The following is a 70862-nucleotide window of genomic DNA, read 5'->3' as shown; positions in this document are numbered from 1 at the left end:
AAACTATGACTCAATTTAGAGCTGTTAGCATCTAACAGTAAAAATTTTAGAAGCAGAGCTTTTTGAAATAAAGATTTTATAAAAAATTATTTGTTATTTGGTAACTATATTTCTAAAATGTTGTAAAATAAACTGAAAAAGTACTTTTGGTATGACTAAATGACCATAATAAATATTGCATAGTATTATACAACAGAGCATAATAAAATATAATATGTATTAATATATAAATATATGATATAGTATAATATTACCGTAATGTAATATAATATTATTCTAATATAGTTAATATAATATTATATACTATAGCATAATAATATAACATAATTTGATATTATATAACATAACATATCGATGTATTATGATATAATATGATATAATATAATATTATACTATATTTACAGTATAAAAAAATTATTTTGATATAAAATATTATAATTATTATCGTAATATATTAATATTTTGTTAATATAATATTTTTAGGAACTAATTTTGAAAAAAAATAAAAGCACATAATCGTACTTGCAAAATGAGATTTTATGTTTTTTTTAATCTTTTTTTGTTCCTGTTTTTTATACACAATGAGATATTATAGGTGGTTTGCATAAATTACTGAATTCCAAAAATATATATAATAATATCTTGATCACATGGCAAGGGAGAAAGCCAAGGCTGATTATGGTTCCTTGTTTATTAGAACTTCTGCAGATTTTTTTTCTTCATGTATTATAATATAAAAGGATACTTTCTGCAATTATATGATTTTATCATGGGCATTTTAGTTTATATTTTTTTATAAATCTAAAACAATTTTTCGATGTACGCTAAAAGTACTTTTTTGGAGCTTATCCTAAGTAGACGTTTTCATTTTTCTGGCAAAGCTAAAACGTACAGCTTTTTGATTTTTTTTACCAAACACTTCTATTCTATCCAAAAGTATTTTTGGAGGGTCAGAAAAAAGTTTTGCCAAATGGGGCCTAATGTTTTGGCATGATAATTGTAAAGAAAATAGAGCTTGGGTCGTATCTTTAAATTTTCTATCTACAAACGCATAGGGTTTGCCAAGCACCCTCTCACGCATATGTGAAATACAAGGGATTATATGTAATGCCCATGCCACTGTGCATGCCCAGCTCACCAATCCTTTAATTCCCACAGCATGACAGCAAGGCAACTGCATAATTTCATTTTGAATTCTATGTATGTCATGCAAAAGTTCAGCTTCTGTGTAATGTTCAAGGCCATGGTTAACCTGAGGATTCAATAGGAGCATGCTAATCGGACGGTCCACATTGCTAGGGATCTACTAATAACAATCAAGAGCGATGCATACTCCTGCCTTCTATTACATTTTTGCTTGTACAGGTGGAATCTGGAAGCCTTTTGATCAGCTCCAACACATACTCCTTATGGGATGATGTATTATTACTTGGAGCTTTATCTATACTCTTCGACCATCTGCTTCAACCTAATTTTGCTATGAATTATCTTGTCTGATAGCCCTTTTGATTTCATAGTGAAGTTTACAAGTCTTTCATTGATTAATTGGGTGAACCATCATGGCCAGATAAAATTTTTAATTGCACAAGACTATAATTAATTCAAAGGATTATATGTAATATCCATGCCTTCGTACATGCCCAGCTCACCAATCCTTTAATTCCCCACAGCATGACAATAATGCAACTGGATTATTTCATTTTGAATTAATCCTATGTATATATGTCATGCAAAAGTCCGGCTTTGGTGCAATATTCAGGGCTATGGCTAACCTGAGGATTCAATAGGAGCACACTAATCAGACGGTCCATGTTGCTAGGGATCTACTAATAACAATCAATGGCGATACAAATCGCTGCCTTCTACTACTCGTTTGCTTATGCTAGTAAAATTTCGATTGCTTAAGACTATGACACAAGTCTCAGCTCATGTAGAAGGGAAAACTTAGAAAAGAAATTCAGCTCATGTCATACAATTAATTTAATTATATAAAAGCTTGCCCCTTAAGCACATTTGCTTATTAAACAATTGGTGCATCATTGTTTGTTTGTTTTTCTCAATCATTAGTCATGGGAAACCTTCCATCATCTATTCTTTATACTCACCAAATTTCTTGACATTTTGGACATTTATGTGGGGCCTAGCATTGTTTAAGAGATTTCATGTCATTGTTCTACATGATTAATGTAATATTTTGTTTCTTGCTTTCTTGTTGAGCCCCATTGGACGAATCTTCTTATCTTTGGTTTCCTCTTGTCTCGGTTAAACTTAGAGTATTGGTTAACAAACATCTACACCCTTTTCTATTCCCTTTATTTCCCCTACCATTCCCACCCACCCTTAATTTCTGGTTCTTGTCTCCCTTAAGACCCTCATCAAATGCCCCATCTCCTTTTAATGAAATGGCAGGAGCATTGGAGGACTATCCATAAATTCAAGTGTTCAAGCTAAAATATAGATGGGCATCTTCACGCCACTTTTTTCTATCTTTTTAAAAATCTTTTAATGATCTCAAGATCAGGTCTTTCAACAAATAGTACATAATCTTTAAAAAAGGAGAAAAAAGAATAGAAAAAAAAGGTGGCAGGCTGAGCGCTTGGAACAATGTTATTGCATAACCGACGCCCCTTTTTCCATTTTCTTACCTTTGGTTTTGATTCTATTGCTGCAAAGTTGCAAGCTTCCATATTCAACACCCCTAAGCAAATGATTAGTGATAGCATAAGGGCGTGCTAAGGTTTTGTACAAGGTTTTCAAAGGAATGAGTATGTTTCACTGAACAAGAATTGTTTGGGGTCCTACCCACCTCAACGAGCTCTCCTTGCCCAATAGATCATAGCTAAACCACCTTTAGCTCAAATTCATCAAGTAAGGAACAATGTATAGTCTGAAATTAGTTCAGTGGATGCGGTAGGAGACATGTTATTGATGTCCATTTATCACGACAGTAGTCCCATTTGATGCCTAACATCAATGTCTCCATAACATGCAGTTGCTCCTCTCCCATTTGGCGCAAGAAAAATACAATCATGAGGCACGAGTACATGATATATTCTAATTCATATGGTTGAGAAGCTATAGATATATTGGAAGAAAGGCTTTCTATGGAAAGTGGACCACAACACAACTCTTTAATAGAAAATGGACAACATCTTAGGAAAAAATGGAGGACATACCTTCCATCTATTCTCCCAACTCCCACTCCCACTCCCACTCCCATTGCATGACAAGCCCTAATAGATCCAAACCAAAGGCTTTTTTTTTTTTTTCCCTTCATACATCCCAAATTGTAGGCAAAGCAAGGCTAGTAAGCTCTCTAGAACGGTTTGGTGGTTTAAAAGCAGGCCTATGGATCAAGGTTTTGGCAAATTTAATTTTTCAAAAATGGGTCCCATAGGAACCCTAACCCTAGCCAGGGCATTGTAGGAGAGGGAATTTGGAAGGACCCCATCCCGGGATCTCAACCATGGTTAGGAAAACAAAGGGAAAGGCAAAGGCTAATGGGGAAAAGGTAACCGAATGATTACTGGAATGGAGGGGGGCCCACCTGATTTTTCCTTTCTATGGAGCCTCTCGGTTTTTTTGACTCCGAAAAGGGACCTACCTCGGCCACTAATGTCTTTATGGATTGAATGATAAAGAACACCGCACGTGGAGTCTGAGGCAGGTGACTGCCCCGCCACAGTGAAAGGATTGCGAAAAAAAAAACAAGAGAAAAGAAAAGAAAAGAAAAAAGAAAGACCTGAAAGAAAAAGAGGGAAGGAGGGAAAAAAAAAAATAAAGCTCAGTAAAGCAAACATTTCCCCCAAAAACCATCGCTTTCCATGCCACCATTGTAATCTCCACTCATTATATTTCTTACTTAAAGTTTTCCTTCTCCCTTATCCTTCCTAGTCCCCTCTCCTTCTCACTAGAAAGTTTAGAGAGAATGGAGCAATTAACTCTCCTTCCCTAGCTCCATCTAATCCTCCTCCTATCTCGACAGGCTTAAATTTGAGTTGTATGTCCTACGAACTCCCTAAACAGTTGGATCTCTCTCTCTCTCTCTCTCTCTCTCTCTCTCTCTCTCTCTCTCTCATTTCATCTACTATCAATCCATCCCTCTTTCTCTATTCCCCTCTACACACAAATCACACACTTGGGTGTTCCATAGAGTACCTCCAAGCTCCATACAATAGTTTGATCTCTCTCTCTCTCTTCGCCTACCCCCTCCAAGGTCCATCTCTCTTTCTGTATCTACGCAAACGTAAAATTTTGAATTGGATATCACTGTGAGCCTCTCTTTTCGTCTCTACACAGATCAAAATTCGAATTTTAGGTATCATCCTACAAACTCCACGAACTAGTTTGATCCGCCTACTCATTCCCTTTCTTGTAGTCTACAACGTAAGTACTTGAATTGGGTCCCCAACAAGCTCCTCAAAAACCTTCAATCTCATCTCCTGTAGCTATCTCGAAGACTAATTTGCTCCCCTCCCCCATCCCCACACATATCAAATCACCACTACCATGGTTTGAACCAACATGGAGGGCAACGCCGCCGGAGGATCCCGAAGGCCCAACTTCCCCCTCCAGCTCCTTGAGAAGAAAGAAGAGGACTCCTGCTCCAGCTCCGGCTACCCGTCCCTCGCCATCTCCTCTGGCCCCTCCACCGCTGCCGGTGGCAGCGGCAGTGATGGCCACGAGCTCGCCGTCGACCCCCTGCCAAAGCCTCCCCCCAAGCGGAGCTCCACCAAGGACCGCCACACCAAGGTCGAGGGCCGGGGTCGCCGCATCCGCATGCCGGCCCTCTGCGCGGCACGGGTTTTTCAGCTCACCCGCGAGCTCGGCCACAAGTCCGACGGCGAGACCATCGAGTGGCTCCTGCAGCAGGCTGAGCCCGCGGTGATCGCTGCCACCGGCACCGGCACCATACCCGCCAACTTCACCTCCCTCAACATCTCCCTCCGCAGCTCCGGCTCCAGTATCTCCGTCCCCTCCCGCCTCCACTCTGCCAACTACTTCAGCTCTGCTACTGGCCTCACCGCTCCACCCCTCCGGTTCGGTGGCTCCGGCTTCCCCTCGGAGGCCCCGTCCTCATCCTCCTCGTCCTTGCTCCTCAATTTCAATTCAGGCAGCTGCGTCGGGGCCGACACGCCATCGGACGCTGACATCGGCAGTCACCTGCGGAAGCGCCGGTGGGAGCAGGAGCTTCAACATCATCAGCATCACTTGCAGCAGCAGCAACAGCAGCAACAACAGCAGCAGCAGCAGCAGCACCAGATGGCGAGCTACAGCCAGGCGAGCCACGGCCAAATACCGGGACCCTTGTGGATGGTAACAAACCCTAGCAGCCAAAGTGTAGCGAGTGGCGAGTCGATATGGACGTTCCCGCAGATGGGCAGCACTACAATGTTCCGAGGCTCCATGTCTAGTGGCCTACATTTCATGAATTTCCCAACCCCCATGGCTCTGCTGCCAAGTCAGCAGCTAGGCCTCGGCTCGGGCGGCGGCGGCGGCGGAGGCTCCGGCGAGGGGCCCATGGGAATCCTTGCCGCCCTTAATGCGTATCGGCCGCCGGGTGCTTCTGAGTCGATGCCCGCCGGGTCCCAGCAAGCGCATGGCAGAGGCGATCGGCATGACACGATGAGCACGAGTGAGTCGTAGGTTCGGTTGGTCTCGCGCCCATGCATGCGATCATGTTGCTCTTGATCTTTCTCTTTTATTCTTCTTTAATCCTATCATTTTTCTATCATCTTCGGTTCTCATATTTCTCAAGTATAAAACATGCTCGCAATATACATGCAAACCATTCTTTTTGTGTGTTAGTGAGAGGTATGGATTGTAGACTTTTAGCTAGGGTTTCATGTGAGGGAGGAGAAGAGTGAGTGTTGATGGTTTTCAGAGAGTTTCAAGTTAGGGTTTCTTTTCGTTTTCTTTTTCTTTTTCTTTTCTTTTTTTCTGGGGAGGGGGATATGGTGTCGAATCTTTGGTTCAACAAAATTCAGTGCTGTGACACAATTATCATATTCTCGTCATATCATTTTTCCTTGTTTCTCCATTCCCATTTCCATCCTTGAGGATGTTATGGCCATGAATTTTGATCTCTAACCAGCCACAATATACTAATTGCAAGACACTTTTGCGTGTCTATGAGAGAGAGACCATTCAGGTCAACAGTAGATATAGAGATGGAGAACAGCTGCGAGCGATGACAGTACACAAAAGAGAAGGATCCTGAAGTTCCTAGCCAATGAAGACCACAAGATCCATCGGTTTCAACAGTGAGCGAACTTAAAATTTTAACGCCACAGGGTCATCTGATCAATGATTTCCTGGTCCTGGAATCGGTTTTTATAGTTCCAGGTGTCTTTTTTTTATAGGTAAAACATATCAGAAACTCTTTTGTTTATATTTCTCACCTGTTAATACTCATACCTACTAGATTGAGTCTTTTAATTGTCATAAAAATAGCATTTGGGGTGGTGGGAGAGTAGTTCTTAGCTCAAAGGTTGCCTTGTTTATTCGGATGTGTGTGCTGGTGTTGTGGGCTCACTCCTTCCAGGGTGTGAAAGCTGAATGTAACGAGAGGGCATGGAAAAAAGGCCAAATGGGTATAATACCATGGTGGTGCTGTCGGTTGTTTTGTTCCATGTTAGAGCTGTCACTTGTCGAGATGATGGGATACTCGAGTAACCCCAACCACATGTATGGTTTGATCCTTTTGGTCCTTCTTTTAAGCTCTTCGCTAAACAAACAAGTAAGGGGACTTGACACTCCCTCTCCCAACAATGAGAAGAAAAAAAAAAAAACCTCTTCAGGAGTTACAACCACCGGGGGGAGAGAGAGTTCAGTGAAGTTTCAACTGGAAGTATCTTTAGGCACCCCCGTACCATTACTTCTAGGAGCTAGCACATTGCTTAATTTTGTTGTTAGTTTTGTAGGGATAACACTAGTTTTTTTTTTCAGATGAAATATACTGTAGATATTAGAATTATAATATACTTGGGTTGTTGGATAAACAGGTACTGTAGACTACTTGTGACTAATTTTGTGCTGGTTTTTCTTTAGATATTTATAATAACTATTTATTTCATTAGAGGAATACATTTGCATCCCAAGATGAATAATTTCTGAAGGTCCTGGCATTTGTCGCTCTATGCCTGTTCTTTTTATTTTTTTTGATGCGACTCTTTATGCATGTTCATGAAATCCCTAACATGCAATCATTTTACTGTGAACCGTATATTACTTTTTTATGGGATGCTTGTATTGCTTATCATACCTTTTCTGCAAAAGTTTTATTTCTGGTTTACATGATCGTCAGATTTTCTTTTTAAAAGAAAGTTTCCATTTCAAACTTTTGTTTCTTGTTTTCATTTCTAATTTTATTTCTAGTTTTCGTCTCATAATTAATCTCTCCCATCATTTCAATCTTTGGAGCTTTCTTCGGTTGTGGCTGTAATTCTTTACAGCCTCTCCCGGGCGATGACAGTATTATTTATGTTTGATGGGATCATGATGGAAACTACTATATTGGGGTTATGAAACCCATGTAAATCACTGCTCACCAAAGGAGACAATATAAATTATAAAAATGTTGTTCCAGAATTAAATTTTGAAGAATATTGTCCTCCAAGAGAGACTAATCTTGAAAGCACCTGCAACCAATACAAGTCTTTAATGCTCACTTGGCAGTGCCTTAATTATTATATTTGAGATGCTTATCCAGTACTCATCTTCGCTGGTTTAACTTGACTTAGGCAAAATTTGTTTGCTCCCCCGGCATAGCGGTAGAGGAATCCTTCTTAGATAGAGACCATGTCAACATCGATCTTGACGTGCCCATATTGTAGTATAGAACAAATTATTGTGATCAATGATTCATTATTTTTTGTTTTCTTAAAAGAAAAGTTTGAAGCTTCATATCATTGTCCAAGAAGTTGCTTTGAATTGGGATTCTGAAGTTTTTAATCTCTATACTTAGTAGTGAGTCATGGACACTATTTTTCCTAAACAAAATAACTCCTTTTTGATAAGCGTCTCTCTCTGTGTTGCTTTCTCTTGTGCCCACAAGCACAAAATAACTCAGCCCAAATGCTAATGCATCATGCACCAAAGCAAGAAATATATATGAACAAAACAATCTTGTTCGCAAAACGCAAGGAACCGTCGCATGTTGTGGATTTTATATTTCACGATAAATAAATTTTACTTACAAGTCAATTAAAGAGAATACATGATTAGTTTGCTTGTATGATTTCTTCAATGTATAAAAAGCTATAAAAACAGACTCATGTCCTAGCATTCGTCAAACAGTTGTGTCAAAACTATACCATTTAATGTCCTTAACGTAACCCAAAAAACAATAAAAACCTTTCCTATAAATCTAATAATTAGCTCAAATTTTACTTGATTCTCATTCTACACATTTAAGCTCAAATTTGAAAATTAAATGACAATTAGCTAGAGCTCAAAACTTGTGGAACTGGAAGTCTACTTCAAAATGAGTAATCACAGGCCTCCAGCGGGCATCTATTTCTCTAGCCCAAGCCCCTAGAAACAACAGTTGACGTGTTTGACTAGAAAATTGAGATGCTCTAGAAATCCTAAATCTGATCGATTTCAATATTTGAGTCACCACTGAAGAAGCTGACTGAATTCTCTTGCGTTGACCATGACTCCCATGCTTCCTCGTGCACTTTTTGATTTTTCGGATCATCCATTTACATGAAGCCAATGCCCATTCCGTCAACTTTGATATTCTAAAAATGGGTGCAACTTGAAATATTTATTGAGAATGACTTTCTTGATGAAGCTCTTGATTAAATGGCCTTCTAATTAACATAAAGAAAAGAAAACCTACTGGAGATTCTCGACTATGGCTTTCTATGTAGCTAAGAGGCTAAGAAGGATTCTCTCCTTCCTTTCTTTCATTACTTTTCTTTTCTTTTCTTTTTTTTTAGGAAAACCATCATGTTGGTATAGGGCTTCTGACAGCCTCCACCCGAATCGAGTCCATCCTTGTTTTGATCATCTCCTTCATTTTAGTTTGTTTCGAGTTGGTGTTTAGTTTCTTCTTCTTCTTTCAGGAAAAGGGAGGGGAATCCTTGTCTCATAATACACTTATTCTCCTAGCAACCATGTTTCTCGGAACAATAAATTGAGGTATATATAACTCATCTTGCCTAGCGAAAAAAAATAAAAAAGAAAATGCCTGAGAAGAGTGAAGATGGTGGGACTATGCATGCTGGTGCTCAGATGAAGAGCAAGAAAGAAAACCAAGTTTTAGAATGTTTTATATTTATGTGATTAAGGTTATTCAGTGAAGAGACAGACTCACTTAAAGGAAGCATTTAGCAATAAGCAGTTCACAAACACGTAACCATAACTATAGCCGTCAAGCCTTTCCCCAACTACGTACCTGGGGCTGGTTTCATAAACTCCCGTTCATCAATCAAAAACTATCATAAATCCTCACTCACCAATCAATGGCTACGCACTATTTAATTTCGTTTAGTTGCTTGATAAGCTTTGTGCAACAAGTTGTCAGCGATTTAACACCCATCTTTTCCATCCAAGCATGGAACTAGCATTAGGATCGTGACAACCACAATATATTTGGAACAATTTCACTGGAGATTTGATGATGGGAGTGTACCATGTTATATTTGAATAGGATAGTTTGTTAAATTGGTAATTAAAATCCTTTATCTGACCGTTTGATTATCGAAGCAGTTGCAAAATAACTAATATTTTTGATAGTTTAATAACTTGCTTACCTTGGTCCAAAAAAAAAAAAAAATACTGCTTTTCCTTTTGGCCTCTAACTGCAATTGATAAGCTATATACATAAGCCTATATTTCTCCAGTTTCTCTCCAAAAACTCGATTGCCAGAAACCTACAGCTTATGACATGAGCCACCTAATGAAAAGAGAGGAAGAAATTTTGAGAAAAAAAAGGGAGAAAAAGAAAAGACTGGTGAGCAGAGTCGCCACCAAAAGTAAACGTGCTGACCTTATGTGTTCTCATGAGATTGTACATATATTCACCAATCCAGTTCTTAATATATGTCTTGAGATCTAATCAGCTAGCTTTTCCCCTCCCAACATTCCTCGCATGAAAAAGCTACGTCCAGTCCATTGACATACCCCATCCGTCTGCGTGGAGCTGCAAATTTAGACACATAGAGATGGACATAATAATTTCCATGGGAGCAATCAAGCTACCTAGCCTGAACTCTCCTTCACCGCTTCAGGCGTGCTGTTCTAAGTGCCCACGCATGACACCACAAATGGGTGGATAAGATGTCAAGGAGAGGCACCGCCTGTTTTAATAATCAAACGAGTATGCAACCCAGGCCAACAGCTCATGTAGACGAGCTAATCTCTCAGTTCAGTAGGAAAGTTTTTGGAGGCATGGAGTCGTAGGGACATGCGAGTCCAGTATTTGACAAACTGAGCCTCTAAACAAAACCAACATAACAGGCAGCACAAAGAGAGAGACTAGTGCCTAAGTTATTTTTTTTGGGGAAATCTTTCAAATTGATAGCTTTAGCACTAAAAGGAATATAAATATTTTCATATCTGTAATAGAATAGCTCACATGTGTTTAGTCCTATATCAATTTTGCATTGAGAATATTTTGGATATTTATATAGGGCCAAAGAATTTGAATAAAACTCCAGCTAATATTTTTTGGATGAGATCTGAATTATCACAAATAGGCCATTCTAGGGCTAATCATGGGCTGTTTGTAATATTTGTGACGGGATATAATAAGATTGGATCTCTAGTTTGGCATGGATGCTGGAGTTTAAATTGAGAGAGTATGTGAAAGCTTGTACCAGCACACTAACAATTTTTGGATAAGGTTCTTGGTTGTTATAATTTAACTACCATTTATCACATTTGATGTTTGTGATTGAATTTATGGATGGCTTTGATTCGATCACGTGGGATATATCTAACCTAATAAAGTTATTGGATGGGCGATTGTAAGCACATTTTTATCCACCATCAATTTTTATATTTATGCATGAGTATTGTAGCTTTCCATTATATGGGCATGTTGAAATTATATAGGCTATTGTACTGAATTTTTTTCCTTTTTTTTTTTTTTGAGAAGTATGATGGGACTTTGGACCAAATTGAGTGGGGTCAATGTTCAAACCCAAAACATTGGTATCAACAACCATTGACTTTATTAACTAAGCTTATTGGCACTCTATATTAGATAGACTAGTGTAACTAAACCTTTACATGCTAGCTCGTGGTATAGATGATCCACATGTTTATTTCTATTGATGTATATGGTCCCATTATATCAAATCCATACCATTGAAATATACATTTGATGGATAATTACTATGACATGATTTATCATCATCTTTTCTATTTTTATGAACAATGTGTCACATAATTTTTCATATGGTTGCAATACTAATGCAATCACCGTTAATTAACATGATGAGATTTCATTATGATCCAAATCTACACACATAGAACTAGTAAGTATGCACGTGGTGGCATGTTTCGGATGAGAAGATAAACAAAAATTTATATATTTTGAAATATAATTACTTATACAAGTGATTAGAAAAAACAAATTGTAAAATACAAAAGCTGTTTTTTTTTATAACTTGTCCATGGTAAAAAGAAATCTAAAATAAAAACCATGTCGTCCATAAAATCATGTAAAATGAAAGTATAAGATATATTTAAGTTGATCTAATCCATGAGGACATAGAGTCCTGGTCAAGGAAGGGTATTCATCGTGCTTCAATAGAAACTGAGAACCAATAAGATCCAAAGATTTTAATCTCTTATGAAAAGTTCATAGTTATGCTTCTATATATAACATAGAAAGAAAAATTAGAAAAATAAAAGTTAATTTTTAAAAAATTGATAGCTAGCATTAGATAAATTTTAAAAAATAAATATGCTTAAGAAGAGCGACTATTAAAGCAAAATAGCAAAAGAAATGTGGGTTCAGCTGGAAAACACCGATAATTTTTAAAATATATTGGTGATAGATATCAAAGTAAATATACTTTTTATAATGTTTACATGACTAAAGACTTTTTGTTATTATAAAAGTTGTGGGATTCTAGTGGGTTACCGTCTTTATTTATAAATATTTTATTTTCTGATTTATGGGTATATTTTTAGTAGTATGGTATAATCTTTTTCAATCCTCCTTCCAAAAAAAAAAAAAGCTCTCTGCTATTAAAAAGGAAGTTTATTAGAAAAGTAAATTAAAAAGTTTTGCCTTCATCGCCGACCCTGGCGCTGTTATCGGATAAGTCAAGGATGTGACCTCGACGGTCTTCACGCTCTCAGTCCCAACTCCCAAGGTAATATTAGGCTTGTGGAAGATAAAGCGGAGGAGATCCATGGCTAGGGTTCGAAGCAACTACGTACCATCAAAGCAGGCCACCTTGATCTGGATCTCCTCCGCCTTCCTCTTCTATCTCACGTTCCGAGTTGCCATGGAAAACTCCTCCTTGCCCAATTCCGGTAATTTTTTCCCAATAAATCCCCAGACTTCCGCTCCAAGATTCTCGTCATTTTTTTTTTACTTCTTTGGATTTTGGTTGATTCGATTAATTTGAGCTGATTTGGTGATCTGGGGAGGTGGATCAGAATCCCCTGCGTCGATCGCGGATCGGCGTTCGCGTTTGTACGATAAGATGGCGCGGGATTTGGATGAGAACGGCGCGACCTTCCTTAAAGGCGGAGAGACTTCGCAGAGTCTAGCTCTTTCTGATATTTTTGTTCTGAAGGATGGCGCAGTCACTCCGGTACTTAAGGTAGATTACCCTGTTGTTTAAAGATTACGTTTTTTATATCTATGTTTTCTATTGACTCTGATGTTTCTTTCTATATTTCTTTGACATTAGGCTGCTAATCCTCCAGTTCGAGCAAATGTGCTTTACCTGAGTAGGGAATTTTCGACGCCTATCTCGTACGTAATTCTTTTGATCATTTAAGCTAATGCTAATTTTGTTTAGTGGAAAACTATTTAGCACTGGAGGAAAGGTTAGATCTAGTGAAGTCGGTTGCACTGTAGGGGCTTTACCACAAGAGACAGAGGAGACTGGAATCCACCGTTAGATTTAAAAAGGCACACTCAAATTTCATATCAGTTCTCCATTGTATTTCTTTCCATGAACATGCCTTTGTAGAGATACGGAATGGTAGTTGATATCCCTTTGCAGTAATATATCACAACTTTTTTAAAAAAAGACAAGTAACAATTACATTTATACACTCCAATAGGTACATGTTATAAACCATCATTAATGAAGACTAGAAACTCTAAAATTACATTCATCAATCAGAACAAGTATTTATAGTTTAACCACCAAGTATTAACTATCTAATAAATACTAACTAGACTTTGACTTCTTCACTTAGGGTAAGATATGGGCTAGGTATATGGACTCATCAAAATTGACTCATATAAAATGATTGGTTACTTGCTTCATAGACTTTTGTTACATGAAACTTGTCCTCGAGTTCTTTGGTCGTTAGTGCTTTTTAGGATTTGTTGTGTTCTAAAAGGACTAATACAATCTTCCAACTTTTCACAACCTTCATTGGATAACTGGCATTTTGCTAGAATCTAAAACACACACACACACACACAAAAAAAAAAAAAGAGGCTCTGCTTGTGCAGTGCTCTCCATTCGCTGCATGGATGAACGTATTAATATTGCTGTTTATAGACTTAGGATCATAAGTCGTTTATTAGCCTGTTAAATCTTATTTAATAAATAATTTTTATTAGTACTAATAAATTAATGAAAAAAGTTAATGATATTATTAATAACCTTATTTGCTTAACGTATGTTGATATTAATGAAAAACATTTTTCCTTGGTCATTGGATTACACTACTATTTAATTCATTTCTGTTGCATTTTTATGATCATGATCTTATTTGAAAGTGAAAGTACAACAACCAATGACTCTACTATATTGTATGTAATATCTCTTAGATGCAATACCTTTTCTGGTTTCTTACTATATGCAAATTGGATTGTGATCTTATTATTTTACAATAGTATATTATTTTTCTATGTCGATCGATAAACATATACACTTTTTTTTGTAAAGTGATAGCATATCATACTATTAATATCAAAGATTTATTTTAGAAAATAATTAGGCTCTTATATCTATTATATTCTATTCAGTTTCTATTGTCTATTTTATATTGCATTTTAAGAATAATTGAAAAAAGAAGAAAAAACTGCATCTCGCACAATGGTTATATGCTAGTTGATGATGAAATCGAATGATGGTTGTCTTTGGTGCTTTAATAGAGAAATATGGATTTTTGAGAATATAACCAAATGGTTCATGTACGTGATTTTAGAGTTTCTAGGCTTCATTAATTATGATTCATGCATGTGTCTCTTGAACTATATATGGTTCGCGCTATGGGGACTAGAATGGAATTGGGATTCCAATTTTGACCTCATTCCAATTATGGCTTGTGCAACAATGGAATCACATTCCTTTTGGAATCTCCACTCCCTTAAATAAAGGAATTATGATTCAAGTATTAAATAAGGAGAACAATCATTTCCATAAGAATGGGAATGAATGATATTACCGATATAATCTAATCAGTATTATTTATAATATAAATAAGAATAAATGATATATTTGGTATGAACGAAGTAGCATCATTTATGGTGTAAAGTAAAAAATAATGATTTACTTTTTTATTTAGAAGTCAACTCTATGTATATAATAGCAAATGGGCATGTGAAATGCACATTGGAGAAAAATTTAGAAATCAAATCATCAAACTATATGTAACATAAAAGAACATAAGCTATATATCTATTTGCAAGAATAAATACAAACAAAAAGAATTAGAAAACAAAATATATAAAAAATAAATTTAAAATATAATACTAGATCAACTGGTGATACAGAAAATATAAAAATAGAAATATATATAATAAACTAAATTAATTAAAAGGGCAAAATGTGATGTATGTAATAAATGCTAAAAGAAACCAAAAAAATAAAACAAACTAATATGGAACTATAACTATAAAATTAAAAATATATTATAATGAGAGACCTAAAAAGCTATAGTGGTTGCTATTTTAAAATTTGGTTTTATCCTTTACTCAAGGGTATATTCAGAAAACTAATATAAAACTGATTACATTCTAATGCATAAGCAAAATTGAATGGTAAAGTTGAATTGCCTCTCTCTTCCTGTGCATGTCTTTGTTTTGAGACAAATTAGTGCAATAATATTGGTGGTTTGGATTCCCTATGTTCCATTCTTTTTCTATTTTGATTTTCGCTCTTATTCTCTTTCTTTCATGCAGATGGAAATATCATGTCATAGTTTGTAAAACCAGTTACTCATGTGTCATTTAGAAGGTTGTATTGCGCTAATATAAACTGGTATGCAGACTCATCTAGTTTCCATATAGAGCCATGTATTACAGTATTAGGGGAATAAAAGAAAATGAAGAATTATTATGAAAATTCAGTTAATGTTTATTTTGAATTTAGGGTGGATTCAACTCAGTATTATCCTTCTGTACTACTTTCTTCCCCTCTGCCTTTGCCTCTTCCTCTTTTTATGGTGGAGCACCTCTTATGCTGGCATCTATTAACATTCAAATTAATGGAAAGTTTTGAGGAACTTTTCTGTAATGCATCAACTAAATATATTCACATTTCATGATGGACCACTTTGCATATTTCATAGTGGTCTCAATTAACGTTTTGATGATTTTTTTTTTTTAAGTTGCCTGGAGCTTAATTCAGGGCAATACTCTGTAATCTCCCAAATGTGCGAACTGTTTTCAAGATCTGTGTTTCTGATTGCTCAGCTCTCACTACCATTATCACATTACTACTTGTAGGCACAATTATCTAGATTTCTTAGGAAACTACATCTGACCTAATTTCCTATCCTGCAAACCACAAAGGGCAACTTACAGGATATGTGATTAACCTTGTGAAAACAAGAGCATACAATTCAAGTGGTTAATGGTGGATCTTAATGCATTTTGTGTTGCATTTTTCAATTCTGCATTAAGGGCATTTTAATTTATCCCTTTTCTGCTTCCATGTCACATATCACTTCTCATGCCTAGCTTCCAATTTGTCAACTATTTATCCAGGTAGATATCATACTGCACCTTACAATCACAAAGTGTTACTAACAATGCTGCAAAAAACAAATACTTGTAATGATTCTTTATTGTGTTGGGCATGTGATATTTTCAGGCTATAGACTTCTCTCCTAAAGTCTAACATTGTCAGATTCTCCCCCGCAGGTTACACACATGCCCACATCCACACACACACCATTCTTATAACTTCACATGCAACAAAGGCATTTCTCACTCTAATTTGGTAGTGTTTGGTAAACACAAATATGTTGAATATATTTAAAGTTACATTATAGATTACATACTAGCAACAAGGCAACGGTTTCAGAGCAATTAGTAGCATTTGGAGGAATCAATTCATTCGTTATATATTGGTCTAAAATGAATCTAATTTAATACAACTAATTTGCTGTTCTATCAACCATTCTCATTTAAACTTTCTGCATATGATGACTTTATTCAATGTTGTTATCTGTTTGACATTGTATGCTTTAAAAATTCTCTATTTGCTTGGTTTCTCGGTGAGAACTTGTTGTGACAGGTCTTTGAGCTCTGAAGAGAATATCAGTTCGAATACTAAATAGAGAAAATAATTGTATGATCCTGCATATAGAAATTTTGATCATCACTAACTTTTTTTATCATTTATTCATTATATTTGTTTATCAAAGATTCTTGGGTTACACATACATGTTTTTTTTTATGATTGCTACAGAGACGCTGTCAGAGAGATCTTTCTTCCCTATTTTGATGGAGGTAATGCCTTTGGTTTTACTTGTTCTCTTTACTTTCATTCTGTAATTCTTACAGATAGTTCAAGAATATTAGCTTAGAGACACATTCAACTCTTTTACCTTTTGTCACTGTCTTAAAAATAATTACTTAGGCCTTTTGGAGGCTGAATTTTCAATTTCCTTGATGTATGTATGTTTTTATTAGTTTCCTCCTAAGTTCCCCTCCCTGTGTCATACCCTCTAAAATTATAAACTGCTAGCAGCTTGAGTTTTACAATCTGTATATGAGCATCTGATTTTCTTCTCATAATTCTCATTTAATGCTTTTGTGCCCCTTGGAATTTCTATCATCATTTTATTGATGAATTTTCTGTTGTTATGTTTAGTCATCTGGTTTCAAAATGCAAGTCTATATCACTTCAGTATGTTCCATGCCTCCCATCATCTAACACCTGTTATTGCAACTGAAAATGAGGTATAGAAAATCCTGTCAGTTTTTATTTTTACCCCTAGATTAGATTTTCTTGTACTAATGTGGTCCATCCTGTTTATTGAGATTGAAGCTGAAGCAAGTGCTATTAAAGGCGTTGCAGACGTTCTTTGCCCCCTGAAGATTGTCTTGGATAGAGTGGTGCTGACGTCAACTGGTGTGCTTCTAGGATGTTGGCAGGTATGACCGCTGAACTTGTTCTTTTGCATTAGTCTTCCTAGATATGTTGTAAGATGCAATATCGGCCAGATTTTTTAAGCGGTAGTTCTTTTTATATATGCAGAAGGTCAGAAATCCATGCAACAATGATAAAATATGTATGCAGTTACTATTACCTATAGTTCTCATGTATGTAGATATTCTGTTCAATCACGCCTTTGCTAGTTTCATCAACTAATAATATATTATCCATGATGAACATTCACTGCAGGGCCTCTACTAGTCTTGGCATCTATATCAAATACAAAAGGCAAACCAATAAATTTCCTCACCTTTTTAGTAGTCTATACACAAGTCTTGACCACCCAGTAAGCTATCTCAGCTCTTTACTCAGGTTGAGATATAACATGTGTAATTCTTAACTAGGATGAATGACAAATAACAATTCAAATACCTCAAGGATTCGGCAAGGTTCATTTTTTATCGCTATGACTATAGCTAGGCTCTTCCTCTCATGATTTATTTATTTATCTGTTCTTAAGAGAATTGACTCAATGCTTAACCTTCTTGGTATGTAGCCATATTGGCCGTGCGAAATCTTTTTAAATCACAAATAGTCTTCATGTACTTGTAACAACCCAGGACCTCACCCAAAATGGCTAGCCGAAAGTTACTATTTGGGTTTCTTGATTCTGTGTAAATATCCAAGATCTACCCAGCGAATAACCGATGTGGGACTAAACACACGCCCGCACGGGTCCTCACATACTCCCCCCGTTCAAGTCCTGACGTCCTCGTCAGGCTAAGGGTTCAAATCCATTCAAATCTAATCACAAACACCACGATCGGCTCATGGTTAGCCCCAGTGGATCTGTGCTGCAGTGTCCTCTAGTCCACATAGATTATGGGCCGGGTCCGCTCTGATACCATTTGTAACAACCCAGGACCTCACCCAAAATGGCTAGCCGGAAGTTACTATTTGGGTTCCTTGATCCTGTATAAATACCCAAGATCTATCCAGCGAATAACCGATGTGGGACTAAACACATGCCCGCACGGGTCCTCACAGTACTATTGTCTATAGCTCATGATGTGACTTTGTAATTTGATTTCATGTTGATTGGTGTTGTTCAAATACCACCATTGCTCGTCTAAGGGGTAATTTTGTGTTTTCAAGATGTCTATCATGACCTTGTGCTTCATCATCTTATTAAAACTACACAATTTGCAAGTCAAGTGTTAGTCTGTGCAGTTTGTCCATACTATAGTTGGTATTCCATCTAGTCCGATTTTGCTTTTTTCATCTTATCTTAAGCCTGGTTTATTTTTGTCAATCCTAGGATGGATCTTTTCCAACACAAGTTTAAAATATAGCAATCTTTTTTTACCCAGTCCCTTCAGTCCATCCCATGGTACACAAACCTGAAACTTATTTGCAAATATTGGTACAATACTTGGACTTGGCTCTATAAGAAGAAATTCTTAGATATTAAATGTAACAACCCAGGACCTCACCCAAAATGGCTAACCAGAAGTTATTATTTGGGTTCCTTGATCCTGTATAAGTATCCAAGATCTACCCAGCGAATAACCGATGTGGGACTAAACACACGCCCGCACGGGTCCTCACATACTCCCTCCGTTCAAGCCCTGACGTCCTCGTCGGGCTAAAGGTTCAAATCTATTTGAATCTAATCACAAACACCACGATCAGCCCGTGGTCAACTCCAATAGATCCGTGCTGCAGTGTCCCCTAGTCCACATAGGTTATGGGCCGGGTCCGCTCTGATACCATTTGTAACAACCCAGGACCTCACCCAAAATGGCTAGCCAGAAGTTATTATTTGGGTTCTTTGATTCTGTATAAGTACCCAAGATATATCCAGCAAATAACCGATGTGGGACTAAACACACGCCCGTACGGGTCCTCACATACTCCCTCCGTTCAAGCCCTGACGTCCTCGTCAGGCTAAGGGTTCATATCTATTCAAATCTAATCACAAACACCACGATTGGCCTGTGGTCAGCCCCAATGGATCCGTGCTGCAGTGTCCCCTAGTCCACATAGGTTATGGGCTGGGTCCGCTCTGATACCATTTGTAACAACCCAGGATCTCACCCAAAATGGCTAGCCGGAAGTTATTATTTGGGTTCCTTGATCCTGTATAAGTACCCAAGATCTACCCAGTGAATAATCGATGTGGGACTAAACACACGCCCGCACGGGTCCTCACTTTAAAAGAATCTGATGCTTAGCCACATCCGCACCTGACACACAAACTCAAGTCCATGTAACATAGATAGCAGTCTTGTTGGTTTTTAATCTGAGTGAAAATGAAATGTTTCTTTAGTTTCAGCTAGAGTTTCAATGGTTGCAGTCCAGAACTACTGAATAATGTTCAAAAATTATAGATGAAAGAAATGAAGAATAGATTGGAAGACAAGATTCACATATAGGCTGATGTTTTTCTTGAGGTGAATGTTTAGTTTTTCTATTATTTCCACCTTGCATTGAATGACTGCTATATTTTTTCTTCACGCTGCACAATTTCTATCTCATCTATTTATGAAAAGTAAAAGAACTGGTGCACCTGGGACATGTCCTCTAAATAATATTAACTAATTGAGTTCCACTGAATTAAATTTTTAGGCTGGCGATAAGTGGGCCTCTTACCTACACTATCTAGCACCCAGCTGGTCTCCTTTTCTTTAGACATACTCATTTCATGCAATACTTGAAGAATAAATTGGGATGGTTATTTTTCTATGCTGCTAGATCTAGTTGTTTTGTTCTTGTCTTAGGAGCTTAAATCAGTCGTGCCTCCTTTGTATTTAGTGATCATATTTATCAAAAGTGTCTGATTTTGTTATTGGGATCTATTTTCTAAAATACTGGAGAGAAAGATAAAGATATTTATTACAGAATTAGAGTTGATTGGACAAAATAGAGAGGTTCCTCTATAGTACCTTACGATCAGCATATACCATGGGGACTTAAAGAGGGTAGCTTTACAAAAATAAATAATAATAATAATAATAATAATAATAATAATAATAATAATAATAATAATAATAATAAAAGTCTGCGATGTTGTATGACTTGGAATGTTGAGCAAATCGAGAGCAAAATGGATGCGCTCCTGCCACAAACCATCGGATGAGAAAAATGCCCCATGTGCATGCTCTAATTGAAGCATGATTCCAAAGGAGGCCAACTCGTATGTGAGTGTGAGAAAGCTAGATTTAACCGCTTTGATGCTCGATCAGAACGGAACCAAGGAGGTCGTATTGCGTAACGAGACTACAAGAAAATAATTCAACTAGAAGTTGTTGGCAACTAGTGAACCCGGCGGTTCAACCGGGTGAGAGGTAGATCTTCGTTTTAGGTAACGAGTTAAGTGTGACATAACTGAGAATGTTATGATGGATGTATGGTAAAACTATAAATGAGTATATTGGAGGAGTCACAAAAGTTGGAAAAATTAGGGACAAACTGATGGAACATCAATTTAGATGGTATAGACATGTATTGTCAAAATCTAAGAGGGATTGGTAAGGAAAGGTATTTTAATTTGTGCTGAAGGTTGTAAGAAAAGGAGGGAAAGACTCAAAAGTAACATGGATGGAGGTTGTGAGAAAAGATGCGGAAAAAATACTTAAAACCATTGAGTCCTTTGTGAGGGTCCTAACTTGTCAAACTTGGTTGCTAAAAACGATACCTTGATTGAGATTAGATGGTTGGGTATAAAAATTCATTTCTGACTTATCACAGCCATTATATTATTGCCATGGCTGCTTTTATTATCAGTAGCAGCGGCAGCGGCAGCAAATTTGGCCAATCCAAGAATGCTACATTATTTATCTTAGTTTAATGTCATTTGGAATGTCAGTTCTGACATTCCGTTTGCTTGATTTAAACTCCATAAACTCTCATGATTATAGCTGCATATACCTGCTATTAATATTCTAATTTTGGTGATCTTTTTTATCTACTAGGTCCTCTCTGGTTCAGATCCTACAATGATTCGTGCAAAATTAAGGAATGCCCTTCCACGTGCACCTGAAAAGCAACTGGTAAGAAAAAGTTTGCACTCTTCTCCTTCTAATAATCTATAACTTTATGCTCTTTATGTGATTAATTTAAGAAGCATCATACAAACTGCAAGTCTTGTTTAGGTGGGTTTTTTCAAATAATAAACTGATATGTATCTGTAGGATATCTTCAAGTTAACTGGAATGTGCTATGATTTATTTCTGCTTTCATGTGCCATTTTTCTGATATTATCTTTTTTTTGTGCAGTATGACCCTGTTTTGCTTCACACTTCCTTTGCGAGACTTCTAGGACACCCGAAAGTCCAAATCAAGGTAACATGTCAAATAGATCTCAGAAATGTAATTAATTGTTCTAGTGGGTGTTTTCCATATAAAAACCACTGTTTAATATTAACTTAAAACATGTCCTGCGGTATTGTAGATAAAGATAGTGTCTGAGAGGTATTTTGAACGTATGTTAAAGATAGGTATCAAATTTGTTAATTCTTTGCGGTTATTGACTTGAGCCACATAAGCTGCTTCATTTTATATTCTCACATTTGTTAATTCTTTGCGGTTATTGAACTTCCTAAAAGTTATCTCCATGCATATTATTTCTGTTTTGACTACTATTCAGTTCAGCATATCATCTTACTACATAAATCTGTTTACTGTAGGAGATGAAGAAACCATATGACCCACTACAGTTCTTTGATGAGCTTGTTGCACAAGTTAACAATAAGATTCGTGGTTTTGAGGTAGTTTCTGGTCTATAGCAGATTCCTTTACATTTAAATGAAATTTGCCTTTTTATTCGAGTAGGCTTGAACCATATGATTGCCAATATGTCAAGTCCTTATTTGTTCTCATACCCCAGAAACATATTTATGGCTGCTAAACTTTAGCTTACTGTTAGGAGTTTACTTTCAGGCAGCTGTATCAGAGCTCTGGTTTGTGGAAGAATATGATGTCCTAGCGCTTGCATTGAACGGAAGAATCAAGACAAGGAGATTCCATCTTGGCTGCCAAGGAAATTAAAACCTTTAAAGTAGAAGTGTGATTTTCGAATAAGAAATCTTTGTATGATAGAATATTGATATGGCAGTCGTATGGTTAGGCAACCCTCATGAAACTACGGTAGGCTTAAAGCAGTACAACATAAGGACGGGCCTCATGTCGATGGTGCTTCTACCAACAAGATTCTAGGTGGATATGCATAGATTAGTGCAGGATTTTTCAAGTTATGTTCTGTTATAACTTTGCTCTTTGTACCACGGAGATAAATATGTGCAAAACTATGTATTTTATATGTAATTATTGGATGCACAAGCTGTTTGCCCATTTACTTAAGGGTAAAATGCAAACTAAATTTATATCATCAAGGCTGTGTGATAGAAACATGCCCATAATGTCTCCATTGAGTAATTCTTATGGGGTGTTAATTTTGCTCGAATTGCACGGTTGTTTTCTTTCTCAATGATTTGTTGCATTCCAAAAGAAAATTATTCAATTCCCAATTTGCAAAGGGCCGGTGGGAGCTCTGAGTTCTTATTAGACCTCCAGATTAGTATGGATGTTAATTTTTTTGAAGTCTTTTTGGCACAATCAGTCAAGTTCATGTTATTAGGTACTTTTCGGCTCTCATCGCCAGACGCCAAAAGTATGAATCAAAATGGGCCTCACCTTCACCAATGTGAAGTCAATGTGGAAGGCTTTCAGCTACCTCGCTTTCCAGTTCCAGTCTGGACTCTGGGGTCTGGTTTCTAGTTCGTAATTTGCTCCTTCCATATGAATAGGTTTTCTTTGTAATGCATGATTGCCATTTTTTTTCTCGGTAAAAGAATTGCAATGTTTTTGATATCGGCCCAACCATGCTACCACAAAAGGCTCCATGCCATATGACAGGAGGAGATTGGTGCAATCCACAGATCCAGGGCAATACAGACTGTGAATCCACACTACACATGACATGAGCAACTAAATGTCTCCCAGTGAACAACACGATGCAAGACTGGTTTTGCATCACATAATTAAAGGTCCCATGAATTTGCCTTGAATGAAAGATTGGCGGTAAACCATCTAGGTAAGCATTATCTAGTTTCAAAAGATAGAAGAAATATGAGTCGCAGAAAATAATGTTTAACTACCCTGTTAGAAAAATATGTCATGATGAAGCTTTTACGTGGGTCCTAGAAAACCTACCTCTTGAATGCGTCATGTGATTTTTTTTTGCCAATATTGTTGTCTGGGTCCCATCCATTGAACTCAAGCTCCTACATCAACGTCAAGTTGTCTAATTGATGAGGACTGACGTATTTGATGGCCATATGAGGCTGTTCACGTTAAAATAGGAGAGAGAGAGGGGGGAAAGAGCGAGGAGAGTGTGAGGAGAAGGAGACGGCCTCGCTCTCTCCTTTCTCGCATTATTTTCTCTCTTTTCTAAGCTGTTTCTCTCCTCTCTTATGCATGTTGCTGTCTCATTAAATTGATGCATTGTTGGATTGATGGATCTCATCCAACCAATAATTTTTCTACTGTAAGTAAAATATTTTTTATGTTATGGGGATGTAGTACTTTGTAAATCTTTTAGTTTGCATCTATGTTCTACCCTCTTATTATACCAAAAAAAAAAAAAAAAATGTTCGAGTGACTGCAAGGGAAAAGGGCAAAAAATTCCAAAGGAAACGTGGGGGACGGGTGGCCAGTCGTGTGCCGCGCACGCGTCCGCGAAGCGTGTGCTCGGGTCCGCCCACCTTCCCAGCGAACGTGCTCCCCACGCGCGCGCCCTCCGATTCTTCGTGCTTTCCTTCTCCACCATCCTTAGTATCAAAAAAAAAAAAAATTGCTTTTAAGCAAAAAAAAAAAAAAAAGAAAAATTGCCCCTAAGCAAGTGAAAATTACCCATCTCATCCGAATGATCAAAATTTCTTCCCTTCTCTTTGTGTCCCTCCCCCTCCTTTCTCTCAATGAAGTGTTCAATTTTATAAGCCAAGCACCCGTTGTGGGTGAATTCATTTATATATGCATACTCGACAGTTGATTGTGTAGGTGCATTTGTTGAAATTACTGATCAGCATAATTTTTATGTTGATGCTAAATGGAGAACAAACATTCTTACGATATAGAGTTGATAATGATGACATTTTAACTGCTTTTCATCATGTCAAGTTTTTCCTGAAATAAACTTACTTAACTTACTTCTAAATAGATATTTTAAAAATTCGTTTTTCTTTATTTTTATGTCTACAATTAATTAGCAAGCTGTATCTTTTTATATATATGCCTTCTTCTTTGGGAACAAATTTACACAGAGAGATAATGATACTATTAATATACTATTGGGATAAATTAATCTATTAATGTAGAAGTGTATGGAGAGAATGTTATTTGCATGCCCACTTTATAATAACTCAAAGGTATCAACACATTAACATATATTATGCCTACCACATAAAAGTATGATTTATGAACAAATTGACTTAGCCCGGTTCGACAATGTCAACATCCAATCATATATCATTCACACAATAAAAATACTATTCAAACTTTAAAATGAGATTTTTTTTTTTATAAATGTATCAATCATTTAGGGGTGGCAATTTATAATTCGATCGGTCTATTCGACTCACAAAACATCCGCTTTAAGCAGGTTCAAGTTTGACATAAACAGATTTGGATCATAAATAGGTTAATCTATTTAGATCTTTTTATTAAATGGATTGGATTCAGGTTTAGATCTTTGGCTTATTTATCTATTTTTATTCGTTTAATAATTAGGTCGAAACTATCAAATGACCTATTTAACTTGACCTATTTAATAAACAGATCAAATTCACATATAAAATTTTGATCTATTTAAAAAATAAGCCGAGTTCGGATTAATGAACTTTCGATCTGATCTATATCCAATCTAATCGACCCGATTGCCACCTTTAGAATCATTTCAATTTATAATTTTATTTGTCAAATACTAACGCATGTTATTTTCGCTCATGCTACCAACCATCAATGCTAGCATTGCCATTCTTATAAATCTATACTGTGGTTACTATTTTTACTAAAAATGTTTATACCAATATTTTTATGCAAGTATTTCGCACGCGCTTTGCTTCTCCTTAAGAGTAAAAGCCTGTAGAAAGAGAGGCTTGATGTGCCACCAAGGTGGTAGCCTAGTGGTACTGGACAGCAATTCTAACCACAAGGTCCCAAGTTCGAATCGCTGCGGCGACGATTAAATTGTGGACCGGAGCTCACTACTTTGGCCACTGCTTGGACTTGTGGTGTAGGACCGCTCTTGAACCGCTAGTAGCCGGAGTGGTGCCGGGTGTGACGTACTCACACGTGGGACTCGAGCTAGAGCTCAGAGGAGTAGCTGAGCCGGGCCTATGGGTGGGGAGGGTATAAGTAAAATCGGTCGGAGTGCCCAACACACGGCCATTTCTGCCCGCATCGAACATTCTCCTGGCGGGGCGGGGGCCCAGTGGGACTGCTATGCGGGGGTGGGCTTGTCCCTTCCTCCCCCTACCCCTTTTGTTTTAGCAAAAAAAAAAAAAAAAAAAAAAAGAGAGGCTTGACGCTGAGGGAGATATCGGTAATTGAAGAAGGAGAGGGAGGAAAGCTGATGGCGTCAAATGGGGCCGGAATCCATGTGGAGGCACACGCTGTTGGGACCGGAGCCAATAAAGCGATAGTGCTCGCCACACGCTGCTGCGTGGGATGCTCCCACCACGCTCCCTCCTCTCCCTTTCAATTCCTATTCTAATTCCCCTTCTCCAGTCGAATCGCACCCCGCCTTCCCCGCTTCTACGAACCCTTGTTGATTCTGAACAACTCTCTCTCTCTCCGTCATCTCTTCCCTCTTCCTTGTTCTCTCCGACGACCCCCAAATCGGTTCCAGGCTTGAGGTATCTGCTTCCGATCGTATTCCTCTCAAATCTTGGCTTTTTTATTCTTTTTCCAAAAAATTCTTTCCGGTCTCGGGTTTTGTCTCTGGATTTGCTGCCTGTTGTTTACTTGATTAGGGTTGGAGAAAATTTGACCTTTTTCCCTAAAGTTTTTTTGTGTTTAAATTAGATATTATGGTTTTCGGGAGTTGAGTCCTCGCTGTTATGGTTTTAGAAATTATTTCTATGGTATCGGTTTTATTTAGTGATGGTAGTATCGTAAAACTCAAGACGGATAACGTCTAGTTGTCTGCCGATTAGTTTTCTTGCTCCAGTTCTATTGTTGTCATGTACGGTAGGAAAACGAAGATAAAGTTTTGAACTTGCCTTTCTCGTTTTCAGGAAAGAATTATTTTGAATGATTTTATGCGTATCATGTGCGGAAAATTGTGATCTTTGGGAAAGAAAATTGGTTTCTCTCGGTTGGTTTTACATTTCGTTGCACCCGAAGTGTTAATTAGTGGTTCTGTTTGATTCGATCTGATTGGAATTTATAACCATGGGGTTTAGATTTTGTCTTGTGGGTCTTCTCAGAAGGTTGAGCTTACTGGCATCTGATCTTATTAGGTTGACTGTGTGATTTATGCAGATTCTGTAGCTTAAATATGGTTACGGAGCCTCCCTCTTCTATAGCTGAACAACCAGTTGGCGGGTGAGTAATTATTGGTTGTTCTGAATTAGTTTTTCGGAGTTTGCGAATTTGTAATGGACTTACATGCAGTAGTAGAAAACTTTTTTCCTTTTTTTTTCCATGTAGATCCAACTGTATACATTTTGTTGCTTATGCCAGCGCTTTGTCCATTTTGTATACCTTCTTCAGTCCATCGAAATGAGCTAGAGCTAACTTGAATTTTTGAGATATAAATAAGCCTTGCAATTCTAATTAAACTAATTTCACCTTTCAGCAGACAAATCTGTGATAGGTTTTCCCTTGCACTGGCGCAATGATTTGGTCCTAATTAGTGTTGTCTGGTGGCACTTGTCTTCTTATTATTCTTTATATTGCATTTTTGGTTATTATCAAGGCTATGCAACAACTACCAGTGTTCATCTCTCTTTTTTCCTCTTTAGATTTTGCTTGGTTAGCCTAATGCAGCTGTTGGGTGTTTTAACTTGTCTTCGGCAATTTGGGAAAGAATATAGGGGGACACGAAAGGGCCAAGTTTTTATTGCATTTCTGGGAATAGTCGCTTCTTAAGTATTTTTTCCAAGTTCAGGTTGAGAGCCACCTAACTTATTGAGTTGGCATGGTGTAGGATCTTATGAGCAGCTCTCGTACCCAATTTGGAAGCATCTGGTCCAAAATTTCGATATAAACAAATGCCCCATATTTATATGCACCAAGCTTAAGCCTGACTTTACATAATTTGTGCAGTCAATTCTTAAAGGAAAAATAATAAATACAGAAAATTGATCTATGAGAAAAATAAAAGAAGGGATTGAGGAAAATTTCTTTGAAAATGTTGTACATAACCAAGTAGAAAAGAAAAGTTAGGTAATACGTCTCTAGCAAAAGTCGCCCTTCATAAATTGGAACCTTTACTGCTAAAAAAGGTAAATCATTCAATGTACCTATTCATCTTATATCCTTATACGATGTATGAATAAAGTCGTGTGCGTTGGGACTCTGGGAGTCATCTCTGTCTACTATATCCACTGAAGGGAAAAGATAGTGATGAGTTCACACCAGATGAGCTAAAGTATCATGTTTGTCTCATAAGTGATGCAACTATATTTTGTTCACTTAAGTCAAGGCTCATATTCCTTGCTGCAATTGTTATTTGCTATCTTGGACCACAATCTATGGTGGATTTTGAATCTACCAAGCTGGATATTGATCCCCTCATTTTGTATTTGTATTTCTTCTATTCTGTACAAATATTAGAGAATAATTATTCTCATTAAGAGATAATAACTATGAAAATACTTAAGTTACTGTTGCTACAGCAGCAGTGTATATATACGTCCTGTTTGCTAGAAGTTGGATTGTTCTGTCTGTTGGATGCTCTTTGCTGGATAAACTCAGAGCCTGGCAGAAGAAGCTTGTTTTTATGCTCTGTAATTCTAGATTTGATTATTCCAGGTACCTATTTCATCTTCAGTGTATTATATAAGTTATTTTAGTACATGTTTAATCTTTAATTTCCCAAACTATGCTGCAAATCCTCCATCAGACATTTGTCCAAAGTTTAACTTCATATCCTTGTGCTATATGTTCCCTCCACTTTCGTGGTGTTTTTGCTTTATCATTACTATTCTACTACTTTATATTACGTGGGGCTCTATGTTTGCTCTATTTTGTAGTTTCTGCTTCTGTTTTATTTTTTAATAAGCTTAAATTTCTGAATTATTTCCTGGTGCAGGTCAATCCCCAATAAAAAGGACACAAGAAAAGTGCCAAAGAAAGAACACAAATCTAAGAGAGAAAAGCTGAAACGTGATCATTTAAATGAGCTCTTTTCAGAGCTGGGCCATGCACTGGGTAGTTTTCCCCTCTTATCCTTTTTTCTAAAAGTTCAAATGACACTGTCGTTGTAGCCCAGATGTGCTCTGACTTTATGAACTAGTTTAAACGACGCAGATTATTCTGTTGAAAAAAGTTAGAATATAACCTTTTCTGCTGAAAATTTAGTGTAGCACTTTGTTCTTCTATTTTTTTCTATAAACTAATTGTTTTCCAAAGATGGAATTTCATTTCTTGTTTTAATTCTACCTCGCTGATTGTCCTGGATGGTTTAGATGGAAAATGGATCATAATAAGGAAAATGAATTGAGGTAGGCTGGTACGGGGCATTCATTTGATGCCACTCTGCCAGCATCAACATATTTCTGCCAATTGATTGTGCTGGAGGCTTCCATTTAATAAGAGATAGTCTGCATCATCTTCTGGAGTGGAATCTTTTCCTCAAATGTCAATTGCCTAATATAACATCTCATAAGCAGAATCATAACTGTGATTATTGTTTTCTATGGATGTCCATTTCGCATTTTGTTCATGTTGTTATTCTTGAAATATGAAGAACTTTTATAATTTTGTTTCAACATAATGCGTTTATTTACAGAACCAGCGAGGCAGAATAATGGCAAGGCCTCTATATTAGGTGATGCCACTCGATTACTACAAGATCTCATTGCACAGGTAGAGTCCCTCAGGATGGAAAATGCTGCTTTGGTGACTGAATCTCAATATGTAAGTTCCTCAAACACAGTACAAACCCTTTTAAATAATAATATTTATATCCCGTTTCTAAATGTCGCTGTCCTTCATGTTTGGAAAATATTATTCTCATTTAGAAGAGGACAAACTATAACAGAGGTGTTTCAATAACTTTATAAATTGAATTTTCTCCATACCTGGAGGACAAACATGTAAAAAACAAACATATAGTCCAGAACCAATTTATATACTATCTCTAGTCTATACAAGGGAAAACTTTGACATCTCCGCTACTATTTTTTTGATTATTGGTGAATTTAATATTCTAATTAAAGCTAATGTCTGCCTGTCAGAAATCTACCTTATTTTTCCATAGATGGTACATGTGGTCTTCCTCCTACCTTGTTTGAACAGAAAAAATGCACATTTGCTACGTGAGTTCATCTTCCTACCATTTTGAACGGTAAAAAAGCAAATTTAATACAAATATCTACAATACCCCAAACCGATATGGAGAAGGATGTGTTTCCTTGGACCTTCAGTTCCTGCTAGCTTCTTTCTGAAAAATTTTCTGTCTGGACATCATGCTTTTCCTGGTCCTTCTTGATGCAGTCTGGAGGCTGTTGACCTCGGATCATGAAACTAGTAGCTTTAGAGATTTAAGGGTGGTTCATGTGTATATGATGTGATATTTCCAATTAAAGTCAGAATCAGCATTAGGGTAAATTTTGGAAGATCACATCATGATCTTAATGATTTACTTGTACCCCAAGTTAACACTAAAACTTGTCTGGAATTCTGACCAGGTTGCTGTGGAAAAGAATGAGCTGAAAGATGAGAACACGGTCCTCGGAGCTGAGATCGAGAGACTGCAAAATGAGCTACATGAGAGGATGCAGTCCAATCCTGTGTGGCATGATGGAGAAGAGGTGGCTCCTCCTGCTCCGCCACAACCCACAACCGCTGCACTGCCAATGCAGCAGCCACCTGTCGGAGCCCTTTATGTCATCCCCCTCCACCAAGAGCTCCATCCCTTCTCAGAGGCTGCCAACACACCAGCTCCTCCGAAACCCCCCTCTCATGTGAGGAGGCCACATGCCAGATATCCCACACCATCAGATTCCTGGCCACTGGAGCTTCTTTCAAGGCGTCAAAGAGCAGCCCATGAAGCGCAGCACAAGGGCAATAGCAGCAGCATGACATCTAACACCAGGGAAGAAGGCGTAGATGAAGTGTAAGTTAGTAGTATGGTCTGTCTGAGAGTTGTACATGAACACCCTGACACTCTAGATATCTCAGTATGGAGAGCATTAGTCATTAGAACTTGAAGATAGCATCATATCGATGATGATGATGATGAAGAATGCATTAAGTTGATGAGAAAGGATTTATAATTATATGCATGCAGCTGGAGCAGTGTATCTTTGTGAAATTTTGAAATTTGAATTCAGGCATGTCTGCATGCAGTTCTTGTCACATTTTTTTGAAATCCTATCCGTTCCTGGTGACGGTAGGACTGTGTGCTGGTGCATGCAGGCTCCAATTGTTTTGCTGCTCTGTAATGTGGACAAGTAGGAGTTTTAAGTTGATTTATGGCAAGACATTGTGGTAAGGCACCATAACTGAAGTGGCTGGAAGGCTGGGACCTGGGACTACATTTCACTCCCAGCCCGTAGCGGTCCATGCCAAGATGGATAAACTTGAAGAGCTTCCAAATATTAGGTAAGGGGAGAGGACTATCTCTGCTGTCTTTTCGGATTCAGCTTGCAATGTTGTTGCAGTGCGGTCAAGGGAAAAGAAAGGGATTGACATACTTCTACAAGGAGTTGCGCCACCTGTTTAATACAAACAACTGTATCAGTTGATTGTTTCACCCGACTATGACCTCGATCTACAAAGAATAAAAAATGTGGTAAAATCATGACAAAAAAAAAGAGTGTATATATATATAAAAGAGTAATCAACAACACAATCATGAAATCTTTTTACAATTATTTGAGGTAGGGCTGAAACCTGGTTGAATAAAGATTGAATATTAGTATATTCATATCTATATTTATTTTATTTGGCAAATACAAATACACATGCAAATATTAATCAAATGCAAAGATTCATATCTAGATTTTTTTTAAAGAGATATAGATACAAATCGAGTATTGAAAATATGGATATAAATGCGGATATAAGTTAAATAAGACCAAAAAAATAAAAATAATATTAAATAGATAATAAATTAAATTAATAGTATATTAATGTGGTTACATATTTTTCTTAAAAGTTTATTAGTGCTATATAGAATTGGATATTTGAATACGGATCAGGTAATTGTCTATCCATACTCATATCTTTTTTTTTTTTTTTGCAGATATGGATATTAGTTGAATGCTTAAATTTCTGACTATATCTAAATAGATTAAGATATGAAAATGGATCCGGGTAGATACCATCCGGTCCATGTTTATTCCTTTTTTTTTCTGTGTGATAAGCAAAGGACCAAGCCCAGAATTGCAGTCCTTCAATGTGGCATCTCCCATGGCTAGGATATTAAGAGATCATGATTTCCTTGTTCAATCCAGCTCTTACTAAATCCACTGATAAAAATTTGGAGTCTCCCTTACTTGGGTCAACTGGGATCTCCCTACATCTACATTATATACTTTCATCCTATTCCTTTCATTACCATGTTAGTAGAACTATCTGTACTCCTTTATTATACCCGTTAGCCTAACTTTCGCAATTTTTTCATGAAACTATGTCTCCATTTTTATTTAGTAAATTTTGAAGGAAAGCCTACATTTTCATTTTCTCAAAAAACGGAAGCTTCTTTTTTGTGTGTAAAATGATTTACTTTGGATTTAATGGGACCATTGCAGTCTTCCTCATGACTAACGTAAGAACATATTTTCTGCATTGATTTGCCTTACACGTGCATCCATAAAACATATATGTGCATTAACTTCTATTACAATGTTTATCCATTAGTCAAATGTTAATTGGATGGGGATAAAATAGTCCAATTATTTATAAGGTAAGAATAAACTGTGATCTATTTTATAAGGTAAAAAAAAAGGTGATTTCCTCTGCAAAATCTCCAGTTATTTATATTACTATTGTGAGAACCATCGTGACAGATATAGTTAAATTCTTGAGTAAATTATAAAAATTCCTTTAAGATTAGATGTAAATTATATTTACACCCAATAATACGAAAAATCTGTATTTACCTTTCTTGAGTTTATTTTTATCTAATACTTTAACCCATAACTTAATAGAATATTAGTCAAATCTTTAACTTTTAATGGAATCCACATGCCACATCAGAAAATTTTTTTAAAAATGACCAAAATAACCTTACAAAAATATCTCTTAGATTTACATTTATTATATTTACACTCAATATTTTGTAAAATTTATACTTATATTCAATTAAATTGACAGTGTTAGTGAAGTTGTTTATTTATGGTAAAAAGTCAAAAAATAACTCTTAAAAAAAAATATGGCTCCTTTTATACTTTTCATTTTTCAAATTTTATCATAGTTTTCTAGATTGAGCGGCTGGGAATTTTTTTTTGCTTCACCACCCTACTTCGAGTATCCTTTCCCAACGAGCGATTGACGATAAGCTTTCTTTCGAACTAGCATCTGAAGACGAGCATCCTTCCCGACCAGCATCCAACATTGAGTGTCCTTCCTAATAAGATTTCTTCTCGCTTCTTCACCTACTATATCATAGAGATCGAAGATGCCAATGTATTATTTGTTGATTATAAATTCTACTTGTCCCACACCGTAGATATGATTTTTTAACATTGTTGTTGTGGATAAGGATTCTTAGGTCTACCTATGGAGCTATGATAGTGTTGACAGCCTGTCATCAAAAGAATTCAAATTAGTACGTGCATGAGAATTCTTCTTTTTGGAAGGTGCATCAGTTGCGGCTCCATAGCCTGGCTTGGACTATAAAGAAGCTTGCTCAAGCGACAAAACTCTTGATACTAGTTCCTGCAGCAAAAAATTTTAGAGGCATTCACTTGCCTGAGATCTAGATTGTTTTTATCTTGGCACATGGCTTTTTTCTGATAATGTATCAAGATCAAACTCTAGATCCATGGCACTCTCCTGTTTGGGTGGATGTTATATCACTTAAAGCTAATTTGGTTATTTTTAAAAAAATTCTGATGTAGCATTTAGGTCCCATTTAAGTTAGTGATTTGGTTAACATTTTATTAAGTTATGAGTTAAAGTATTGGATAAAAATAAACCTCAGAAAGATAAGTGTAGATTTTTCAAACTACTAAATGTAAGTATAATTTACCCCTAATCTCAAAAAAGATTTATAAATAATTTATCATTTAGAGATAATTTTGACTTTTCGCATAAAGTAACACATCCACTAAGGTTGCTAAAATAACTGGATTTAAGGATAGGTGGCGTAAGTGTAATAATTTACTCTATTTATTTGTAAAACTACAATCCAAGTCTTCTTCTGACTTTAGCACGCTTTGACAGCCTTCCTTCCACAGTCATATTCCGTGCACTTCTGATTGGATGTCCTCCATTATATTATTATTGTTGTTTTAGTTTGTTGCTCCCAACTGAAAAAGAATTAGAGGCGAATGGCTATCTGATACATGCAATTAAGAAATAGATGCTTGCATAATTACTCTATCAATATCCAATTCCATGACATTTATGTTACATAGTAATTTAGCTTGCCAAGCAGGTCCTTAGTTACTTTAATGCACAACAATGTGGTAATATAGCTGTTCGAGATACTAATACAACGTAGATCATACTTCCAATGAGATAGCTAAATGGAACATTAAATTTATATAAATATATATAAAAAGATGCTGAGTTATCTTTTCCTTTTTACGAAAATGGAAGATCAAATATAATGGCATTGCCAAAGCTACAAATAGATATTAATTAAGCCTTATAAAAGGCTTGGTTTACGTGGCCTGTTTTATCATCATTTCCTACTAGGGGCTACATCAGATTCTCCTAGGCCATTGTTGTCCATTTCTTCCTTCCCTGACTCTTTTAGAACAGTTCTGTATTCCTTGCTCGCCTTTCTCAAATAAGAAAGATGAGACGGATGGCTACAAAGAATTTATAGCTGATGAGAATGCTGTAGTAGTTTACTACCACTGCTTTCATTTTTGTACCTTGAAAATCCAAAAAAGAAAGAGAACAACCACAACAGCCTTTTTTTCCTTTCACAATGGATTAGCTGGATCGTTTTGTCTCATAGTGGATTAGTTGGATTGAGCTGGATGCGGCAGGTCAGTCTAAAACAGTATGGGAGGAAGCAAACTAACGTTTAAATCGATCATGATGACTGCCTTATCCAATAAATGAGGATACCAAGATACGGTAATAGCCGCTAAACACTGCGACAGCCTTTATAATGGCTTCTGGCCCTTTCCATTTTGTGAACCAGAAGAAATAATGGCTATCATTATATATTATTTAACATTATAATGACCAGTCATAACACAAATAACATCCATTATTTTCATTTATATAATTTCTGTAATAAAAAATCGTTTTCAAAATTGAATTTTTTATCCTTTTTTTTGTAAATTAGATCTACAATAATACTGGTAGATGTAAATTGACTTGCTGCAGCAGCAGGAGAAGAAAAGGGATGTATATAATGTTACAGGCTGGTTTGGCACCGATTTAGGACCAGTTTTTATGTGGCATCAAAATCATCCTTGAAAATATTGAGGTCTGTCTCCCGTTTGCTGCACTCTGTGATTTTCCCATTGCATTCCTGCACCCAAAAAATTCAGAAAGCAGTCGAAATCAGCCAAAGCATTATCAAAATCGATGTTTGAAATATTTTTTATGCGGTATGCCCTCTTACAGGAGTCTGAAGGCTAAATGGCTACTTCACCTTGCCGAGTACTGGCGGTGATCCTCTCTTCTTTCAGCATCCAAACTTCCTGCTGTTGTAGGAGCAATAATCGTAAGTCCCCTACATCAAGATCAACTACCAGCCCAAGGAAAGAGAGGTAATGATGGAAGTAAAACCATGAACATTAAAAAGCTTGAACATACCATCCGAACTACCACACAGAACCTTGGGCCTATCACAGAATAGCCATTACACCAAAGGCCTTACAACTTCAGTTCCCAGATAGTCCTCACAGGTGCACTTTGTTGCGTGTCACGATTTTAATTGGTGCACCAAGTATTTGGACATGGATAACTATAATACTTTGTGGGTACTTTCGCTCTCTTTTATAAAGAGAGGAAGATGGTTCTATATAGGTAAGAAGAAAAAAGAACAGTCATCTAAAGTGATACATAACACAATACTCAAAACATTAAACTTCATCTGAAAAGCGAAATCAACGAGAGTTCTTTCATTTACTTTAAACCTTTAGTGCTACATCCGGATTACAGCAATGCACAAACGCTACCCAAATTTGGAAAATCATAGAAAATATCCGGATGGCATTAGACAGTCAGCCGCCTAGAAGGGGAAAAATATACATTAACCAACTGCTGGCCTTTATGTCTCAAGTTTGCAGGGCCCTTCTAAACGCTTAAGACCTCCCTCACAGTAGTTGCTGATGTCAAAATTAGTCACAGCATGCACACCACGCAGTTCAATAGCTGCAATGTCATAGGCCTCCGCAGCTTCTTCCTCGGTATCTGATTTTACCCCAAATGCATAGAGCTATCAGTAAGACAGTAACAGTAACATTCGCATTTCTCCACTTCCTAGAAAAACTATTTAGTATTTGATCGGGCTGAGTGAAGATGGGGAGCTTAATGCTTACCAAAGGTTCCAAGGTATATATCTTTGGCATCCCTGCTGTCACCAACACGGCCAATTCGAGCTTGCCACTTACCATCTTTCCGTCTTATGAACCAAAATTTCCCACCAAATGTGATGGGAGTCCAGATATGATTAATATCGATTTATAAAGAAACATTTAAATAATTAAAAATAGACAAAAATGTATTGACAACCTTGTCACTCCTCTGTAAATTGATGCTCCCCTCGAGAAACAACTACTTTTTCTGCCATTGTAACATGCCAGCAACAAATTATTACACCGGGCAACGAAATAAAAAAAAAAGAAAAGGAGATCAGTTGACTCCAACATGCATACCTCCGTACATAGGCAACATACTCTTCCTGGGACATGGTCTTCATTGTCTCGAGCTCTTTCTCATAATCAGAGACCTGAGAATAAAGAGGTGAAACCAGCCGGATTGTTCTCATTTGAAAAATCCAAAGATAACTGAACATATATAATATCTTGAAGATATGAAATAAATAAATAATAGACAAAAAAATATCTATACAAGATAGCATTAGTAATCTCACAGGGAAATTTAGTTTGGTATTCGGGTTTGGACCCCAGTATTTAAGAGCTGCAAGGTCATGTGCTCTTGCTGCTTTTTCCTCTGAATCATAGCTGCCTGCATGAGAAATTCAAAGAGAACTGAATTAAATACCCTGTTTTCATGTAAAACTAATGCAATACCAGCCAAAACATTAATAATACTGCTTACCTAGATATACTGGAGGAACCACCACAGCAGCAATTGAAAGCAACAACCCCAGCCATAAGCGTGACTCAGAGAAGGTAAAAAAAAGGAAACAGAGGTAGAAGCATTAGGTAGTCGGCAATATATCTAGACAGTATCGTTCAAGTTTTTCAGCTCTGATAAATGGTAGAACTATTGAGGAGGGGTAAAAAAGAAGGAACCAGCATAAACTGGAAAGTGACAACCACAAATAAAACAACTAGAGTACCCAGTGCAAAGCTAACTCTGCATATGCAGCAACTATAATTATTACAAATGGCACTTGAATCACACAGTGCAGAAGCCAGTTCAACATTGACTAGAAGAGGTCCTATGAATTGGGCCTAGAGCACCAGCCTATACTAGAGAGTAATACTCAAAAAGGTCTGGAAGGGGCAAGAGAGCAAGAGGTGATGCGTTCATAAAGCCATGTAAGTTATCTGTAGCTTCCAGTTGAAGTGGTGAACATACTTATTTGGGGAAAAAAGAAAAGAAACAAAGTATCTAATCCAGACTGGAGCAGAACACATTTTACAAGGATATCCTAGTTGTTACCACTTTCAATGTGTTTTGCAGTCAGATATAAGAAGGGATGTTGCTCGATACTATCTTCAATGAATGAGAATAATATACAAGAGTAGCAATTATGAATGTCTGGCAAAAATAGGGACGAGCTTAGCAAAGTAACTTATCGCATAACCACATCTCTTCTTATTTCCAATATAGGACTTAGTCTTTTTCTTAGGTTCCTACTTAAGATCAAGAGGTGCAAAAAGAGAAGCTGGGAGGTCAAAAACTAAGTTACCAACAAGTGAGACATCAATTATTTCTGAAACTAAGTCATCTAGTTATTGATGGAAATGTATGTCAGAACTCAAGCCTAAGAAAAAAAAACAACTACATGCCAATTATAGGGGAAATCTTTAGATCCACAAGCTAAAAGGTTGAACTTCCTTGACCCATTCAGAAGATATGAAGAGACAATGATGATTATTGGCAGATGAGGCCATAAAAAAAATATAGAGAGTTGAAATATGCCTCTCTAGTTAGCCTCATCTTAGCTTTGCTTTATAAATATTACCTTCCTTTGAAAGAGTGGCCTTCTGGAAAAAAATGTGCTCATTGAAGGCATGGTTTGCCGTACCAGCTCGAACTAAGCAGTACGGAGCGCACCGTACCATACAGTTCGATACTGGTACCTGGTATGGGTGGCATATCGACATTCGATACGCCAAAAAAATCTCCTACCATACCGTACTGACACTGTGCTAGTGCAGCACCGATACGGGGTCCGATACCGAGACGACGAACCTTGATTGAAAGACATAAGTTCATAGTCACTGAAGCATGAATAGATGTTGCCGATTACCTGGATACTAGCACATGTATGCAAAGAGTACAATCACATCTCATTTGCATAACCAAGCTTGTTTCTTAATTGAATCTGACATGACCGCTACCTTTCTTTACACTAGGACATGAAACATGAAATGCAAAGTCATCAGGGAATCCAGAAAATTAAAAAGGGTGGCATACAAATCCAATTTTGCATGTTGGGACCCATCCAGCTGAGGCAAATTAACTCCTACATGACTCCCCATGAGTACCTTGCAAAGGCTTATTTACTCAGCAATGACCAAAAGAAATTAAATTCTCCACCGCACAGCTAAGGGGATCTAGCATCAAAGCCGATTGACTCAACTCCACATCATAAAAATAAGGTAAATTCCCTCGTAGGAAGCTCAGGAATGAGTATAGGATCACTTCCTAAGATGGACTTACATGAAATGGACGTTTCCATGTATCTTGTTTATATGTCATTGTTTTTATAGGCTTGGGGAAGTAGGAAAGAGAATTTGGAACCATTTTTCATAGTAGATTTATTGCATGAAACAAAGGAGAGATAGAGATGCATCACTGCAGACAAGACTCGTGCAGTGGAGAGGATAGTTGACAAGACTAGAAGCAACAACATGCTATGACCATCAACTCCTACAAACTGGTAGTCTCCTAATTATTGATTGAGGGAAAAAAATAGAATTTTTGTACAACTTGAGTTCATTATGGCCCGCTCTGAACTCGAAGGGAACACTTCCTTGAAATAGGCAGACTATGAGGATCATTTTGCATTATACAAAAAAAAAAAGGCTTGCATTATCTGGTCCTGATAAATGAAACAACTTATTGAAGTTGACATATCAACCTTCAAAGAATAATTTCATATGAACCTCGTGTTGATTCCAAAACATCATCAGGACAGCCAAGGGAGCAGACAGGTCAAGGAAGGTTGAAAAAGCCCACCACATCATTCTCAACCAGTCTGCTAACAAATGTGCCAATAAGATCACATATGAGCTTATGACAGTGTTTGGCACCGAATACTAATGCATTGTATCTCAACAAGTGTGCAATGTTACTAACTTCCTAAAGTTTCTTATATTATTGGCCTACATCTTCTTAGCGCAATCACCTCATAAAGCCCTCAGCAATAACAATACCATAAAAGTGCCTGATTATTTATGATTAAAAGTTCAAACTTTAGAGAACGCAATTCTTCATAAAGCCCTCAGCAATAATAATACCATAAAAGTGCCTGATGATTTATGATTAATAGTTCAAACTTTAGAGAACGCGACAAAACTAGAACAAATGCATCGCATACCATGTTTGCCTTTCCGTTTCCGACCTTCCACTTGGCTTGTGTTATCCCACAGATGCGCCTCAAATTTCCCGCTCCATTTCAGCCTGCAATTGAACCACCAAAAATCACAACAAACAAGAAAGATTGGTATCCTCACAAATGAAACTTTCCAATATAGGCTCTCCCTCTAAACTCACCTAGTAACTCCATGATAGCTTGATGACCGCGGGGCAGCATACTTCTTCATTGCCGCTGCAAGAAGAGTACCGACCTTCTTGTCTGGATTCTTACCAGGTCCAGCCACGGCAGCAACTGATATATCGCCATTAGTGACCTCGATGGACTCAGCCTTCTCCACATCGGTGCTGGTAGCATTGAGCTCTTCACCACTTCTTGATGAACTCTTGTCCAAGACGGGCACACCCATGGCAACAACCAAACCACTGACATCGGTTGCGTTGGAGGAATCAGCCTTCTTCTCATCATGATCTTCGCCATTTCTCGATGGCACTTCCGACCTAACTCGTTCTTTTCCGGCAGCAGCTTCTTCCAAAGATTCAGCCTTCTCTGCAGCAGTGGCTTCTAATGGATCAGATTTCTCTTCGACAGCAGCATTGACAACGGAATCCACTTGACAGGCGGCGTCTTCTTGATGTCCGGCAGCCTCTGAGGGTTCGGCGGCAACCTTTTCACCGGCGGCGGTGGATTCGGAGCGCTCACCGCTGTCGTCCAAAGAGGGACGCAGGGAAGCGGGGTTTTCCGAAGGTTCCGCATCTTCCAACGGATCCGGCGATCTCTTTTCTTCGCTCATTTGTGCGAAACCCTAGCTCTTTCCCTTCTGCAAACCCTAATCCCGCTTCCAGTTCTTCAAACCCTAGTAATAATTCTTGACTCCAGAAGATTAAATGCGAAACTATAATAACTATCACAAGATCGCCGGCGAGGAGAAGGAAAAAACTACTTCTTATAGTTTCTTGTCAGATCTAGATTCAATATAAGCCAAAGAAATACAGAAAAGATCAAAAATTTCGTTTATCTCGAGATTTCGAGCAAAAATTCTTGGTTTAACATTGAAATCAAGGAAGAAACTAGGGGAAGAATAGAGAATTATTAAAGGGAAACAATCGGAACCTTTGCCCTAGATTACGGTAGCACGCAGAGAGTAGAGAGGAGAAGAGAACGCCCAGGGTCTGGTACTCCGCTTCAGCGTCAGGCTACGCCTTTTGCCGCCACGAGGAAGTCGAGTCGCCCCCATCCGGTGCCCGCCATACACGAGGGATACCGTACTCCGCGCTCATCTGCCGTTCGATCGTGTCTCGCGCAGATCATAACGCGCCGGATCGTGCAGCGCGCGCAGATCGAGGGACGGAGGCCGCGCGTGCCTCGAGATCCGAGCACGGCAGCCTTGAGGAACACCACGCGCCACGTGGAGAGGCACGGATCGGGAGGCGGGCCGGGAGCACGGTGAATTTGTTTGCTCCGCAATATGATGGGCTCTTTCCTGTCTCTTTCTCTCTCTGTTTTTTTTTATTTTTTTTATTTTTTTAATACTGTGGCATTCCCGCTAGTAAAAATAAAGAAACTCATTAACATACTATTGACTTAATTTATCATCCACTTAGTAATATATTTGATTTTACTGTCATCGAGTTTAATTATCCGATTTATATCCATGCTTTTGGTATCTGATTTGTATCTATATCCATTTTAAAATAAATATAGATTTGAATTTTTGCATCCGACTAACATCCGCATCCTTAAAATAAATATGGATATGGATATACTAGTATCGATCTGTATTCGATTCGATTTCAATCCTAATAACCAAGATAGATATAGAAAGCAATATAGTGAAAAAGTAAGAAAAAGAACTACTCTAGTACCTTAATCGACTATTGAAGTACCAATGTATACAATTGAATCTGGCATGTTAACAAAAAAAGCAGCATGACCATCCCCCCAGTTGAGAAGTGGTAGTGACAAATGCTTGGAAAAAAGTGGGTCATTCCTGTCATTCTAAAGTAACTAAGCAATGTAGGCCCCTTTTTTTGTTTTGTTTTTTTTTTTTTTGGTAAAAACAACAATTTATATAGCTCTAACGTGAGTACAACCTGTCAAATCAGAAAAAAGTAAAAAGTATAAAGAAGAAGATATGTCTCCTACATATGTCCAGGTGATCTATCCGAAATGCCGAATAACATAAGAGGTAATCCAGTCCAAGCAGTGTAGGCCTTAAGGGACCTCATCCCCTTCTTGTACATGCGTGGGACAAAATATTCACCAAATCCAGCAAAGAAGTTGGTTCCAAACCTTGGCCCATAACTTTGGTCGAGTGATGCCAACAATGCTATGCAAAGGGGTAAGAGACAATGATATGAGTATAGTCCTCGACCAAGTAGGGTAGAGGTCATAGAACAACAGGTCATCACCCAAGACTCCCCATCAATGTAGAAGCTGCTTACAAGGGAGCTTATGCAACGCTAGCTTCCTTCAATATGCCTTTACCCTTGGCGGCACAACCAAAGTCCAAATCCCACTGGAAGACAGGCATACCTGGCTAAGGCAGGAGAAGTGAGTGAGTCAGTGATACAGCTCCGTGGTACGAATTGAAGCAAGCCCATTGGTGCCCTAAATTTCACCAAAATGGCACTACACGGGAGCAAATCTTTCTTTGTGGTAGTTGTGCTGTGTAATGAGAAAAAATTAAAAATATTCAACAACTCGAGAATAATACTATCCCATGTGGCTAATACCACTTTATAGTTTATTGTCGTTCTCAAATTTGAAAGTTCATTGGGTAGTTAAGTTTGAGAAGTTAAATTTGCAATTGCAACTCATGTACATCGTGAAGGAAATCAAGCAACCGGCTGGTTAGTAGTCCAAGCAATCCAAGAGGGCTTTAATATTCACCACGGTGACATACTACAGCAAGAATTTGCCTACGTTTGAGGTTCGAGAGGTTAAATTTTAGTACACAATATCACGCGAGGAGGGTCAGTATTCTTAATCAATCCAGAGCAAAAATCTTTAGATCTTTGGATCATGAGAGAGAGAATGATGGAGTTGGAAGGATGGACAGTTTTTATCCATTGTTTGGTTCAAAAAATTTTAAGAAGAATGGATGAAAGTGAGAGATTGCTTATCCATCTTGATATTTTTTTTTTAGGAGGATACAAGAAAAGATGGATAAAATATGTAAAAGATAAGTTTCTATATTGACAAAATTACATTTTATTATTTTTTAACAAAATTTTAATACTTTTTTATTTTTTTAAATCGAAGAATCGTGTAGTAAAAATATCATATAAATATCAAACGAATTTTTTCCACCGATCATTTCATGTTTCACTAAATATTTGAAAGGATAGATAGAATTCCATCCATCCTCTTTATCTTTAATTTTTTCTCCTCAATCCATTCTTCATAACAAATGGAGGGTAAATCTTGCCTGCTCCGTCCGCGGACAATGGTTCCTATATCTTCACAAGCAAGGCAATCACGACCTCCCATCAGTCGATCAACGGGAAACCATTTCAATCGGACGATCCACAACCAACCCCATCACGGGCATTCCCAAGCGGACGGTTCTGATCAACGATCCTTCTGTCGCCATCCTGGCCCCCAGGCCCCAGCCAAAGAGCCTCGCGGGCCACCCAAAACCCGCCGCCCTTCGGCCCCACGCGTCAACTTAACCCTAATCCTCGACTCTAACGGCCACCGCCCCCTTGGGTTTTAACCCCCAGCGAAAGAACAGAAACCCTAATTCCTTTATCTCCCTCTCTCTCTCTCTCTCTCGCTGGTGTCCGAACCTGAGGTCGTCGTCGCCTCCAATGGCGGCCATGGACTTCTTGAAGGGCATGAACGACTACCGGCTGAGGCCTCGGATGCTGCGGTCGCTGGTGAGGGACCGCCTCCCCGACGAGAAGCGCCCCTTCCCGAGCCCCGCCGAGCTCTCCTCCATCCTGGCCTACGTGAAGACCCACGGCCTCCTCTCCGAGCGCCTCGCTGATCCATCCGATGGGAAACTGATCGAGGCTTGGAGATCCGCTGTCGATGCCTGGGTTGATCGCCTCCTATTGCTGGTCTCCAGTAATATGGTAGCTGTTCAACTCTTTTCCAATTTCTTGTTCTCTAAAAGTTAGGATTTTTGAGAAAAATTTTCGAAATGCGGTTTCTTTGAGCATATCGTGGAAGTTCTGCAGCTCGTTTATAGTCGGAACTTCGGAAGAACGAAGATCTTCGTTTTTGTGCTAGTTATTTTCTTTTCCGGAACTTATTTCGACAAGTTTAGTAATTATTCTTCAGATGCAATTGTAAATTTACATGAAGCCTGAAAAAATAAACATGTATACTGATAAAGTATTGAGAATAGAAGAAATAACTTTGTTTGATTACATTCATTTTTTATTACTTAAATGTGATAATTCATTTTTTTAGCTGAATTAATGGAGGCAGTAAATACAAATCGAAGCTTTTAAAGGGTTTTATGAATTGGTTTCATATGGCATCATTGGTTTTAATTTATTTTTTTTTGTATTCTATATGACAAGAAAGAGCTTCGACAGTTTTCGGGAAAGAGAGGATACTAATTAAACTTGAAACCTCAATGTCATTAGATGAGGCCAGAAATTTAGTGAAAGAACCCTTTTCTTTCTTAAATCAATAAAGCTTGTGCTTATCCCATAACGTACACTAAATTGCTGTTTGCTCAGTCCAGGTTGGGCGGTTTCTTGGTTTCACCTTCAGGAGGGCAAAGTTGCGTGTTAGAATTATCTCTTCAGGGCTGTGTTGTCATAGTTTTAATGGAAGTTTGGATATGAATGTTTTGTTGGCAACATATTCTGATGAAATTTTGGATATGAATGTTTTGTTGGCAACAGATGCTGCCAAGTTGCCTGTTAGATTTTGTTTGATTTCGACTTCAACACTTTCATATCAATTATCCAGCCAACTGTTTTCTTCTCTCTATTTTAAATCATCTAGCCAGATAAATGTTGGGCGGGTACATGTTTGCTAGGCGTGACTTGCGAAGAGTGCAGCTCCGACCGTTTCATAGCATCATTCTCTATTTGGTTCCAGAAGCTTCTCTCAAATATTCAGGTACTAGTATCAACTTCTGTTTATTAACCCTCCCTGACAGTGGAACCTTGTCCATAGTATTATATGAGACCTTTTTCTTAATTTAAATTTCAAATGCAATTGTTTAATTCTTAATTCAAATATTTGATGATTTTGAATATATGTTTTCTGATCTTCCTGTTGTCCTAATTGTAACACTGGTACCTGCACAGGTTTGCCATTCACCAGGAAGCAAGGGTTACAGGGGATGATGGATTTTGGGAATGTACCATTCACTTCTAATGCAATTAAAGATGTCATATTAATGTCTGATATGGTAGATGATGGTCTGGGATTATATAAACTTCTGCCACATAGGAAGTGAATAGGAGGGCGGCAAAATATTATATTCTTGATGATAATTAGATATAAACATAAGCAAATGTAAGTAATACTGAAGATGATAGAATAAGTCGACCTTGAAGCTGATAAGAACTTGAAACTGTTCCTCAGTTATCCAGGGAAAAGCTATTAAAGTGGCAAACTCATATGTCTAGAGTTATCTTCGACCCAACTAAACAATATTTCAACAAGTCGAAATAATCTCATGATATACACTGGCCTAATGGCGGGAAATTTATGTGTTAAGGTTTCTTTTGGGTGATTGATCAATAAATTTTACACTCAGCACCACAAACTACAATGGCTTGAATTTGAAAACCAAGTGAGGTTGTTTGATGGTCGAAGAGGATGGTTGATGGGTCTACATGTTGACAATGTTTAGGATATTCATGAAGTAGCAATCCAAGATGAGACTGTATTTTGCTTTAATTTCATGTTGTATCTTACAATGAATCTCAAGAAATTTGGGTTCTTGAAATGTAGGGATAATATATGCTGCTTTTGAAGTTTCAGTGGGAATTGAAGAAGCATTGAATATCGAGGAAAAAAGATTTGCTATACAAATCACTATCACTACTTTGATAATATTATTATAGACGAAGAAATGGTAGATGAGGACGTATCAAGTATCATGGTGAAGGTAGAGTAGGTGGCTATTTCTAATTGAAAAGTATGCACCTGTGAAGGAAAAAAATCATCAGGAAGTTGTAAAACCAACTCTCTATTTGAGTTGATCGTAATATTTGGAAGTAAAGATATTCATCAATGCAAGATAATAATGTGAAAATGATGGTTGTAAAGTCAATGGTCTGTAAAAAAGGGAAAGAGGTAGTTACAGATTAGTGTGCTGGAGCAGGCTTGGTTTTCCCAATTAAGAAGTTTAAAGGATGAAGTGGAGGTGTAATAGTCGTGATGGTTTGGCCCATATGTAGCATATTCATTGGAACAGCCCCATTGTAATGGGGTTCACATATAGGTTCATTTGGGGTAAAGGATATCAGGAAACCACAACAGTTGGGCGAAACTATCAAAAGATTTGGTCTTGCACAAGATCCAATTGTGATGTAGGATCTGTAACCATGCGGATAAGATATGTTTATGTAACTACTTTATCATAGATTGAACAGGGGGAGGTCTCCAAGGACTGAAAAGGATTTACAAGTTGCATTCCTTTATCAATTGGAAGGGGGACAAGAGGGTTGACTCCTATTTCCTTTGAGCCTTGACCAAAAAAAGGAGTCCGTTCTTATTTTTGTTGTATCCTGACATTTGATGACATATATTAATGGTCTCAATGACCTCTAGAGCCTTTATACCTGGCTTTCACTCTTTAGAACAATATTGTTATTGAGCTACTTTGGAATATGGCTTGTGATCTAAGAAATCATGATCACCTGCCCTCTATATATACTGTTGTATAAGTATCTGTTAGGACCATTTCTTATCTTAAAGTCTAGGTTCAGATTTGACTTTTTTGTTTCCATATTTAAGGAAATAACAGGAGAATTAGCATGGAAGAAGATTTTGGTAAGAAGTTTTTTTTTTTTTTTTAAAAGCGAAGGAGGTTGCATAAACTATTCCAAGAAGAAAAACAAACTTTATTTAGTATTCTAGTTTCTGCCAAAACTTAATTTCTGCTGAATTTGAACCATCCAACTTCCAAGTAATCTATCTCAATAGCTAGAGGTCCCTTGAAAGTATTAGATGTTATTTCAGTTCATATTTAGCATAGACAGAATGTTGTAGTAGTGACTGTTGTGTATTTTATTGATGCTAGTTTTGTTGATCCTGTCATATGTTTATGATTGAAGCTTCAGCATATTGTACTCACGTATGAATGATGTGTTCATGCATGTTTAATTAATATACATTCCTTTTCTTGTTGACAGCCGCCATCCACCACACATTTTGTGAAAGTGGCATGTTGCGCTTCCTTGGCTGATCTTTTCACAAGGTCTGTTGAATTGAACTTGCACTTACATGATGATAGTAGTATTGCTTCTTAAGATGCCTCATGCAATTGAATCGGTTGCAGCACTTTTTTCTAAACTGTGCTTGACTTTTTCATCAATTTTGCTTGACTTATTTTAACCTATGCTTAATTGACTATGGTCCTTGGCTCTTATATGACATTTCAAACTGAGAATCCACACATCTACATGATAAAAGCTATTAAGAAACTGAAAATCATGTATTTTTGAAGCCTCCTATCCATTCATCGAGCAAGCACCAAAAATCATGGTGGTAATAATATTATTATTCTAAACTATATGAGATGACATATGAATTGAGATATATACCATGAATCACATCATAATGCATGTATAACCAAATTCAATATATCTGGATGCTTCCAAACCATAAATCATGCTAGACATCATGTCAAGCCATTAAAACAATGTATTTTTGAACCAGTTGATGTGTAAGCAAATGACCTCCAAAAGACATGATCTTTGATTTCATAGTAGTTTTAACGATGTAGAGCATACTCAACGGTGTGGATCCTTCATATCTTATCTCTGCCATTGATTTTGGATTGGTAGGATTGAGGCCTCAGTCCTTCTAGGAGGGTGGATTCTCTCTCTCTCTTTCTCTCCTGTTTAGTGGATTCACACTATAGCTTCCAACTCCTAACATTCCAGAGTTTCTTGTGAAATACCATCTGTGGCATTGCTTTACAATGTCAAGCCAAACTCAATAAGCTGTAATTCCCTTGCTCCTATTTTATGTTGGAAGCTTGGTCTAACAAGCCAATGTAGCATATTTGGACAAGACTGAGAACTCTTCAATCCTAATTTAAGGCTTCTTTTCTATTGAACTTTCTTATCAAGCATTCTTGCTATGTTCAGTTACATTATTTAGATTGTGCTAACCTTTGGAAGTTTACATAATGTTCTTGGTGCAATTTTTTGGCCATGTTCATATGAACATTTTCTTTCATACAATTAGGCATCATATGACTTATTTCTTGGATATCAGATCGGCTGGTTTTCCTAGTTTAAAGAAGGATGCAACATCATTTGCTGGGAGACTTATTCAGCCAGTTCACCAGTTATTAAATGATGATGGTGCAGAGGCTGTATGGGTGAGTCTAATATGTCAAGGAGTTTGTGGTTTATTTCTTTGTCAGGATGCTGATAGCAAGACAATGGAATTATGAGTTTTTTGTGCTGCATGTCTACATAGGAAGGAGCAATTGATTTATTATCTGCCCTCATAACATTCTATCCATCTTCTTTGCATCGACATTATGATAATGTAAGTCCCTTCCCATCTTTTCTACTTGTTTTTTGTTGGGGAAAGCATGCCCTTTTCATTCCTATAAGCTTGGTGTTGCTTGTACACATTTATTTTATTAAAAGATATATAAGAAAAATCTATACTCGTGGATGAGCAATTTAGTTGTTATTTGGGTGAGATAACTTATTCACTAGTTGTAGTTATTTTGATGAAGATACTAAAAATTTCTGCTAATCTGCAGATGTCAGCAAATATGTTGTGTTCAGATATATTTGCATCACATAGTCATCACATACTCTTTAATGGAAAACTACAATTGATATCAGTTTCATTTTTAGTGGAGAAGCTAATTCAATATCTCACAAGGTACAACCATGTGCTCAATACGTATGCTGAAACTTACGTACAACTTCAAGCTTATGCTTAAATTTCCAGTGTTTAGCCTTACAACTATCTTTTAATCCTTTAGAAAAGGTGCAATAATAACCATCCTTTTTTTGAATATAGATGATAATGGAAAAAATTTCCGGATGTTTATTTTTTTTAATTGTGTAGTAATAAAAAAGTGCTTCCAATAACAATAGGATAGATGACCCTGAGTATTCCCATAAAAAAGTGACAGTGATAGCAACTTGCGGAAACAACAATCCTATTGATTGATTCTCTATGCTGACAACCAAAAGATTACAATAAGTGGGCCTAACACATCTAATGAAGTCACAGTGATGAAAAGTTTTGGAAACTGTTGGCACACTGGTGGTAACATATGAATTGATATTGGGTAAATTGATGGGAAATAATTCATGTGATAGGTACATGCACAACAAAGACCAGCAGAAGTAAGCTGAAAACAAGTTCATAGCAGTGCAGAAGGGGAGAAAAGTTGAGGAAAGGTCAAGAAATCCTGAACAGGAATTATAAATGGATGAAACCTGTAATAGTACTTAGTATTAATTGTTAGCTGCATTCTGCATGGAAATTTTGATTACATGGCACACTATTTAAGTTCTGGGTGATTATTGCATTTTCTAAACCGTTTCAGTTAAAACTACAGTGAGAATGCTAACTCGGTAGATAATGTATGGCAGGTTGAAGCTGTCCTTGCGTCAAAGATTATGTCAGCAAAGTGCAATAAACATACCTCTAAGGTGAGAGATTGCTTTTTTCCTAGAACATTCTCTTCCTAATCATGTCATCTGAACAAGCAATAGATAATGTCTCATCTATGTGGCTGAGCTAAGAGCCTTCTATTTGCTCTCAACTGGCAGTCATTTGAGGTTTTTAAGTGGAGGGTGAACAGATTTTGTTCTCTTACTTTCTTTTCAGAAATTTGCCCACTGTTTAGCATTACTTCCAAAGGTAAAAGGTGATGAAGATAGCTGGTCTTTGACGATGCAAAAGATTTTAATCACAATAGATAGGCTTCTGAATGATGCCTTCCAAGGACTAGAAGGTAGAGGATATCCTCACTCTGACTATTTGTTCTTTCTATATTGTTGGGAACTAACATTTTTACACATATGTAGCAGAAGCTAAAGGTTCTGAGGTTGTGAGATTGTTAGTTCCACCAGGAAAAGATCCCCCTCCACCACTGGGAGGTCATTTGGGGTCTGAAGAAGCATCTCAACCAGCTACAAAAGTTCTTCATGCATTATTAGTTCCCACAGTGTCTACTCTGATGCATTGTTGCTGCATGATGCTTACTAATCCTTATCCTGTTCAGGTTATCTGCATATCCATTTTATCTCGTGTCATATATTTTTTTGCTTGCCTCCAAAATTAGATATTATGGAACATCTGGAATATGTGATACTCAGGAAGTCATTAACCCACTTTCAATGTGTTTTATTGTCAAAAAGGTAGCGGTTCCTGTTCGCCCTTTACTGGCTTTGGTTGGGAGGGTGCTTAGAGTGGATGGTTCTTTGCATGAATCCTTGTTGCTGTTCACAACTGTGATGCATCAAGAACTTCTCTGTTCAGAGCTTCCAGAATTGCATTTAGCAAGCTTGGATCTTTTAATTGCGACAATAAAAGGAGTGCGAAGGTGAGGATTGTATATTATTTCTTTGTTCCTTTTGAAGTAGGGAAAAAAATGCTATCATTCTGATAGAACAGAGGACATTCGAAATAGTGTCCGTTATTTTCTTTTATATGATGAAATGGCACTTTCACTTATTTAATATTTATTATTTTCTTGCACTTGTTAACACTTTTTTTTGGGGCTTAGTTTCCTTTGAATAGTTTTGAGAACTTTTTATTCTGGAGTTAGTCCTTTATCTTATAGATAAAGTTTATTTTCCATTTCTCAAAGCCAAATTGAGATTTAGTTTCAAGTTTCGCCATACTGCTCTGTACCGTACCGTACCAAAAGAAAACTGGTATGAAACACACCTTCGAGTCGGTACAAATTTCATACCACCCGTCTCAAGGCATACGTCCCATTCCGAGGTGTACCACCCTGTACCGAGATGTACTGAGGTGCGTACCAGTCCATACCGAGGCATATCGAGATGAAAATTGAGAAAAATAGTTAGAGAGTTATTTTGGCACAGGGATGTATCGTATTATACTGAATCGATAAGGTACCGATACAGTACTCGATACCGAGATTGTGGATCTTGTTCAGCTTCATTTCCTAAAACCATTGCTTGCTGAAAATTCATTAGTTTATCTAATCCAGTTGTGCTATGGATATAGAAGTTGATTGTTTTAAGATTTTTCCTAATTGTGTTTGCTATTTTTCCTGCAGCCAACTCTTACCACATGCTGCTAACATTGTGCGACTCCTAACAGAGTATTTCAGGAGAGCTACATTGCCTTCTATAAGGATGAGAGTTTATTCTATTATGCAGATTTTGCTGATCTCCATGGGTGTCGGTAAGTCATACTTCCTCAATAAGACCCTTGATATCCTAATTCATTTTAATGGAAATACAGCTGGACAATACTTCATGGTCAAAATTTGTGTTGCTGGAATGAAGCTGCTCCTGAGTGATGGACATACATATGTGCATTTTGAGTTCATGAGATCGGTCCCACCTTGTTAATCAAAGAAGAAAGATTACAATTCTGTGTCATTTGTTTACTTCAAATGTTGGCAGCAAAGTTCATGAGATAAATACGTAGTAGGGGACATGCATTCTGTTGGCAGAGATGTTGCGTAAAATAGTAGTGTTTTTTATCTCGAAGGCATTGCATACACTTATTCAAACCTTAAAGTTGAAAGGTTCTCATAATTGTTCAAAATCAGATGATGCCATAACCATTTCAAACGGTGGCACAACACATAAGTTCATGACATAAATGTGTAGTAGAGGACATGCATCCAGGCAGAAAATGCCTTGAGATACTAGTGTTCTTAATATTCAAAGCATGGCATAGCCTTGTTCTAACCTTGAATAGTTCTCATAGTTGTTGAATATCAGATGATGCCTTATACCTTTTCCTGTTTACATAAGTGACTCCCTTGGCACTTCTCTTCTTGGCCCTGACCACTGAAGCTTGAAGGCTTCTACTTCTTCAAGCTGCACCAGTTTTTGTAACATCATGTTCATTCCAGTCATGCTTTTTATATTACTTTATCCTCTTTTCATGACACTCTAAGCTCATTCTGCCATCTCCATCTCTACCTTCATTATTTATGCCCTCTACCCTTGTCATTCCTGTTATTCTCGCCAGTACCGTTGATTTCTGTAACAACCACAATTTAAGGCCCCATACCTTATTCACAAACAAAGTTGGGCCTACCATTATTTATAACATATAAAATATATTTCCAAGTTTTGCCAGCATACAGCAGTCAACATTGTAGAATCGCATGTTTACCCCCATTCACCTATCCATTTTTATTGTGTAATAACTATATTGAGATACGATCATTCTCATTTATTTATTTGCCATCATTTCGGTTCCAAATCTCTTCACCATGCATATTTCAAAAAAAAAAAGGTCAACTAATTTTCAGTATACTATTTTTGACTATTCTACTCTTGCCCTTAACATAATCTAATCTCACCAAATGACGCCGATATACAATGAGCTAAAGGTTTGAATGTAAAGAACTAAAGGGTAGAGGGTAACCTCTCATACATGTCAATTATCACTCTAACATATTGAGTATTGACAATGCTATAATATCATTGTTTTAAATACCAGTTGAATTGTGGGGTCTCATTGTCCTGAGTGTCGAGATGAGATGAGTTGGGAAATGGACCGGGATGGGACATTCATCATCCAGGGTCTCCAATTCCCATGGTATTTAAAACCATGTACAATATATACATACATTTTTATATGTACTTATATATGTATATATATGTTTGTATACATGTGTATGTATATCTGTACATTTATGCATGCATATGTGTGTCTATGTGTAGACTTCACATTATACCAAACTAAGACTACTAGGATTTGACTGATAGCTGGGATGCCATTCCTTTGTGAAATTTGTCAGGACCTAGCCTTCAGATTTTTGCTGTTGCATGTCAATTATTGCTTAAGTATATCATTAATGCTACCTTTTACATGAAATCAGAGTGCACTAAACTGTCTCTTGGCATTATTGCATGCTTCTCCAACAGAGTTGAAGTTTTGCATTGTTTGTTCATCCTCTGGATTGTCTAGTTAACTGCGTAACTAGAAGAAGAGTGTTGTTGACTGAAAGCATCGTCATGAAACCCGAATTGGTTTCTGGATCACTTGTTTCCGTCTTCATTTCAGAAGATTCTTCAAAACTTTATAATCCTACTCTTACTAAATTCACAGTATTTAATGCTCATCCTTGCAAGTAATACCATAATATTTATTCTATTGCCATTTAACATTTTATATTTACGATTTACATTGGCAAACTTAAAGAGTAAAAACCAATCTCACTCTCAAAATGCACATAAGTCTCTAAGTTTTGTAGGTGCAGATGTATTTTTTATTATCTGACTGGAGAGGGGTTAGTAAAAGTTGGTATATACTATATAATCTGTTTCTACACCCTCACATCATTGTTTAAATATTTGTTTTTTCAGTGGTGGAAATTGTGTCCCAAAAATTCTCGCACTTCATGATTTTTCAAATAGTTTGATTTATTTTAAAGCTGAAGAGATGTTTATTGGGAAGTTATACAATATCAAGCAAGAAAATCCATCATATTATAGCTTATATCTACTTCCTGATTAAGTTGTGTTTCTTCCCTCATCTCCGTTTTGTCACCACCACAATGCTCTGTAGTTAGGACTATGGTTCTGCTGTGAGTATGGTTCTCCTATATTTACTTTAATGCTGTCAACGCTGTAATGGACTCTTAATGTACTTGTCAATGCATCGAAGCTATCCAATCTACAATGCATGAACTCCATGATAATGATTTTCTCCAAATAGATGAATACAGTGAAAGGAACTGAACTAGGTTTATTTATTTTATCTCTATTTGCTCTTTCGTGTATAATTTAATATTGTTAACTGAAAAGTGTCTAAAGATGTCTTTTTTGTTCACAAGACTTTTTTTTAATTGTATATATTTACAATATTCATAATACAGAATCAGGCTCAAAAACCCCCTCCCCCTCTCACCCCCTCTCTCTCCTCTCTCTTTCCTTTTTCTTTTATTTTCAATGAATTGTTCACTTGCTTTATAATCAAGTAATTTGGTTACTAATTCGCAGGATTGGATCTTGATCAGGGATGGCTTTATACCTAGCTCAGGAAGTAATCAATAATGCTTTTGCTGATCTGAAAGATAGTCCGGAGAACAGTTTAATGTTCTCGAATTTATACTCATCAAAAGTAGGAAGTGAGACATTGAAGCAAAGTAGCCCACGGAAGAGGAAGCATGCTTCTGGATCACCAAGGCAACATTTAAATAGCATTGATCCTGAAGTTGCAGCGATCAACAGAAAACCAGTTACTCCTCTTTCTGTGAAGATAGCTGCACTTAAAACACTGGAAGCTCTTTTGACTGTGGTATGTGTATATGTTAATGCTTTTAGTTGCTGTTGGCCATTTAAATATATGCATTTTCCTACATAACTTTGACATACATTTGTACATACAAGTAATTGAAACTTCCTACTTTCATGAGTATATATTTGTGACTAGATGCATACTTTTTTTTAAAATCTTCAAATGTATATTGCATTGACCATAATATACTTGGAGAAAAAAAATATTTTCAGAACAAATATGTTCTGTCCTTTACAGCAAACTAATTAATCTTCTTACAGAACAGGATAAATATTGTAGGATAATCTAGAAGATAGTAAATGAAGATATTGTAGGACAAATAGGTTCCACTGTGTTTCTCAAGCCTAGAAACCCTGAGAGACACACAATGCATTTCCATCACATAATTGATTGCATAGAAGATGTCAACATGGACCGTGATTTCCAAATTGCCCGGGATCTCAGCCAAGACATTGATATTGGCATCAAACATTGACTGATGTATGTATGTGTGGATGCAAGCATGCATGTATTAATCATTATTATGTTGGCTGATACAAAACCAATATATCTCGAGGTGTCAGCAAGTATGATATCAATACATTTCTCAAGTTTTTTTTGGAAGAAATAATTAACTAGAATGAATCTTTTTTACAAATTATTGAAATCAATGCCTAAAACAATAACTAATCTTGCTTTCATTGTTCATATTTCAATATAGTGTACGGCATTGTCTCTCAGCTAACAACGTCCAATGCTCTCTCTTCATACTTTACTGGTCCTAGAATGCCTCATACCACCAACAGCTTGAAATTACTGGTTGTATCCTCTGTAGTTGGTCAATCAACCTAGTCCACCACATGGCACCTTGTGACATGCTAGCTCACTCCCTCAACCCGTCCACCTCCTTATGCTTTATAGGTGCCATTTGCTCTAACCTCGGCTACAATTTTGGGATGTTACTAGCCTTCACTTCCATGTGACACTGCCCTCATCCATGTATTTGTTGGGGTCCTTGATATCCATTCTGCAGAAAAATGTTGATAATTGTGATTTCTTCTTGGTTTTCATCACAGGATTGGGTGGTAAAAACTGAGGGAAGTGTGCAACCTGAGGAGAGGGCGGCATGATGGGAGGTTAATGGAGGAGTTTCTTTGGGATGTACAGAGGAGTTTGTGTGCAATGAGAACCATGATATCTTCAAGATCTCAGAATACATTGGGTCTTTTAAAATCTGTCCATCCTTACACATTTATTAGCCAAGAGAAACTGATATTTTGCTTCAACTTAGTATTAGCTACCTGATGAAATAATCAAGACTTTACAAACCTTGACTTGCACCCTTAGATAATTCAATGCCCTATGAAGTGTGGTCGCGTGCATCTCATATATTGTGATAGAAAATTTATTGAAAAAGAAGTGATTTTGATTAAAAGTCATAAACTAATATAAGTTTGTTGATAAGAAACTCTTTCCTGTCATTGTAACGATGTAGTGCTCTGACTTTTCTTTATTATTTTTCATGTTTCTCAAATTTTCTTGTTGAGGATATCCTTTCTGAATAGGTGGTGCTTTGGTTAGTCCTTGATGCCACTCCAAGAAAATTAGTTCCATAGTTTTCTGAGGCAATCATTATCCTATTATGGATCAGACCATGGTATAACCTGGTGTCAACCTGCTAAGCTATGATGATTAGATGGCGGGCATGTTTGCCTTGATCATTGTTGTGTAGAAATGATATATTTGCTGTGAACTGCTTTTGAATAATTACCTGTTCTGTGAGACTGTCGGTGTTTATTTGTTGGTTTCTGAGTTTTACTGTGGTGCTTCGCTAACTTTTCAAGGCTCAGCCATTGCAAAGCAACTGAGAAGTGTTCTTATGCAATATTCTTGGCATTTTTATAGGGTGGTTCTTTGAGATCAGAATGTTGGCGGCCAAATGTGGACCTACTTTTGATAAATGTAGCAAAAAATGCCTGTGACATGGGATTGTCATACGAGGGAAAATCTGTCATTTTAACAGAGGAACCAACAATCTCACGAGCTGAATTCCAACTTGCCGCATTACAGGCACTATTAGCATCCCTTCTTTCACAAGCTCATGTTCGCCCTCCATATTTATCAGAAGGCCTTGAACTTTTCCGCAGAGGTAACTGTTTAAAGCATGTATATTAAATCTCCTAACATATCACAAAAATAGTGGATAAAACTAAGATCTGTTAAACATTGGACTGCTTTCAATATTTATTGGCATGGTCTTCCAGGAAAACTAGAAACTGGAACAGCACTTTCTACATTCTGCGCACATGCCCTGCTGGCCTTGGAAGTTCTCATCCATCCTCGGGCCTTACCCTTGGTGGATTTTTCAGTTGCCAACCACAGGTTCTCGGAAAATATATTTGTCGCCAACCAGAGAGCCAATGTGCCTTCATTGTCCAAGGGTGGTCTTGGAGCTCTTAATGATTCGGAGGATGATGAACAATACTTCGATTGGTTGGGTAATGATGAAGAGGCTGCAGCAGATGGCAGCAACCTGAGTAAACATAATAACAATGCTGATCAACCTGCACCTGGTTTACTGGAAGATTCTCTAGCGGAAAAGGATGCGGCGGTTCATTGTGCTGTAGGTAATAAGATTGTTGAAGGCAATCAGGAGAGCACTATTGATGTGGAGATGGAATGCTTTGGTAAAGAAGAAAATATGGAAGAACCCAATGCCAGTACTTGCATCGATGTTGCAGCTAGCTCTGAGTGGGCATCACCCAACAAAAATGTAGTTTCCAGTAATGGGATGCCTCTAGGCAAAGAATACATGGTTTCAAGTGATGCTGCGGATATCAGCAATATTGCTGATAAATCTAAAAATTTTGCTGCTGGCATTTACTCTGGTGATATGATGGTGCCTGGCAGAGGTGACCTCAGCGCTTCAAATCTCAAAAATGATGCAGATGGTGGTTATGGAGGGTTAACTGTCTGGAATAAGGGAAAGGAGCCGATGGATGATTCTGACTCTGTTTCTCTTGATTCATTACCAGATATTGTTGATGGAGATCCAGATTCTGATTAGTTATGTATGAAATTTTTGTAGGTTTACAGGGCATAGAGTAGCATAGACCTGTATCATTTGTAGGAAGTCTTGGTTTTTCTGTTGCTATTTTCTCATTTATTCAATTCGTCCAAAGTAACCTGGTGTGACTTCACTTGAAGCGGTTGGCTGCCGAAGTATGTTGTGTCAGTTTGCTTTCTTAACCGAGCTATCTGGAAATGGATAGTAAAATTTTATGCATATATATGGACATCCAATGGGATGGAAACAGAAAGTAGTTTTGCTTTGGTATTGTTCTCTATATGAAGCCTAAATTTTGTTTAGGATAATGAGTATCTGAATGGAGAGATGCTTTTGATGAGGTTTAGTTGTGGGGTCTCTGATATCTTTCCAACTATTGTGTTGTTGCAGCTGATTTTCAACTGATTTTCAGTCGGCAAATGTTTGATATCATTAATTCCAATTTTGCCATCTGGTCTGTTTTGCTTCTCGCTGAGCTCCTTGTGTTATTTTTTGATTCTTTTGGATGATGAGTGGTGGAATTGTGGTTTGCTGTCTAAAATTTCGAGAAGTGGTCTGGAATTTTAAATTTTGCTTCTTTAGTTGTAGTTTTTCCATTGACTTATTGTTTATATTACAATTATTGGTGTGCCCATTTCCCCTTTAATGGCAAATGAGAATCTGTATCAAGCTGCAGGTGTCTCGACAGAGCGAATAATATATACTATTTTAGGTGTTCCAGCAGCATTATTCTCTTGGTGAGCTTTCTCATATGATCAACAGAACAACTGCAGGGTACTTGTGTAATTCAGAGTATATCTCTCTCCCACTCTATAATTTCTCCCAAATATGATTATAACTGTAACCAAAACAAATGGCATCTGAATTATTGGGGTTTGGTCATATGAGTCCTCATTCGGCATTTGGATCTATTTATTCCTTAAACATAATTTAGAGCCTTTTTCGCATCCATCATTACAATTTACATCCATAAAACTGTAACTCTTTTCCTTCTCTTTCTCCATCCTTCAAAAAAGTAGTCTTAATTACCTCTTCCCAGAGGAGGATCTCCTTGGATCTTTGTTGTATGTATTTATATTTATTGCTATACTCCGTTCCTCCTCTTACTATATCCTTCAACAAAGCACCGAATGCCTTTTATTAGCGCCTCCTTAGGTCATGACTTCTTATTCTTGCAGCCAGCTAGTCTCTGATATAGTGATCTTTAATTTCTTACTCTACAGGTTCCAATTCTGAGATGGCCTTGTGAAGGTGGAAGGTACATTCGTGGCCTGTAGCTAGTTTAAATGGTCAATTGGGCTGGGATTCAATTTTAACTGGACAGTGGGCATCTGACTAAAGTTTAGTATATACTTTTTTTTTTTGGTACATTAGCATATCCTCTTTACTAAACATTTTAAGCTAGTGCCCGATCAAGAAGCTCGAGTGCAGATTTTAGACTACCATCTGGATTTTAGACTACCATCTGGAGAAAATTTACAAGAAAATATATAGTGGTTCTCTCTGTGAGAGATCATAGTAGTGGCGGTAGTATCAGTAATACTAGCAGCAGAAGCAGTAGTATGTTGTTGAGCGGAGGTTCATGAGGCCTGTATTGAGAGAAATATGCTTTTCCTTATCAAATGATGTGGACTGAACTATCAGGCAAATAATTCCATATGACAAACTTGGATCCTCTTGAAGCAAAGAATGCTCATTTGGTCTCTCAAAAGGCAGGGTGATATTCTAGTAGTAGTATGACTTGAGAGGAAGTTCACAAGGCCTGTACTTGGGGAAATTAGCTAATTGCTTTATCAACGGCATGGAGGATGGAGCTATGAGGCAAACTAGGATCCTATTGAAGGTGAGAATGTTCTGTATTAATTCGATCTCTCTTAAAATGACAGGCTGGCCACCAAGGATAACCTACTTAGGAGGAATATCCAGGTCATTGCATATACCTATAAGCTACCAAAAACCACTCAAAAGGTCTGCTTCAAGTCTGTTGTGCAGCAAAATTAGAAGTTTCTGATAGGCCTGGTGAGTCTCAGGTCTTTGAGATTGCTATCAAACACCTCTCTAGAGATAGCAGTCGGGTGGGTCTTTTTGGGTATCCGACCCATCCCGAACCTTAGGATTCTATTCAGCAAAATCCTGTAGGATTTGGAACATGTTTGGGATTTAAAATTAAAACCCATTAGGGTTTAGAATTGGTTTGAAATTGGCCCTTCCGCGAAGCTGATGAAATATAATATATATATCTTATAAAATTTTATAAAAACATATATATTGTGAGAAGACTTGAATCTCCAAACTCAAAGACATCTAACTACCACATTTACCAATAAGCTACAAAACTCATTTGTATTTAGATTATTTGCTAAATTATTTATAATTATTTTTAGTTAATATTATTGGCTCTTTTTTTTTTTAATAATTTCGGTTCAGGTACCAGACCTGACCGGAATAACCTGATCCGAATAAAGATTCATCGGGCGAGTTCAGATACTCGCGGATTTACGGTTTTTTAATGGAACGGATTTGGAATTTTTGGGCAAATTCTTAATCGGACTTGGAACGGTTTTAGATAACAAAATTTTAAATAAGTTCAGGTACAAGTAGGGCAAATTTTGCTGGTACCCTATTTTTTGCTATTCCTACGCCTACCATGAATATCGCAGTTGAGTGGGATAAGATAGCAAACCCCCAGTCCTCAACCCCGCCTCTTATGCAAATACCAGAAGCCACACACTTCCACTGACATATCCCTGAACGTGAGATTTGGGCGATCAAATTAAGAGTATCAACTATTGCTCAAGTTGCAGCAATCAAACAAACAGAAACTTTAACCACTCAGCAAGAACTTAAATCATGTGATCTTTCTCATCTTTTTAGTTCATGCCCATTGTATGCATACAAAGCTATATTGAGCCATTGACTCTTCCAGATATTTTTTTTATCCCCTCTCTTGGGAGCTGCATCAGCAAGATAGTATACAGACAAGCATGATCATCACAAAGTAGGAGAAAATATGACTTATCTCTGGCGTTCCAAAGTTTTTAACATGTTCTATTGGGCCAGCGGTCCGAAGTTCATGGGCCAAACCGATTACATCAACAGTCGTGTTGGCCCATTCACTATGAACATAAATGGCCGACCCGGTCCAGTCCTCATTGCCAGGCCAAGCCCAATGGGTCGCCCAAGACACGAGCCAGGGTTTCGGGGTGGCCCTATAAAATGGCGATCTAGGGTTTTGCGGTCGATCTCTCGGCCCTCCTCCTGCTGCTCCTCTTTCCTTTGGCATCAGGGAGCGAGCGTGCGAGAGCAGACGGCGAGGTAACAAGCCATGGTCCACGTTAGCTTCTACCGCAACTGTGAGTCTCTTTCCTGCTCTCCTCGTTCTTTATTCCAGATCTTGTTCTCTCTCGCTAGATTACTCGATTTGAAGTCGTTAATCGTTGATTTCAATCGTTTCTTGCCGGTTTTCTTTTTTATTTGGAACGTTTTGCTATTAATATAGCTAATTTTGCTCATTGTTTTTTCAATCTAGTTGAGTTAATCCTAATCGATGCGATATCGGCCTTTTTAGATGTACGTTTTATTTCTAGATTATATTCTAATGCTTTCTCTAGATTTACGTAATATCTGTTTTGCTACTGTTTTTTTTCTTTGTTATTTTAGGCATTGGGAATTCAGTTGGTATTTGTTACTTCAAAAAAATTGAGATTTTTATCCCGAGGTGTTCAATTTGATGGGGAGAACTGGAATAATAAGTCGATCACACTCGTTTGGAACAATTGGATCTCCATTTTAACAATTTGTATCTGTATGTTAAAAGCAGTTAAATCTCCAATATATGGGGAGATATATGTTTATACCTTACATCTTCTAAATTTTATTTTCATCAAATAGATTTTGATTTTGATTAGTTATGCTCGTATTTTTTTTTCCTTTTTGAGGATTTAGTATTGCTATCGATTATTTATATTATGTGGGATGTTTTACCGGAATAACACTAATATCTATAGATGGGAAGACTTTCAAGAAGCCCCGTCGTCCATATGAGAAGGAGCGTTTGGATGCGGAGCTGAAGCTTGTTGGAGAGTACGGGCTCCGGTGCAAGCGGGAGCTTTGGAGGGTCCAGTATGCACTGAGTCGCATCCGTAATGCTGCAAGGGAGCTCCTCACCCTCGATGAGAAGAATCCACGGAGGATATTTGAGGGAGAGGCCCTCTTGCGCCGGATGAACCGGTTCGGGCTTCTTGATGAGAACCAGAACAAGCTTGATTATGTTCTGGCCCTCACCGTGGAGAACTTCCTCGAGCGCCGGCTCCAGACACAGGTGTTCAAGTCTGGAATGGCCAAATCTATCCATCATGCCAGGGTCCTCATCAGGCAGCGCCACATCAGGTATGTCAGGCTGCAGTGTAGTTATTTACATGTTTTTGACGTTTTTGTGTCGATTTGGCTCGACCTGTACAGGGGACATTTTCTTGAATCCGACTACTTGAAAAACTTTGGTGGTTAGTCAGATACAGATATTGTAAAATGTGTCAGTAGTCATGTGCTACTTGGATGTCGAGCCAACCTGAATTCTACTTATAGACATATATTCATTTAGTCTATGGTACCTTGAAATTTCTGAAGTTAGGCTTTGTTTGGCTCTTTCATTAAAAAAAAAGGGAATAGCTAAAGTTTGGCTTGTGAGGATCATAATGCCACGAATTATTCCATTTTTTTTATTTGGGTCAACATTTGGGAATAACATTTGGATGATAACTTTTATGCCAGGAATAATTTATGACAGCTCTCCCTTGGAATAGCTAATGCTTTTCACAAGCATATTTGACTAGCATAACTATTCCTTTGTTTTGCCTCTTTCCCAAATGTTGTTTGACAAGTGTTAGCCTTAGTCTATGATTTATGCCTGCTTTATGCTTGAAACAAATGTAGCCTTCGGGAAAAAAAATGCTATATGGGATGACAAAAATAAAGAAGCCAGAGTTAATATCTAAATATTATTTTAAATATGTTAAAATATATATTAGTTGTGTAACTCTTCATTCTTCCTTTCATTTGCAATGCTCTTCATATAGTTCTTTGCTGAAAAAAGTGATACTGACTTCTAGAACAGTATAAAGCGATGAGACAGCAAACCAGTTTTTTGAAAGGCTCGCCTAGGTGCAAAGCATAGGTGAAGCCCACCCTAAGTAGTGCCTTGCCTGTGTTGAGGTAAAGCCCCTTCAGTGAGGTGCATAGGTAGCACAAATGTGTATTCCTTGTTGAGGCACTAGGGCACAAAATGGTCATGCCTTGCTTATATAAACTCAATTTGTTGGGCTTCTGCAGGACTAGATCATAGACTTTGATTAAAGCTGATCAAAGCTTCACAATTAAAAGTAAAGTCTTCAGAAATTAATTGACTTCAGCAGTGATGAAAAGTGGGAAAAGAGGAACTCATGGCAGTTTGAGGGTGGTGCAACAAACCTCTCCATTCTCTTGTTTTGCTGATGTGAAATGGGGGACAAAATCTTTTTCTGTGAAACAGGGGACTGGTCCCTTGTCGTCTTCTTCTTCTTTCATCATCATCTTCTTCTCAGCAGCTGCTGCTGCTGTGTGATGACAAACAGGGTGCCTAGTCTTTCTTTAATCCTTTTTCTTGTTCTGCTGATGTGAGGGGACAAAGCCTCTCTCTTTTTATTCTTCTTCTGGTTTGCTGATGCGAAACTGGGTACTAAATCCCTTTTTTTCCTTCATGCTGAAACAGGGTATTATCTTCTTCTTATTTTTGGTCTAAGTCCCCTGTTGCATTTGGATATTTGATGCAACCTAATATTTTTATACAATTCATAATTAGTAGTAATTGTGTGTTTTTTGTGCCTCAATTCGTCAAGGCGCGCTCCTTGCATTGCTCCTTGTGCCTAGGCTAAAAGAGACCAAAATGTGTTGTGTGCCTTGAGCCTTTGATAATTTTGTAGCAAATGATTGTAAAGTTAGACAATAAGTGCTGGTTGATGGCGTGATTTCTTATCTCCATTTTCTTTTTCTTTTTCTCTATATTTTTTCCTCTTTTCCATTTTTACCATAGATGCTTTTTTTCCCCAATAAGTTATGTGCACTTTTAATTTCTTATTTCAAGTGAAAATATATGGATGCACCATATGATGAGAATAAGTTAATGTTTCTCACGACGGTCGTCTGAGACAGTTTGATGTCTAGATTGATGCAACCTATTTTTCTCTGATGGTATCTTTATTTTTTTCCTATGGATCTTGTTTATGTTTTTGAATATCTTTTTTTCATTGTTCTTGCTTGAGAGTTGAGAGTGTGGTGATGATGATTTTGTCTGAAATTCTTGTGATTGAAAGAGCGACATTCTTCCTCTTTAACTATTCTGGAACTCCATGGTATCTCCATTTTGTGATTTATGTTAACTATTTTCTTTTCTCTTATGATATCTTTTTGCCTGGGCACAATAAGTAATAATATTATTCTTTTGTGAGATCACCAGATCTATGAGTAGCATTAATTTTAGTCCTTTTCATTTGGAGTCTCCCATTAGTTGTTTCGATAGTATTCTTGCCTTAAAGTTAGAAAGGACTTGTCAATACTGATATTTATGTAATATGCTTGTTAGATTAGTAGCAAATAGGCACCTATCATTATTATCTGGGCTTTGTCACATGTCTATATATATTTGTATGTGTGTGGCTACTGTGTGCCCCATGTTTACCACAGTCTAATCAAGGCACGGCTGAAAGCCCATATAACAATAGAAGGCTCAAATATTTTCCTTAGAGTCATTTGTATTTATTCACAAATAAAATTCCTGATCATCTATTTCTTTTAATAGTTGCTTCTTTCCTAATCAGAATGTTCGGTGTTTGTATTTTCGAATCGTTTGTTGTTCCCAGCAAATGCCTGGTTGGTAATCACCGTCACATTCATGAGACCGCTCCTGCAGCCCCCAGCTTGACAGTCCTCGAGTCAATGACTCAGGCTAACCTTTCAAGATGGCAGTTAATACATACAAAATAAAAAGAGGGCCTTGCAGATAAGTGAATATCCATGTCTCCTCACTTTAGTTCGAAGGTGATTCTCAGGCGGTCATAGATTGGCCGCCTCCCTACAACACATATACTTGCAAATCTCACCGTCTCTGCAGTGGTATGCTTGCTGAGCTATCCTTTTTCTTAATGCTACCTCATGTTTGCCAAGAGAGGTCACTTGACATGCTAACCGGGTATCAGAGTTTGCTTTATATAGCTTGACCGGTAAGTTGGGATCATGACTTCCCTTCCCCTTCCATGGTTCTAGCTAAGAGTGATTGTAGTTCGGTTTTGTTTCTTGTGGACTATTAGGACTACTATTTGGCATGTGTCATACATGTGCCTTTTGTATGGAGTGGAAATAGAAAGAAAAAGAGCTAATTTTTTTTGGAATAAACGGGAGAAAAGGAAAAGAACCATTAGAATCGTTCCTGGCTAGTCTGTCTCATAATTGGTACTTCTGTAAATATATCAAAAATTGGGTCAAATGTGGGTGGAGTCATACCTCCAAGAGTTTTGTTATAATAGCAGACAGGGTCTTTGTAAGTCAAAAAGAAAAATATGTCTTAGGTTAATATTAAACTGCCAAAGCACCCTTGGATGGCGTGAGCAGGTGCAATAAAAAAAGACTTGGTTAGAACTTAGAAGTTGGTTTGGTTTCATATCGGAAGGTCAAGAAAGAGGCATGGAATGAGAAGATAAACTGGTTAGGATCTGTGGTCAAGGAGATTTGAAATAGTTATGGTTTTGGAGGTAGAATGCCAAGTCATTGATTTGGTGGCAATGGTGATTGAAGGATTTGTTAATTGAGGCACAAACTACTAGGCAAGGCTAAGGTTCGTCATCTCGGTACCGGACCCTATACTGGTGCCTAGGGGTGCAAATGGGTCGGGTCGGATCTTGAGTGACTTTGACCCGATCCGATTTCTCGTTCAGATCCTAATTATAGACCCAGACCCGACCCAGTCTTCACCCAATTGAAGATTGGGTTGGGTCGGGTCCACAACCATAATTTTGGACCCAATGGGTCATTTGGGTCAGGTCGGATCTATGTATAACTTGGACTCGACCCGAATAATTCGGGTCTGATCCGGGTCGGGTCCATGTATAACCCAGACCCAACCCGAATAATTAGGGTCCGAGTCGGGTCTGGGTCGGATCCGGGTCAGGTTCGCATATGCGAGTAAGTGACGGCGGCATGTCAAAGAGGGGAGAGGAGGAGGAAGAAAACAGCATCGGGAGATGTCGGCATCATGTTTGCATGTGAGATCGAAGGAGGAGGAGGGCAATGTCTAGAGAGGGCGACGTTAGGGTCACATGTGAGATCTAAGGAGGAGTTGGAAGAGGGTGCATGGCATCGTGATCGGGGTAAGATCCGAGGGGGAAAAGTGTGGCATTTGGGTTGCAGGTGAGATCCGAGGAGTAAGAGGGTGGGTCTGGGGTTGCAGGTGAAATCCGAGGAGGAAGAGGGTGGTGTCGGGGTCGCAAGTGAGATCCAAGGAGGAGGAAGAGGGTTTCGGAGGAGGGACATACCTTGGGAGAAGGGACGAAGCACGCCGAAGTTGCCGAACACAGAAGAGATGCACGGGCGTGCAGAAGGGGGAGATCAATTTGGGAAGGAAGGGTCTTCTCGACTTCTTCAGATCTAGGGTTCCTCTGCCAGACAGGGGGCTCGGATTCCAAAACCTCCAACGTCCAACGTTCTCCTTGGTGGCGACTTCGAGTCCTGCTTCATTGACTATGGCCTCGTTCCCTGGCTCCTCCCCTCCCACGACGACGACGACCACCTCCCCTCCTCCCTCTTCTACTGCGCCCCGGAGACCCGCCACCCCTGTTCCCGCTTTTTCACCCCTCACTCTGACGTCTACAGCTTAGACGCCCTCCTTGAGCTCCCGACCGGCAAAACCCCATTCCACGACCTCGTCCAAAAGCACAGTGTCGACATCCCCCGATGAGTCTGCTCGGTACGTGAGGAGACGGAGTGAGGATCCGGCCTCGGGCAACGAGACCTCGGAGGAGAAGTTGGCGGCCTATGGCCCTCCAGATCTAGGCTTGCGGCCTGCGGGTCTAAACGGGTAATCCAAGTTCGGGTCGGATCGGATCAGATCTTTTGATAAACGATCCAAAATTGACCCAAAAAAAATGGGTCGGGTCGGGCCGCGTCGGAGTGAGATTGGGTTGACCCAGACCGGACTCGAAAAATAGAACATGTCCAAATTTAGGACCCGGCCCCGTGGGTCCTAAAATTCTACGCGGGTCGGGTCACGGGTCAACCCGACCCATTTGCAGCCTTACTGGTACTAGACTAGCACCATATTGGCACGGTACGTTATGATGTCCTTTCAGCGTACCGACACTCTGTACGCCTCTCATATAGGGTACTGGTACTGAACCCGGTACAGGGTGTACCGTTCGGTTTGGCCTGGTACGGCGAACCCTGGGCAAGGCTTTTATCAATCATATTTTTGGTTTTAAGATATAATTTTGGTTTTCTTTTCAGCGTCTTGCCCTCTATTTATTACCTGCAGTCATAATATAACTGTAATATAGTTTCCAATTTCATTTTGGAAAATCAGATTTTTAGTTGATTTTGGGATTATCATGATGGCACACAAGATTTTTGTTTTTAAAAAAAACAATGTTGTGTTTGGTTCTTACGCAGAAATGCTATAAAATGTCATATCATTACTGGCTCATAGTTCTGAGTTATTCCATCAAACACTCTCAGGATGCCATGCTATCACGTCAGTTTTATTTTACTTGTTTAGTCTGTCTTTGAATGATCAAGCTTTTCTTTAAGGAGATTTTATTTTCTTCCTTATGCTTCAAAATCTAGAATTCTGACCATTAACCAATTCTTCACAATTCATTAAGTTTGAACTGCTATAAATATTCTTGTTTTTCTTGTCCCTTGTGAAAGCATTGGCTTTGTTTCTGTTTCTTGTTCCATTATTCTTTTTTCATGACTTCGGTTTGTTAGTTAAGCAGCAGTCCTGTTTTGCAATATTTTTGCACTACAACCACCTCTACTCTGTAACTACTAAGCATGGTGCCATGCTTATCTCATATCGGTCGTATGACGCAGCATCTAGCTTTCTCATGTATGAAAAGAAAGTTGATTGTTTTCTTTCATTTTCTGTTGGCTAATTACATATTTAAAATATATCTAACCATCACAATTTCTTTCATACTATGTTCTGATGGTTTCTGTATAAGGATTAGCTCTATAATTCTCACTTTTTGACCCTGATGTGGTCCTGTGGATGTCTTGAATAAATTCCTTTGAACCTCCTGTTGCAGGGTGGGCCGCCAGGTGGTGAACATTCCTTCCTTTATGGTGAGGGTTGACTCGGCTAAGCACATTGATTTTGCTCTCAATAGCCCATTTGGTGGAGGCCGCCCTGGAAGAGTGAAGCGAAAGAACCAGAAGGCAGCAGCCAAAAAGGCAGCAGGAGGTGATGGTGATGAGGAAGATGAAGATTAAGAGCTTGATTATGGTCCTAGTAGCAAATAATTGTCAATTTAGTTTCTAAAATATTGCTATGAAGACTCTTGTTAGATTCAGCTAGTAAACCATCTTGTTCTTTCTTTTCTGACTATTGGAATATGATTTTGTGTTGCTCTATTCTCTCAGCTCTTATTTGGATGTTATATATGTTGATGTTATATTATGAGAGTATGCTGAAAGTGGATTGCATCACCGATGTGATGCAGTAGTTTGCACTGATTTTTCCTTCCAGTTTTGCTTGTCTGTTTTGAATTATTTGCTTTAAGGTTTACTCTGTTTCGTTTTCTCAGGGTTATATGTTTTTGTCACTATTTCTAGAAATTATTGGTGCTTCTTTTAAAGTGTGTGTAAGATGAAGTGAAATAATAGTGGATAAGGATTGTTGTGAAGTTATAAAATTATGTAAGGTTGTTGTGTATCGGTCTTTTCCACCTTAATGGCTGCAATTTACAACGGCTACTGTTGTGGGAAAGGAGATGCTGTTTTTGGATTGAATTGCTGGGTAGATCAGCAGCATGTTTCAGAAGGGTACAAAATTGCTGTTCTTTCGCATTGTTTGCGACTTATGAGTCTAATAACTGGAACGATAATAACTATTCTTCATGTCCAATAAAAGCCAGTGGCGGATCTGAGAATTTTCTTCTAGCTGGAATTAGATGCTAGGGCAGGACTGACATATTGGATGAATTCAGATGTATTACAGCACGAATCGGATTTTTTGAGAAACGTATCGAGAGAGAATTTGATTTAGGAATTGATGATCTTTTAACAATACCTTCTAAGGGATGGTTAGTCCAAGACAGTGTAGATATCAGAGTTTTTGGAAACAAATGTTGTCGTAAGTATAGCAGCATTTCTAAAGTATTTGGGCCTACCGAGCATGGAAAGTTGGATATCCGGCTTCAAATGTAGGAGGTCTCATTAGGTAGGTTTACAACGAACATCAGCAGGTCTCACAATCTTAAAATTGGCGATATCAGGTTGGGTAGAAACTAGATCTTCCGGTTTAGTAAGCAGATTTACTCCCAACATTATTTTGTCTTAAAATATCGTTAACGAGAGAAACTGTTAAATCTAATTCCATTAGAGCAACTAACCTTGGAGCTGGTAAAAAGTTTAGAGCAATTTCTGCTTGCCTCGTAAAAAGTATCTCTTATTTTCAGATAGAACCTGAGATTTAAAACTAAAATTTGTGAGCACAGCAATGTCTAAACTTTGCCCACCCATTATATCTCAATTTTGAATGAGTTTTTTAAAATTCCACTTTTCACTTTTATTCTAAAATATCCTCTATTTTTTGATTAAAAAAATCCTCCATGTTTTGACCAAAAAAACTCTTCTATTTTTTGATTAAAAAACTTTTTATTTACTAAAAAGAAAGGAATTTAGTTATTAACAATGTAACATGCAAGGTATTCAATTATTTTTGTAATCACTTTAGAAATCAAGAACACCTTTAGAACACACACTTTGGTATATTTTTTTCATCGAGCAAGAAATATGTTTCTTGGCTTTGCCGTTGAGAATCTCATTGTTCAAAGTATCCTGAACTTTTTATGTTTTAAAGTCAAGTGGTGCCTTTTTGTCCGGGGAGATTTGTCCCAGCTGCGACTCCAGGAGTCAAACAGCTGCACTTGGGAATTCGTGCTAGAATCGTATGGAACGGACTTACATGTCTTCCCCGCACGACTCTCAAAATCAATGGCTCGTTGTTCCACCCGAATCAGTTGGTAATTAAAGAGCCAGCGTGTCCTCGATGATTGCCTCTAGCCATGACCCACCGTTAACCCCTACGTGGCACCGTCATACCCGGCGTCGCCGCGACGACTCTCTTTCTGACCCTGACACCTCCGCCCCCGCCCCACTCAAAACGCCCAACCCCCTCCACGTGTCTCCTCACGTGCCCCCCATGTGCCCCTTGGTCACGTGGTCGTGATGGTGATCTTGGACAGCACAACTAGGCCGTAGGTTCTTGGTGCTATATATGCCCGTACAGATTTTCGGAATAGAAGAATTCTGTAGGAGGAGATAGCCAAAATCAACCAACTGGGTCATCCTCTACTAGTAGCTGGGGATTTCAATTGCATAGATGGCCCGCGAAAGAAGATGGGGAAAAGAGCTTTACCAACAAGCGGGAGGTTAGAGAGTTTTAGAACTTCGTCACATGTAATGGTCTGGTGGACCTTGGCTTTGATGGCCCCAGGTTTACGTGGTGCAACAATCGTCAGGGGTAGGTCAGGGTTTGGGAGCGTATAGACAAAGTCTTCGCCATAGGCAGTTAGGTGTAGAGCTTTCCGGACTACCGAGTGAGTCACCTACCTCGGATCACTGCCCGATCTTGGTTAGTACCTCCTCCCCTACTCCTTTTCGTTGTCCATTTAGATTCGAAAAACTATGGTTGTCATACCCCCGCTCTTAGGAGGTGGTCCGTGAGGCTTGACGAGTACCAGTTAGGGGGAATGCTATTTACAGAGTTTCCCACAAATTGGAGTTAACCAGGCGGCGATTGCAGCGGTGGAATAGGAAGCAGGTAGGTAACATCTTTAGAAGGGTGGAGGAGGCCGAGGAGGCTATTTCCAGGCTACAAACTCAGGAGATGCAGGGAGGTGGGTTGTCTCCAAGGGAGCTAGAGGAGCTTAGATCCCATATGTCTACCCATGATTCATTTCTTCGCCAACAGGAAACTTTTTGGAGGCAAAAGTTCTGGGTCCAGTGGATTAGGGAGGGGGATCGGAACACCAGATTCTTCCATCAGTCTACTATCATCCGGAGGCAGAAG

The 70862-nt window shown here is 38.0% G+C and overlaps 6 protein-coding genes and 1 non-coding gene across 14 annotated transcripts; 6 read left to right on the top strand and 1 right to left on the bottom strand.

Moving 5' to 3' along the window:
* The first annotated feature begins 3898 nt into the window (after positions 1-3898).
* LOC103719997 (transcription factor TCP15-like) lies at positions 3899-6891 on the top strand. Its single transcript, XM_008809496.5, has one exon. It carries the CDS (start codon positions 4525-4527, stop codon positions 5644-5646), a length of 1122 nt encoding a protein of 373 aa, XP_008807718.1. The 5' UTR covers positions 3899-4524; the 3' UTR covers positions 5647-6891.
* A 5380-nt stretch (positions 6892-12271) lies between these two features.
* Positions 12272-22929, top strand: LOC103719995 (uncharacterized). 6 transcript variants are annotated; one of them, XM_008809493.5, is made up of 10 exons: positions 12272-12498; positions 12616-12791; positions 12882-12946; positions 16851-16891; positions 17256-17344; positions 17426-17539; positions 21515-21592; positions 21819-21884; positions 22229-22309; positions 22482-22929. In XM_008809493.5, exons 1-10 carry the CDS (start codon positions 12375-12377, stop codon positions 22587-22589), a joined length of 942 nt encoding a protein of 313 aa, XP_008807715.1. In that variant the 5' UTR covers positions 12272-12374; the 3' UTR covers positions 22590-22929. The 6 variants fall into 6 exon arrangements, with proteins under 6 accessions (XP_008807715.1, XP_008807717.1, XP_088567455.1 ...); XM_008809495.6 differs by having other exon boundaries at positions 12281-12498; positions 22486-22749; XM_088711329.2 differs by having other exon boundaries at positions 12281-12498; positions 22468-22749.
* Positions 22930-26178: 3249 nt separating this feature from the next.
* On the top strand, positions 26179-31129 carry LOC103719994 (transcription factor BHLH062-like). Of its 2 annotated transcripts, none has more exons than XM_008809492.4 (5): positions 26179-26455; positions 27084-27146; positions 28858-28976; positions 29557-29684; positions 30458-31129. In XM_008809492.4, exons 1-5 carry the CDS (start codon positions 26268-26270, stop codon positions 30887-30889), a joined length of 930 nt encoding a protein of 309 aa, XP_008807714.3. In that variant the 5' UTR covers positions 26179-26267; the 3' UTR covers positions 30890-31129. The 2 variants fall into 2 exon arrangements, with proteins under 2 accessions (XP_008807714.3, XP_088567416.1); XM_088711290.1 differs by having other exon boundaries at positions 26324-26455; positions 27062-27146.
* A 4869-nt stretch (positions 31130-35998) lies between these two features.
* LOC103719993 (uncharacterized) lies at positions 35999-41138 on the bottom strand. Its single transcript, XM_008809490.5, has 8 exons — positions 40041-41138; positions 39865-39947; positions 37188-37196; positions 37000-37094; positions 36782-36855; positions 36639-36689; positions 36446-36528; positions 35999-36317 (listed from the first exon to the last, which is right to left on the bottom strand). Exons 1-8 carry the CDS (start codon positions 40652-40654, stop codon positions 36175-36177), a joined length of 1152 nt encoding a protein of 383 aa, XP_008807712.3. The 5' UTR covers positions 40655-41138; the 3' UTR covers positions 35999-36174.
* A 2427-nt stretch (positions 41139-43565) lies between these two features.
* On the top strand, positions 43566-58016 carry LOC103719992 (proline-, glutamic acid/leucine-rich protein). 2 transcript variants are annotated; one of them, XM_008809489.5, is made up of 13 exons: positions 43566-43940; positions 44827-44943; positions 47193-47257; positions 48283-48388; positions 48490-48561; positions 49632-49691; positions 49870-49996; positions 50073-50266; positions 50403-50587; positions 51293-51420; positions 54221-54501; positions 56386-56629; positions 56745-58016. In XM_008809489.5, exons 1-13 carry the CDS (start codon positions 43674-43676, stop codon positions 57545-57547), a joined length of 2649 nt encoding a protein of 882 aa, XP_008807711.3. In that variant the 5' UTR covers positions 43566-43673; the 3' UTR covers positions 57548-58016. The 2 variants fall into 2 exon arrangements, with proteins under 2 accessions (XP_008807711.3, XP_088568084.1); XM_088711958.1 differs by lacking the exon at positions 48490-48561.
* A 2736-nt stretch (positions 58017-60752) lies between these two features.
* On the top strand, positions 60753-68302 carry LOC103720232 (small ribosomal subunit protein uS4y-like). The gene is made up of 3 exons (XM_039134302.2): positions 60753-60900; positions 61555-61936; positions 67876-68302. The coding sequence occupies exons 1-3, from the start codon at positions 60873-60875 to the stop codon at positions 68057-68059; spliced, it is 594 nt and encodes a 197-aa protein (XP_038990230.1). The 5' UTR covers positions 60753-60872; the 3' UTR covers positions 68060-68302.
* Positions 63681-63774, top strand: LOC113463594 (small nucleolar RNA Z161/Z228). Its single transcript, XR_003388095.1, has one exon. It is a non-coding gene; the product is annotated as a small nucleolar RNA Z161/Z228 (small nucleolar RNA).
* Positions 68303-70862: the final 2560 nt, after the last annotated feature.

This window comes from Phoenix dactylifera, chromosome 15 (genome assembly GCF_051530095.1).
Source record: "Phoenix dactylifera cultivar Ajwa chromosome 15, Ajwa_hap1_PhDact_Kaust_v1.1, whole genome shotgun sequence".
NCBI lineage: Eukaryota > Viridiplantae > Streptophyta > Magnoliopsida > Arecales > Arecaceae > Phoenix > Phoenix dactylifera.
This window is presented reverse-complemented; position numbering and strand designations above follow the sequence as displayed.

Bases quoted from the DNA above. Each gene is read 5' to 3' on its own strand.
- LOC103719997 (XM_008809496.5), top strand. From the start codon at position 4,525: ATGGAGGGCAACGCCGCCGGAGGATCCCGAAGGCCCAACTTCCCCCTC.
- LOC103719995 (XM_008809493.5), top strand. From the start codon at position 12,375: ATGGCTAGGGTTCGAAGCAACTACGTACCATCAAAGCAGGCCACCTTG. The intron at 12,499-12,615 runs GTAATTTTTTCC...TGATCTGGGGAG, and splicing joins CTCCTCCTTGCCCAATTCCG to GTGGATCAGAATCCCCTGCG. The intron at 17,540-21,514 runs GTATGACCGCTG...TTTATCTACTAG, and splicing joins TGCTTCTAGGATGTTGGCAG to GTCCTCTCTGGTTCAGATCC.
- LOC103719994 (XM_008809492.4), top strand. From the start codon at position 26,268: ATGCTCCCACCACGCTCCCTCCTCTCCCTTTCAATTCCTATTCTAATT. The intron at 26,456-27,083 runs GTATCTGCTTCC...TGATTTATGCAG, and splicing joins AAATCGGTTCCAGGCTTGAG to ATTCTGTAGCTTAAATATGG. The intron at 28,977-29,556 runs GTAGTTTTCCCC...GTTTATTTACAG, and splicing joins AGAGCTGGGCCATGCACTGG to AACCAGCGAGGCAGAATAAT.
- LOC103719993 (XM_008809490.5), bottom strand. From the start codon at position 40,654: ATGAGCGAAGAAAAGAGATCGCCGGATCCGTTGGAAGATGCGGAACCT. The intron at 36,690-36,781 runs GTATGCATGTTG...TTACAATGGCAG, and splicing joins TATGTTGCCTATGTACGGAG to AAAAAGTAGTTGTTTCTCGA. The intron at 36,318-36,445 runs GTAAGCATTAAG...GGGTAAAATCAG, and splicing joins TATATACCTTGGAACCTTTG to ATACCGAGGAAGAAGCTGCG.
- LOC103719992 (XM_008809489.5), top strand. From the start codon at position 43,674: ATGGCGGCCATGGACTTCTTGAAGGGCATGAACGACTACCGGCTGAGG. The intron at 49,997-50,072 runs GTAGAGGATATC...CATATGTAGCAG, and splicing joins TGCCTTCCAAGGACTAGAAG to AAGCTAAAGGTTCTGAGGTT. The intron at 56,630-56,744 runs GTAACTGTTTAA...ATGGTCTTCCAG, and splicing joins CCTTGAACTTTTCCGCAGAG to GAAAACTAGAAACTGGAACA.
- LOC103720232 (XM_039134302.2), top strand. From the start codon at position 60,873: ATGGTCCACGTTAGCTTCTACCGCAACT. The intron at 60,901-61,554 runs GTGAGTCTCTTT...TAATATCTATAG, and splicing joins CGTTAGCTTCTACCGCAACT to ATGGGAAGACTTTCAAGAAG. The intron at 61,937-67,875 runs GTATGTCAGGCT...CTCCTGTTGCAG, and splicing joins ATCAGGCAGCGCCACATCAG to GGTGGGCCGCCAGGTGGTGA.